The sequence below is a fragment of the Aythya marila genome (assembly GCF_965140915.1).
Source record: "Aythya marila genome assembly, chromosome: 5".
NCBI lineage: Eukaryota > Metazoa > Chordata > Aves > Anseriformes > Anatidae > Aythya > Aythya marila.
In genome coordinates this window covers 63201510-63273598 of record NC_139046.1, presented here as the reverse complement: position 1 = coordinate 63273598, position 72089 = coordinate 63201510, and the positions used below count along the sequence as shown (strand labels likewise).

Below are 72089 nucleotides of genomic sequence, written 5' to 3'. Positions count from 1 at the left end.
GTCAGCAAGCTCTTAGTGGACACAGTAAGAGCAAGAAATGCAAGTAATCTTTCAAAAATTTAGATGTGTGTATTGGAAAATGTTCTTCTTACTACTATCCAGTCACCTTGTAAAACGTGTGTTGTTATAAACAGTTTATGCCCAATGCAAATTCCCAGCATAGCAAAGGATCAGACGAGCAAGAAGATGTAAAGTTTTACTGGTAATCTCTATTGCTCTCTAAATGATGAGAAATACACGTCTATGCACGTGTATTAATATACACAGCTACACACTGGGAAAATATACAGAGAAAATATCTGTAGGCTCTTCAGCAAGCAAAGCAGATTAATTTTGTTGTTGTTAATATTCGGAAGCACTACATCTAATCCCTGTGACAGCTGGGTGAATTCAGTGCTCAATGGCACGCAGTAAGAAGCGCACTACTGGCCTCTGGTGGATGCAGGTCTTCAGCACTATCACTGAAATTTATTTAAAGAATCTTGGCAGCCTCAAGAATAAATGTTTTCCTTTATTTGTAATAAGAGAACGCAAGATTAATTCCCTGCTTTTATGAACAAGCAAATAGAAAAATACATTTTACGGAGTCCTAAGTACACAAAGGTGTGTGACGTTAGCATTACAAAGTAATACTTGTTTAGACAAAAAATGACTTAAAGCAAGGAATAACTTGATACCAAGTGAAGGACAAGTAGTATGCCACATCTAAATTTAAAAACTGTATTTGTGCTATTCCTTAAAAATAAGTACTAGAAAATTTAACAACAATACAACAGTTTAACAACAATAAACTGGACTACGTTCATTAAAGTACAACAAATGAAAATGCCAAAGTTTATACTAGGCTTTGAATTTTAATGCAGTTATTTTGTTTCATAAAGCTGTATTTTGAATGCTCAGATTCAAAAGAAACATTCACAACTCATATAGAGCAACTGAAAAAACTGCACAGGTCCTTCTGATTATCTACAGTAATAATGTAACCAGAATGATACCTTTTATCTAAATACATGTCTGAATGTTACAGTATTTTACAGTTGAAAACAGAGTGTATGCATTCTCTGATTCCAACTGAGATTAGGAAAATATCACGTGGCAAAATAAAGTATGAATGGACCTTTAACTTCCCCCACACACACACACACACAAAAAGGTATTTCCCACCTGCTACCTCTTGCAGCCGAAAACATAAAATACTCTTAACAGACACTGTGAACATAGAAGCAACATCCAATATTTGCTCTTAGGACAAAAGAGGATTATGAAGATGACCTGCAATTCTGCTATAAAAGGTATGAATGATCTATTGGATCCAAAGGAGGTGTTCTCAGTTTTTACACCCCAAGTGGTTACTCTGAAATTTTAGAAGTACACAGTCCCAATTGTATGGCTAAATTTCACCCTTCCATGCTTTTAGACCAATCTGTCTTTGCCAGAGCCCTATCAAAACCAGCAATTTGTGTATCTGTGACCTGAAAAACCTTTAATGAATAAACCAAAGGCATATATAAAGGAGTTCCACTCTATCATGGCAGTCAACCCTCCCTAACAGCTCAGTGGTAACTAGCACATGAATACTCCCTCTCTCCCTCTCTCTATATATGTAGTCCTAAACAGGTATTTTTGGAATTATATGGCTTATGTTGCCTTCCTCTAAATCTGCATTATTTACCTTGTCAGAAGCCATTAATAAATTCTGAGAATATCAGCTGAAAATTAAACCTGTCTACAGGAATCTACTTAAACCTTAATTTTACAAATAGAAAAGAAGCTGCTTCATTATAATGCTAGTCATACATTATAGAATCAATTCGCATTGTTCTGATATCAGTTCAGAAAATCAGCCAGAACTGAAAGAACAGAGATCAATTAAATAGTGTGGCTAAGGATAGACAAACCTCTACAAGTTTAGAATTTCATTTCAGATAACCACAGAAAAACATGAAAGTTCAGATTCACAAATACAAAAAGCTGGAAATAGAAATTCTAAGGAGATTTTTCTCTTTCCTGTTTCTAGCCAAAAGACATAGACTTGGGTCATACTCTTCCTTGAAATTCTTTTTTTTTTTTTCACTGAATTAGAAAAGCTATCAGAAAGACATTAATGCTACTTTTCACTGCCTTCTAAAAATAAATCGTCCTTGCAGTTGAGAATAATTTTGTAGTGCTGACTTTAAACACACAGCTGAGATGCCCTGAAATATTTTTATTTACAAGGCTTTTGTTATCAGTCTCAGCCTGTAACACCCAGAAAAGCCAAGCATTTCTTCCCCCACTATAGAATAATTCAGCAACTGTAGATCTCCCACACTATTCCTACATTCTCTATGGAATATATATTGACAAAGCAATAGTTTGTTCATTCCCATATCTTACCACTGTGAGCAATCCTGCATTTACCTTAAACAAAGCTTTGCACAAACCTCCCCAGAAGAGTTACAACAACCCAGAAAACCACACTGTCCAGTTTGCAAGCTGAATAACTACATTACAAGCACAGGTTGAGTAGCTGGGAAGGGTAGAAAAGGAAAGCAGGTTTCTAATCAGCAGGGTCACAGAACAGCATTTGAACAAATGTAACTGGAAAGAAAAACAAACAAACAAACAAACACACACACAACTAAATACCTTATTTTCATACGTATATCCTGCATTTTATCAGATAAAAAAAAAAAAAGCATACTTTGCAGTGGTGCTCTTAGAGGAGGGGTAGTTTACTAAGAGAGGCCTTCTTTGCTAGCAGTAAGCAGAGCTGAAGCCCTTGAAGCTCAGGAACAGGTTTTTTAAAGCAATGCAGAATATCTTGGTCTAGGTAAGGTGGGCGATAAAGCGGTTTCCAGGCTGAGCTTGGTTGGTTTTATGAGATGCAAGGCCTGTTGCAGCAGAAGGTTAGATTCTATGGTCCAAGGAGTCACTTATAGTCTCAGACTCCTAGTCTGCAGGCAGATATTGGGAAACATGGGAAAGTATTGAGAAAGTAACAGCAGTAACTTATAACAAGACCACAGTTGCTCACTGCCTTACTCAGAATCAAACTGAAATACAAAATAATAATAATAATAAATATATATATATACATATATATATAAGGTCCTGCTCTTCAGGTTTCCCTGATAGATAATAAAGAAAAACTGTGTGGCTAATATCACACCATATCTGAAGGGTCATCGGGTCACCAAGTTTTCTATTTTCTGCATTAAATAAAGCTCATAACAGAGTCCAAAAAATTTTTGTCCTTATCTGCTCTCTAATCCTACTGTTGAGCACAGCCAACAACATGAAATCGTTCTTCTTTCATGCTCACTTAATCTCTTCTACTTTGTTTGGTTATGCTTTTTCCTAGGCAAATACATCAATAGACAAAAAAGAAAAGAATCTGTATCAATAAAAGTTCATTGATGTTGCCCAGCAGTCTTCTATTTGATCAACAGATCCCTTCAGATCTATCCATAGGAAGCCACAGGACTACGGAGAACATATCACCAAAGGGTTATTTAATCTTAGTGAATGGGGGAAGGGAAAAAGAAGTGTATTTACCAAAGAACAGACTGTTTATAGAACACTGAAGGAACATTTCCCAAGGTCTGTATACCGAATACTCCCTGTGAGGAACAGAGAAATTTCTGCATGCCAGGAAAGAAGGGAACTTACACAATAGGATTTCAGTCTCACCTGCTCGTATCAATCCTGTCTAGTAAAGTCAGTGGGATAAAAAGCAAAAAGGGGGAGTGCAGTTTCTTCAGCAACAGTACTTAGACAGTAAGAAAAAGCCTTCTATCATCCAGCATCCAAAATAACCCAAGGTCAGATTTCCTGGAACACAACTGTAGAGGGCATGCACTTGAGCACACAACCCTCTGCTGTTCTCATATCTCCTGATTCTCTCCAAGCTACTGATTTACATCTCCCACCTGCTGGGTAATCATACACTATCAGTAACACTTGTTTGCACTGTCTCAAGGATTGCTGGTTTTAATTTCTGCATTCTTGAGGTCCAAAATCTCAGGTGACTACCCTCCTACACAGTTCCAAAAGTAATCCGAAGGAGTTCTAGTTGCCTGAGACAATATTCTACAAGTCCTGCTTGGCAGGTGTTTTTAAAGGATTTTCGATCTCATACTGTTGCCTGTCAGCAGTCAGATGAAAAACTTCTTGAGCATCTGGGGCAACATGTATTTAGGGTTTCACACTTAGTTGAAAAAAAAATATTTATCCAACAGATGGAAACGTGATACACTAGAATCTAAAGTAAGCACGCCTTTTGAAAATCTCATGCCTAAGTCTAAGCAGTAATCAGCAATAGGTGGCTGTGATTTCAAAAGTGTTATTGCACACAATAGAGAAAATGTCATAATTGGTCTTGTTATTTTCTTTACTTAAGAAATAGTGTCTTTATAATCTAAACAAACAAACAAACACACACACACACACACACAAACAAAACAAAACAAAACAAAACAAAATAAAAACACAACAAATTCTGATTAATGGAAAAAAAAATCAAATACTTTAGTGAATTTGCTTTCCATGGAGAAATAAATGAGTCCAATCTGCAAAATTTCTCGATAACACCTGGTACACATTTAAAAGTATTTGCCATCCTAGCCAGGTTGATTAGAAGGATGACAAAATAAATAAGTAAATAAAAAAATTAAAAAATGCATCCCTATTTAATGCTTGTATGCAGCAATGCACTCCATAAAGACATAACTGCACTTGACAAAAAAGAATGGCTTCTGACAGCTTATTTTGTTAAGCTGCAGAGGCAAAAGAATTATCTGTTTAAGTTGTCTTTATGCAAATGGAATTGCCAATTTATGTGCAGAAAAGCTATGAACTATCACAGGAAACAAACTAAACAAACAAACAACTACTTTTAACATTGCTGATCTTTGATATTTAGTTCCAGAACTGAACTTTGCAGACAGAATTTTTATCTAACTAGTAAGAGGTGGAACAGCTGTGTTTGTATTAGCAGGTGCAAATATTACCTCAATTTCCTTTACTTCAACCACATGCTGTGGCCTCAGAGCTACTTATGAAAACTGGAAAACAGTCTGGGTGTGTAGACAATTATAATAAACTCTTTCCAAAGAAGAAAAATTAGTCAGCCTAACATTTTGATTGTAAAACTTATCACAAGGCACTGGAAAAAAAGATGTGACGTTTCATCCTGAAGAGCCTTTTGACAATTATTATTCATGGAGGTAAAGTTCAGGAAAATTCAGTTCTACTTCCTCAGTGATAACATTTATGAATATCATAAATTAGATTATACGAGTATCTTTAAAGATTTTGTTCTGCCTCAAGACAGTTTACAGATTATATAATACATATGAACGCAGTAAGCATATTTCACAATACAGATCAGATCATGGCCCTACAGAATCACTGAAGTTATTCTCAAGAACAAGTAACTTTCCCCCAGCGAAGTCTCTCTGAAATCTACTTGAATGTGCAGTGAATAATCTTGGAAAGGTGAACATTTGTGCAGTCAGACCTTAGTACATGATGTTATACTTTCTTTTTCGTTGCTTTCTCAAAAAAGGGTGCTTTTAACTTGTATATTACACTAATTCGTTGTGCATAAATTGTCCCATTGCACATAAATTATTGTTTTTCTCCATCTGTATCCAAAATTTTAATTAAATTAGCCTCTGGTCTCACCATCAGACATGCTGAGGAGCTCTCACTGGTGTAACACATACTTAGCAGAGCTAATTTATCAATTTTACAGTGCTGCTGATAGATGTTTCAGTCTTAAATGCATATTGAAAACCACCATTTCTCACAAGCCTTCAGCAGAAACATAATTTTAAGTTTCATTTCAATCAATTATAATGAACAAAGATAACAAGTAAAAAATGTGTACTTATTTGTTCTCATGGATCTCAAATCAGCTGGCAGTAAAATTCCTGATCCTCCCTGTTGCAGTTACTCTACAAAAGGCTGGAGGAGGGAAATGCCATTTTGGTATTTTACAGAGACTTTTTTTTAGCATAGTTGCTTAGCTGCTGAATAGATAGGAATACATAGAAAGATTCAGAAAATCAGACTGGGAGTTGAAGATAATACAAAAACCCACAGGGAATTAATTAACTCTTGCATATGCTGAAGCCTTTTTTCAAAGAAAAAAAAAAAAAAAACACACAAAAAAAAAAAAACACCTGAGGAACCAGATAGCACATAATAATCAAACAATGGTTACAGTTACTCATATGATTAAAAAGAATCAAAGCTCAAATGCTGATGGGTCAGACTTTCCAAATGTGGCATGCTAGACTATACTCTTCTTTCCCAAATGGGAAGCTGAAGGTGGTGACTGAAACTCAACAAAATTTAACTGTATGAAGTTCAACAAGGCCAAGTGCCAGGTCCTGCACCTGGGGCGCAACAACCCCAAGCAGAGCTACAGGCTGGGAGAGGAGTGGTTGTAAAGCTGTCTTGCAGAGAAGGACCTGGGAGTGATGGTTGATAGTCAGCTGAATATGAGCCAGCAGTGTGCTCAGGTGGCCAAAAAGGCCAACAGCATCCTGGCTTGTATAAGAAGCAGTGTGGCCAGCAGGGCTAGGGAAGTGATTGCCCCCCTGTACTCAGCTCTGGTGAGGCCGCACCTCAAGTACTGTGTCCAGTTTTGGGCCCCTCGCTACAAGAAGGACATCGAGGTGCTCAGGCGAGTGCAGAGAAGGGCAACCAAGCTGGCGAGGGGCCTGGAGAACAAGTCCTACGAGGAGCGGCTGAGGGAGCTGGGCTTGTTCAGCCTGGAGAAGAGGAGGCTCAGGGGCGACCTTATCCCAATCTGCAGGTACCTTAAAGAAACTGTAGTGAGGTGGGGGTTGGTCTGTTCTCCCATGTGCTTGGTGACAGGATGAGGGGGAATGAGCTAAAGTTGCACCAAGGGAGTTTTAGGTTGGATGTTAGGAAGAACTTCTTTACTGAGAGGGTTGTGAGGCATTGGAACAGGCTGCCCAGGGAAGTGGTGGAGTCACCATCCCTGGAGGTCTTTAAAAGATGTTTAGATGTAGAGCTTAGGGAAATGGTTTAGTGGGGACTGTTAGTGTTAGGTCAGAGGTTGGACTGGATGATCTTGAGGTCTCTTCCAACCTAGAAATTCTGTGATTCTGTGGTTCTGTGATGGGTACTTCAGTTTTGACTGCTTTAGCCTTCTGAATTGGTCTGGTTTGGTTTCGTTGGTGGGCTTTTCTTTTTGTTAATGAGAGATTCTGACCCTTGGAGATCTGGAGAAAAAACGGGTTGAGGCAGGGTTGCACGGAGCAGCCTTTCTCTCTGGCAAGCCAAATGGCCTGGGGGGAGAGCCAGCCCCAGAAAAGGGGGCCCTCAGCCCCCCCAACCCTCCTCCTTCCTCCACATGAGGGCATCTTCCAGGCCTCTCCCAAGGCAGCCACCTTCAACCTCACACGGGCCGCTCCATCACAGAGCTTTGCCGAGGTCACAGTGGCCACCCCCGGCCTCGCCCTTGCCCCGGGCCCTATAAAAGGGCCCCCCCTGCCACTGGCCCGCCACTTGCTCAGCGATTTGGTCTTCTGAAAGCGAGCGGCTGAAGGAAGGCCAGAGATAGGAGCGAGGTTAGAGGCAAGCAGCAGCCCTTCTCAGCGCGAGGACAAGCAATTGCTCCTAGGACCACTGAGGAGGATGTCTGCCTCTGCGAGGATGCGTCATGGGTCGAGGGCCAGCGCCTCCAGCACAAGAACCACCAGTGCCCAGGAGGTGTCTGGTGCCCGGCCCAGAGGCACTTATGATAAATACCATTGGAGCCGAAGCGATGTGGGGAGCAGACCGGCCCCTCTGATGGACACCAGCAGCAGGCCTGGGCCTAGCTGGAGGTCCAGTGATGGCAGCAAAGGCGGAGAGCGTGGGTTGGAGGGCCACGGGAAGCGGAGCCGTGCCCAGCGGACGGAGTGCGATGCGAGACCCAGCCGTGGCCAAGGGACAGATAACAGCAGGGATTCCGTGAATGAACATCAAGCGGAGAACCGAATGGACCCGAGGCACGGAACTGGGAGGCGTCCTGGTGCGGCACCGTGGCCGGAAAATATGCCCAGTGCAAGGCAGCCTGTGTGGGCAGTCCCTGCCAGGGACTGGCTCGTTCTCCAACCCGCGGAGCCCATGGAGGTGGGTCCACAAGATGAAGAAGAACCTATGGAAGTGGATCCACCTCAGCCACAACAAACAGGGGACTACCTCGACAGCTCTCTGAAACAGGTCCTCAAGGAACACCGCCAGCTGTGCAGAAGGGCTCGGCAAGCTCCATATTCCTCATCGCTCAGGCTCCACTCCAGGCATTAGCCTGGAGCCACCTGGCAATAAAGATCTTTGCCAATTCTTAGGGTTTTGTGAGTGCTTCTTTCCCATCCGCCAGCCCTTGTGTGAGAGGTGGCAGCCCTTCTGCGCACAGCCTCAAGGAAGAGCACAAGAGAGGACCCTGCTCCCTTCGGGCTGCTGCGCTGGGGAGACAGGAGGAGTCCCCAAGAACCACCATGCACCTTTAACATTTGTGAAAATAAACCAAGGGGTGAAAACAGTAGTGTGTGAGTGATTATAGCTGGCTAATTTCTTATATTAGGAGTGAGTTTCTATAGGAGTAATTGGTAATGACAGACATGGAGAAGGCTGAGGTACTCAGCAACTTCTTTGCCTCTGTCTGCACTGGTAGAAGGGCTTCCCACATCCTTCATTTCCCTGAACCCATAGATGGAGGCTGGGGGAGCAGAGTCCCACCCACTGTAAGCGAAGAGCAAGTTTGAGACCAGCTGATGAATCCAAAGAGGTACAGGTCTACGGGACCTGATGAGAAGAATCCCAGGGTCCTGAGGGAACTGTGGTAGTGTTAGGTCAGAGGTTGGACTAGGTGATCTTGGAGGTCTCTTCCAACCTAGATGATTCTGTGAAAATTTAGAAAACCTTCCATCTCAAAGAAATTAAATACTGCTCACCTGCTGTTCTTAAAAAATGACAAGAAATCCTTAATTTTACTAATTTCACAAGGGTTTGCATTATGTAACCATCTTCAGTCCCATCATTATTACAGAAGTATCATATATCTTTGTATTTGCTGCCATAAAATTTTACAGAAACAACTCAGAATACAAATAATAACAGCATTGTCTGCAACTAATGCTATAGAATCAAGTGGTGTGCTGGATTTCATACTTAAATTTATGAATTCTCAGGAATTATGGAGAAGATGAAAAAAATTGGAATCAGAGGAAATTCTCTTAGTTGGCTTTATAAAAAGGTAAATATTGAAGGCTTTCAAACAGTAAAATTGCATATGTAGAAGACACATTTCTGTCCATGTACTCTCCATTTTGGTATTGAAACAGAATATCATCACTTATTACATTCGTTCTTGATTTTTAACCCAACTACAGATGGCTTCCACTGTTAACACCCCTATTTTGTACTATGTTTTCCCTCTTTCTCTTCCTATCAGAAGGAATAAATGCTGGCATAATTTGCTAATCATCAGTGAATATAGAGATAATTCATTTTTAAAGGGGAGAAGATACTTCTTCCTTACAGTCTGGCTGAGCATGTTAGCTTTTGGAACCATCCACTCAACAGATCCATCAACATGAGTCCTTATGTTCACATCAGGAGTATCCTTTTGAAGTAAACCTCCTGTTCATTCCCTCTTTCCCTTGTTGACATGGCATAGATCAGAGTGCATCCAGATATCCTCCAAATGAAACAAAGTTGAAAGATGCACTCTACAGAGTTTGAATGTCCTCTAGACCCCATCAGCATATGTTTCCTTTGGAAACATATGCCCTTCCAGAAGGGCAAGACTGGGAGGGTTTCAGCATCTCCCTTTCAGTCTCTCACATCCTTGGCACAGATGATAGCACCACTAAAACATTAACTATAGTGCCATCCTGCAGCTCTTCTCCTTCTCCTTCATTTTACTTGCCAGATTGACTCAGTTCCTAAATAGGGCAAGCAAGACTGAAGAGCTGAGGAAAGCAGTGGTGCTGTGTGAGAAACACAAATAAAAGCAGTGTTGTGACAGGAAAGCAGAAAAAAGGGTTTAAACCCTACCTCCACCTGAAGCTCCATTCCATGGGATCACCCACAGCATGCGATCATTTCTATTTTTGAATGCTGTATTTTCTAACATGAGTCAATTACCAATCTATTTCTGATCTGAACAGGAAGGACGGTGGAACAACTTTCATCACAGCTGAACCAAAATTAGAACTGAAAATGGATCAGCTCAGTTCCTTTATTTATACTAACCAACTTTAGGTGTACCTGTGTGAGTCAGTCAGAATTAAAGCGAGTATTCATAAGCTCCTTCTCTAGATACTGAGGATCAGAATCAGGTTTAAAGTGTTTCTCAGAATACAGCTTAAATTGGGCAGTGGAAGGCGCGTGTTCTGTCCCAAGATTTTACTTAGAAACCTGGCTAAATCATTCAGTCAGCTAGTGATCATCTAATAACAATGATTACAGTCACGTGCCCAGTCAATGTCTGTAAGATTTGCCCTGCCATCACCTACGGTGTTTGTGTGGATCCAAGCACACTGAAGCCCTTGATCAGAGATGAACTTCTGAGCAGGATCACCCAACAGGACAGGGGGCTTCAGGAGTCAGCAACACAGCTCTGCAGCCATGAAGGCCAGCCCCATACCAGACTGCGTTAACATGCCCATAGCCAGCATTCTGGGGGAAGCTTTTATTCCAATCTGGTCAGCACCTGGGAGGCCGTTTGTAGAGTAGCCCTTACAGAACACTGAGGCCAGTTTGGGCACTCAGTATGAGAGAGACACTGACAAACTGGAAGGAGTCCAGAGGCAGGCCACTAAGATGGCAAGGGGATTAGAGCACATTACATAAACTGAGATGAAAAGATCTGGGGTTGTTTAACTAGTACAAAAACAAAACAAATCAAAACAACAACAACAACAACAAGAAAGCTCTGAGGAACACAAATGTAGTTTTTTACAACCTACAGAACAGAGTTAGAACAGAAAAGCAGACGCTTTCCAGAGGTGCACAGTGAAAGAACGAGAGGCAATTCTGACTGTGCACAAGGACAAAAATTCCTCACCATGTGAGAGGCTAAGCATTGCAGCAAGGCCCTGGAGAGGCCATGGAAACTCCATTTGTGCAGATTTTTTAAACTAAATAGGGCAAGGCCCGGAGCCTCTGAAATTAACCATGCATTCAACAGGACTGTGAACTAAATGACTTCCAAACACCCCTTCCAACCTAAATTCTGCTATGTTTCTAAAACTGAGACACACAAATTACACATACAAAAACGTAAGTTAAATTGCATGACATGAATTGGCTAAAATCAATATAAAATTATTTTTTAAAATGGTTGTGCCATTTGGTGATAGCAGAAGCATTTTTCTCTGTGGCAGAATGGAGATACTCTAGCTGTAAAAATGACACAAGTTTAAAAAAAAAGAATAAATCTTTAGTAATAACATGGTGATTGTAGTGAGGATATTTCATTACTAGAAGACTGGCAAAATGGCGCTGGAAATGCAATCAAACACTAAGGTGGCAGATATGAATTCATGAAAATATTAAATGTTTAAGCTGTGTTAAAAATGCAGGAAGACTTTTCTGTACTGCCTGATGAAGCCCTGCTGCTGTTTTTTTCAGAATAACTGATCTGTCTTATGACGACTCCTTTGGAAAGCTTGCAAACACAGAATTAGAGTAATCAATATATTACAAAGACATTAATAAGAATACCAAGGTATCCTGATGTAAAAAGATATAGATCGTGGTGGAAAATATACAAGTATAAATATTTTAAGAGCCCAAAGACAAAAGTAATTTTATGCACCAAGGCTGTCCTTGAAGCTGGTTACACGAGGGAAAGACTTCTAGAAAAGAAAAAAAAATCATTGCCTTTTTCCAAACTGTTTTGACTACAAATGATTCAGTTTTCATATTAATTCAGTACACATAATATATGCAGCACTTTTACATTTGGAGTTTACACCTGCAATTACATAATTTTATAGATGTATGTATACATAAGCATAGGGTCAGCCATGGATACAGCAAAATGCTTAATACAAAGATTTCTTGTTTAGTTGCCTAGCAATAAGATCTGACTCCAGACAGCTAACAAATACTGATTAGAGGATTGTATAATTATTTAATGTGTCCAATGGATCATACAAAAAGGAACATAAGGCTCTTTAAGAAAGGAAAACGCTGTCAGAAAAAATAAATTCTATCCAGGGAAATCTATTCAGAAAATATGTGACACAAAGCAGCTACAATATCTGGACTATAAAGAAAGCCTCAGTCTGTTCAGGAGGTCAATATTTTTCATTGTTCCCCTTCTTTTAGCAGAAAGTCTAATTCCACCTTGGCTAGTGGATGTGGCTTTTGAATTGCTGTGTCAACTCCATTCAACAGTGTTTGGAAACTAGAGAGACATTTCCAGAATTTGAACTGGAGGAACTTTACAGCATTTCTCTTCCTGGAAAACACAGTATAATAGCAACAGGAAGTTTGATTACATTTACTACACTAGTGGAGAGGTGAAAGTCCACGCTTGTTTTTTTATTTTGTAGGAAGAGTTTTAAAACTGCAGTGATGCCTTTTAAAACATTTATAAGGTCTCTTCTCTCAGTTCTTGCATTATTGCAAATATTTTTCACTCAATATTTAAAAGGTAGAACAGGAAGGTCACAAGCCAAAGATAGGAAGCATATTCCAAGTCTAGCACAGCCTGGAAGTACTTCCTTCCTGAAGTAGTGCTTAGGTTGAATTTCTTCCCTTACAGTCTAAATTGAGTACGTAGTTAGGGTTTGTCTACACAAGGAAGTCAAAATAAAGGAAAACTAGTCTCAATTCAGAGCCAACTCTTTGCTAGCTCCCACTATAAACGTCCTTCCCATACAGAAGGTAAAGGCATTCTATCCCATTCTGAAAATGGATTAAGCTACTTTGAACAAAGACAGCCCTCGTAAAATCTGAAGGTATATTCACACTCCACAATGCAGTGCTATACAAAAAAATAAGTGAAGCAAGTTTCAGTATCAGAGGCAACATGTCTTCTACCTAGTCATATGTATTCTGCTTCTTAAACATTCCCTAATTTCATGGAGAGGGAGTCTTAGATACTGTACAGTTTTGCATTTTGGCTTGAAAATATCTTCCAACTGCCTATATTTGTACAGTGTAGTCCATCACTTCATACTTAACACTGATTTTTCCAAGAAGAAAAACCCTTAATTTCTCTGTGTTCTTTCCCCAGTATTACAGATTGCTTCATAGACCAATGAACTACATACATATGGATTTGGTCTTGTACTGTGGCCTCTTTGTCTGTTTTATGGCAATGTGAAATACCCTTAAACAGGATATAAATTGTATTTACTATATGAAAGGTCTTAATATAACAGGAATTTACATTACTCATTTTTATATGTTGTTCAGACACTACAGTGGTAAAAACTACACAAATACATAGAAAGCAAATACAGACAAAAATGAAAGACATGCAGGTGAAAATGTATGAATCATGGTAGGTAACTATATCAGTGTTAATTTACTGAGATGTGAATTGTGTGGTCATTTCATTACAATACTTTCTCTATAATAGTAACTGAAGGATCTCTTAAGTATTGATGCAACTACCTATACACCCACTTCCTATATGCTAAAAAAACTAAAAGCGCACAATACTTATTCACACACATGCATTAGAAGATGCTTGTTTACAGGGATCAGCCAATAAAGAATAGAAGGACTGGGATGAAAACCATTGTTCCTATATACATCTGCAATTTTCAGACTGTACAAAACAGTGCAGTCTCTATTCACCTCTCTCACAGATCTTCAGAACAATATGGCATTAAAGAAATACATGTTGTCAACAAAAAAAAATTGATAATCTCATTGGAAAAAAATGTAGAGCTACTAGGGGCACAGAGTTGGCTCTGGAATCCTGTTGATTTTAACTAGTTTTATATATACTATAAATGTATACATATACATTTATCTATGTTATACTATATATTATTTTTTTATACGTATATTTTTATACATATACACTCCCATGCCTGCTCCATCCCTGGAAGTTTTTAAGGTCAGGTTGGATGGGGTTTTCAGCAACCTGGTCTGGTGGAAGATTTCCTTACTCATGGCAGGGGAGTTGGAATTAAATGATCTTCAAGGTTTCTTTGAACCCAAACCATTTTATGATATTCTGGGGTATGAACAGTGTTTTCAAAGAGTTTCTAAAAAGGCACAAATTGAATAGAAACCTCCAAGGTGGAAGTAATATCCTTCTATTAGTTTCCTCATTTGGTGCAACACGATAATCTTTGCATCTATTCTGATATTTTAAGTACAGAATCCAAGTTTGTTTTTTTTTTTTATCCTCTGTCATAAGAAATAATAGCTTGAGCTCTTAATTTCATTGACACATGCACCTGTAATTCGAGCTCTGTTCTTCAGTTCAATTTTTTTATTCTCTTTTGATAAGTCACAAGAAATGTACCATATTAAGTTTGAACTCCTAATTCATTGTGAAAATAGTACACTGTATAACCCACTTTCATATCTGTATGTCACTATTAGCTTAATATTAAAAGTTCTGCTACCAACTGCCTAACAAAGACTGTGTCTAATTTGCAAGATGCACTCAAACAAACAGGTATTTATGAATATATGTACCATACTCACTACTTGCAAACACATCCACGCTGTCCATGTACAACAAGCCAACATATCTTCCTTGGTATATTATGACAATAAAACATTATCCTGCATTTGACATTTTCCAATGCTTCACATTGCACAGGAAACCAATATACTTCACATTCCTGACCAAGTGATCTTAGCTACTTATGATTACTCCACCATGGAGAATGTTAAGGGAGATGCTCTGGTGAGTATTTTTACACTCCACATATGAAGTGTGACTAGTCTTATATCTCCTTATCTAAATTATACACCAGCAAATAACTATGAAATTGTCTTAATAATTTGATAGTAATAAATGTGTTAAACATACACATATCCAAGACCTTTTTTTATTCATTTTAATATGACCTAATATCAGATGTTATCAAGGTAAATGCACCATAAATTTGATTCACAGTATCATAAGCAAGGTAGCAATTATTACCAGTATTGTTTATAAGGCCTGCATAGCTCCTGCAACTGAGTAAGGAAAAGGGCATTTTGTTGTAAGCACATTTTGTATACTTCTATATACTACTTTGGAGATCTCTGCTCACCATCTAAGTAACCATACTTAAAAGGTATGCAAAGTAAAGCAAACATGTTGTACCCAGTGAAAGTAAAAAATATCATTCCTACTCTGTTTGTTGTCCTCTTAGTCAAGTAAGACCTACCTATGGGGCAAGACTTTGTCCCTGAAAGTAAAGCCCTTCAGACCCCTTCAGACTCTCCCTTTAAAAAAAAAACAGTCCATGAAAGCAAAGATCAATATTTTAATAGTCTGACCACAATTCTTTAGAAACAATTAATGGCAGTTGTTATCTATTTCAACAACACACATTTGTTAATAACACTATAATAACACGGTCATAACACCATAGAGTGGAAATGGCATCATATGAAGCTAGATCATCAGCTGACATCAAAAGGAAACCAACAGTGTTCTCAGGACTTTTTTTTTTTTTTTTTTTTTTTGGTCAGGCAACCCCACTTTCATTAGCAGTGATTTTCTTTCAAGAGCTGAGTGAGCAATTCTAAGATGTGACAGTGGAAGTGCCAACTTCGTTTCTTGTAAAAGAAAGAACAGTTTGAAACATCAACGCCAACGCTTCTAAGATCAGCTCTAGCAAGACTGAGGAGAGAGATTTCTGACATTACATTTTTTGTTGTTTACTCTCCAGTAAAATTTCTATCTGCAAAAGCTTCATCTGAATCCTCATGCTCGCTGATTCTGAGACCTTGCAGGCCTGGAATATAAATACCAAAGTGTTTTTTTAATCTTTTTCTGGTTAATTGACCAAACCCCAGAGAAAACAACGACTGCTTCTTAGTAATATTTATACAAGGGGATTACAAAACAACAACAACAACAAACAACAACAACAAAAACATTAAATTTCATCAGATCTAATAAATGCAGAATATGACTTCACATCTGTGAAACACTAATACCACAGTGATGTTCTGCATTTTCTAAAGAAGTCTGAAGACTTCTTTTAGATTCCTTCTGCCTAAAACACATTGACCATACAACCTAAGATGTGTTTTCTGTTGAAATATTCTTTGTCTTGATAAAGGCTTGTATCTCATGAAGCCCATCTGTAAAGAAAAGATATCTAGAAAAAGATTCACTGTCAGAATGGAGGAAGTCACTAATAAGTTTAGTATATTCGTGGCACAAATATCAGATCTTCAAATGCTGTATCTTACTCAGAATTTTCTGCAGATCTGTGTGGGCCTCAACATGAGTAACAATTTATTTTAGATTTTTTTCCCTTATTTCTATTGAGAAGTGAACACAATCTCCAGCAAGTAGAGAGTTAAATGTCCTGTTCTGCTTTTACACAGGTGCTCAGGGTAGGTTAATGAGGCCACACTGAACTAATTAAGACACAACCAAAGTTTTAGAGAGCTACACAACTTTAACAGAGGAGAGAAAAGCCCTTAGAAGAAGTGTCTGAAACAGTTACTACAAGGCAGAGTATATTTACAGGTGGGTTGGTTGTTCTGTTACTGTTTTTTACTTGGGTGTTTCTTTAGCAGTTTTGTTATACTTTGGGCAGGATGAACTTTGGTACAGATAGAATCTGCCTTTTTAAACTTGGCTTCCAACCTTTGCAATTTTTGCTAACACAGTAAAGAAAAGCAGATGGAGGAGAGCATGCTGCACCCAAAGATCACTTCCAGTAATTCAAATGGAATCTAACTGTTCTTGGTATATTTCTTTGCATGTTGTACTACTGCTAACAATATTATCATGGAGCTGAAAGCAATCCCTTTAACTGTAATCTTCTTAAAATAAATATAATTTCTGCAAGTGATTCTCCTGATCTTGTGTTTAGGATGAAAATGAAAGCGAGGGAAAATGTGAAAAAGAACAAAATTGAACTTTATGGTAAATAAAGCACAAATAATCCTTTTTCCATTTTTAGTACACCTGAGCACCATAGTTTATGCCTTTCATATTTGTGCAGGAGCAATGCACCATTTGTTCTCCCTTTTGTAAATGTTAGTAGACAGTTTTACCAAAATAAGCGTGAGGTTTTTGTTGTTGTTGCTGTTGATTTTCTTTAACATATTCTGTTTAAAACCAATCCCTTGTGGGTTCTGAATGCTGTGAAAAGTGAAACTAGGAAACATAGCTTAGAGCACTGAAAAAAGAAGATTCTTATGAGGACTCACAGAATATAGCTATTGTTCCACTTTAAAAGTAGACAGCTTCGATCATCTACAGAAAATAGCAGGTGAATTGCCTCGCTGAAGTCCTTGGACTTCTTTCTGTGCCTTCTATGTAGGTACACACAGGAAAAGTAATCTTAGCTATATTTTCTTAATTATCCATTAAACTGTACTACATTTCTAATCAGACAGTCTTACTAGTCAAAATGAATTTGGTTTAACTGTTTTTCTTAACTTAGAAATTCTTTATGATAATTTAATTTAGGACACCTGACAAAGTAGTTCTGTTCTAATGTCAATCTATAAATGCAGTGCATTTGGACTCATCTTTCAGAGTGTTCTGCTGACACATTCTCAATTTAGTACTATTTGTCACAGCGCAATCACGATTCACTGGTCAGCTAAAATACATTCTAGAAATATATTTAACAATATGGTTGCTGGAGTGGGATAAATGGGGAGCTGGCTGAGAATGCAGTTTTTACTTGAGAAAAATCAGGACAATCACACATGATAAGTGTGAGGAGCTCCAGAAAGCATTTATTAGGCTGAGATTGGAAATTTCCACTGGCAGAAATAATTTTGACGTCATTTGTATATGTTTTGGGTTCTCTTTGTGCATTAGCCCCTTAGAGATATAAGAAGCTTAGCTCTTAATGTAGTATTCCACCATAGTTTCTAATCCGCAAGGTGGTCAAACCACTTTGTCTCCTTTAATCAGAACAGGTATCAAACTGAAATCACCAACTCCTACCTTTCTTAAGCTTTCTGCCAATGTTTTTCCGAAGCAACAGGAACAAACCTGCTATTTTCTAAAGCAGCTAGATGAAAATGGGAGTTGGGATGTTTGAAATGGCTTTACTCTCATTTTTAAGCACGCACTTCATTGCTCTGCTCTCAGCTAATTATCTGAGAGCTACTGCATTTAATAATTGAATAAATGAGTTAATAATGTATACAATATGGATAAAATGCTGAGTCAAGTTCATCCCTGATATAACTAATATGAAGTCAGTAGTTGCAAAGATAAGTCCTTTGGTGTTTGCTCAGGGCCTAAACAGAGTTGTACTTGCTTTAAAAAAAAATATAGTACTAAGAGCCTATTGAAGGAATAAAAGCTTTTGATTGTCTCAGGTGTTTTTTATGTCACTCATCTAAATATTTCAATAGCAAAAGGCTAAACTCTCGCAATATCTGAACAATATTGAAACTACAAATTATCTAGGAAGTTAATCTCTAAAAAATGTTGTAACCTATCATCTCGATTCATGAATCCTGCTATTTACATCTGAATCAAACACATTATCTGTGGGCAGGCATGTTAACTTGGATTCATTTTACATGTGACTTCTGTTCTGGATACATAACATGTAAATGTTAAGCAGGAAAGCCTTGAAAGACTTAAATTCTTTCAGTAAGCCATTTTTATTAAACGGAATAACTATCTAGTATGAAATTATGCTTGCTTCTATTTCCTCACTCTTCATTTTGCTTTAAAACATTCTTTTTATCATGGAAGTCCAGAAACAGCATCCCAATTGGAGATTCTTCTGATTACAGGTATTTTAGAATACTCATACATATAGATTACATTTCCCTTCTGCTCACCTTGCAGCCTCTCATGAGATTGCTCCCCAGTCATAATAAGACAGCAATTCCTGCTATTCCCACAGATAAATGTGAGACTGTTGCCAGGTGGCAGGGCCATACTGACTCAGAACTAGCTCAAGAACCAAGCTTTTATCATCTGTTTTCAGACCTTCCAATTTAATTCAAAATTGAACTAAAGAATCTGAACAAATGGGATCATACTATTTAAATACATCTCTGAAGTATTTTTACCTTTTGTTAGTTATTATTTGTTTCCTAAATTCAGCATATTTTTGAAGCTGGCTAACTTGAAATTATTCTCTATTGCTGAAATAACTGGGATTGCCCCAGGGAAGAAAGTACTTTAAATCCACAGAACACATCTGACATTTTCTTCCTGAGGTATTGCTGTATGGCATAAAACCATGCAGCATGAGGACAGAAATACGTACAGGTTAGTAAAAGCTGGCTTTAGAGTACTTTCTAGCTCCTTCCTAAAGTCTAAGCATCCTCAGATTTTTGGCCTGATTCAGGCCAAGCTCTGATGTTTTTGGTTCTCTTCTTCCTTCTCTCTTCCCAATCTAGGTATAAGTAACAACTTGGACAGGAATGGGAAAAAGCTTCTGTTATGTGATTCCTTTAGAAACAAAAGCTATTTCACCAAAATAGGAAATAAATAATAATTTCAGTGAGTAGCTGCATTTGCTTTCAGTGTACTAAGGTACAAATGTGAAGGAGCTTTTCTTCTTCAGTCTTTCAGCTCCTGTGGATCTTTGATCCCCAAATAACAGAAAATCTGTCCCTTACAGAAACCTCACAGAGTATTAATGCTATCCTTTGTCATTAATATAAATTATATTAACAGCAAACATTTCATGATTGCCCTTATGTGTGAATACTACTTTAAACAGTAAGAAGATGCTGCGTTTCTGCCAGTGGAATAGCAAAGCAAACAGCTAGGTGTTTCCTACATGCACACCCCAAACCGTGATAATAGCATTTTCTACAGTGAGAAAGGAAATACTAAATCATTTTGATAATACCAAGTGCAGCATTTTAATAATAAGTAGTAGTTTCCTATCCATGCTTCTGTGTTCATCAGTAATATGTTTCTATAAAGGTAAGAGTAATGCAATGCAGCTATAGGACACTGATGCTTTTCCAACTCAGCTGTAATGTGCATTCAGCTCCATTAGGTGTTTATGATTATGATAAGTATTTCATATATTTCACATAGAGGGAGACTGCTACAAAACCACTTAAGCAAGAAGATTACAATGGAATAAAGCCAATACATTTTCAAACTGATACAAGGATTATTACTTTCCAAACACTGTACAGTTAAGCCACAGGACTCACACAGACATGATATTGGAGGTGCCTAGATGATGGCAAAATTAGACATTATTACAATTAGACATTGATTAGACATTGGAATACTAATAACTATAATATTTACAAATAACAAATATCCTTTTAGGTAATTTAAACATAAATTGGCAATGGTTAGGGGAAAGAAAAGCTCTTCACAAATAATGAAAATGGTGAGCACCAAATTTACAGTAAGGTAAGGGAGGTTTAAAATTTACCAATGTCAGAAACGGAACATTGCACAATGTTGTCTGGCACACTTAGCCAGGTGATCCTGAAGAATAGGAACAATTCTGTCACTTCAAACGACTAGAGAATGTTAAAAAATAAAAAATCCAGTTTACATGGGTCATTGAAATTGATGATTTACTGAGAAGATGGTCACTATTGTGTTAGTTTGTTTTTTTTTTTTTTTTCCCCAAACCATACTGGAAATATATATGCAGTCTTCCTCCTTGAAAGTTAAGATGATCATGCATTAGGGCAATATTGGCTGAGGATATTCACTCTTCTAAATAGGACTGTGAAAGCAAAGTAAGCTGGATTGTTATTGGCTTTGCCTCAGTTTCATTAGTTGCCTGTGTAAGCATTCACTGATGAAATATCTCTCTCTCTGACACTTTAGTGTGATTCTAGGCAGTTTTCACTGGCTAACTATAAAGTCACACTCCAAATATCTTTAAAAATTTCTGGCAAATAAGTACCATTAGAGTCCTGTCAAACAGTAACTACCAGACTAATTATTATACTTGACAATCTAGTGTGTCTTCAGGCCCTAAAGTAGAGAATTAGGATAATTTTTTCAAATATATTTGACAAAGTACGAGGGACTGCTTCTGAGTTGCATGAAACCCAGGTGCTGATTTGAGGTACAGGGGCCAATATATCAGAAGAAATCTGCCAAGGATTTTCCAAAGAAGGGAAAAATAGAGAAGTGACCTCCTAGGTAGTTAGAAGTCAGTAACTCTTTAGAAAGGTAAGAAATGTTGTGCCTCAGTCATTATTGTTACACCTGCCACACTGAAGGTCATTTCTCCAAGATGTTAAGCCTTTGGAAACATTTTCATACCATATTATACAAATGAGGCATGTAATCAATATATCTGTGCATTTTTCCAAAACACCACTGTGAACAGTTTTAATAACAGTGCATTTGTACCGTATAAATGGTTTGCCATTATGAGAGTTCCTCTACAGCAGAAGCAGGGGGAAAAAGAGTTGTTTAAAGGAAAAATGCAGATGTGTTTTTTTTCTTTTTTCTTTCTTTCCCAGACCTCCTTTCTACGGTTCAGCCACACTCAAGACAGACTTCTTTCATCGGAAAATCTGTTTGGTTAAATGTTGGTGCCAACTACTTCAGTCATGTGTCAGAACTATGTAAGGCTATGGAGAAAAATGAGGGTCACAGACAGAAAAGCTGTTTAGGAAGTAAGAAGGCAGGAGGTCATTATGTTGGGGACATTAGCATGAACTAAATTAGCGTGTGAATTTTCAATTACTCTCAAGTAATTCTGTCTATGGATGTTTTGGTTAATATTATGTGCGTGTCTGTACTATATAATAGTGCATTCTGCATAAAACCCAACCTAGCCAGATCCACAACCAGTACAGCAGCATGAATACAGAGACGAGGTGCAGTATTTAATGGAGATGGTACAGTGCCACACTGCTACAGTTACCCTGTCATCAGGACTCTGGCTGGAATCTCCACCCAGCAGGGCTCAGCTTTGTAATCACTGCAATGCAACCTACTACACAGGCTAACTCATGGTGATTCCAGCTTGGCAGGAGTAAGGAAAAACTCCCAGTCTTGCAAAGCTCCTTTCCCACATTTTTGGGGTTGTTTTGGTATATGAGAGCAGGCATTCCAAATTCTGAGCTAAGCCATATGTGCAGCAAGGCACATTCCCCTCAGTCAGATGCTGCTTCTGTGGCAGCAATTCCTGTTTCTGTCCCACACAGCCTGCAACGTACTATGTTCCTCACAACGCTTCTTTGCAGACCATCTTTCTCCCCCAAGGAACTAGTGGCAGTGCACTCAAGTTGAAATTATACACAGATTCTGCAAGTTCAGACATGCAGGAATAAATCCAGAAGCACCACTACGTAAACTGCAAAACACTTTCTTAGAATGAAAGCATTGCTAGTGTTCAGGATAAGGGCTAGAGGAAAAAATGAAAGCAAGAAAGTGGGGAAAATATATAGACAAAAAATTATGGACAATGTGACTGATGGGTGAAATTGACAGCTATAAAATTCCAATAGCTTTTGTGTGTATGTGTGCAGTCAGGGGACAAACAGGAAAATAAAATCTTTAGGTAAATTTGGTACTGAATTGCCATATGAGCAATTAGACTGTCACATCCTCAAACATGAATAATAATATGTCTTTCACATTAGTTTAGGGAATTTAAGAAGCAGATGAGATGTATAAAATAAAGGTGATTTCATAATATCTTTTGTCCTCCTTACTACAGTTCATTGTCTTCCTCAATTGTGCTAGTGCAGCTGGTCTATGAGGCTAACACACAGATGTGAGGGAACGCTATAAGCAGCCAAGCACAGAAACTTATGTTGCCACCTGCCAAAACCAGTGTGACCAATCAAATAGCATATAACCTGTCAGTCTTAATATAATGCAGGAATGAGGCCTAAAAAAAAATAAAATCACAGTTTTAAGAAAACAAAGATCTTTTGCTACTATTCTCTTACCAAGTAAACATGTTTCTTTCCTGTGTTTTTAGTAATTAATATTTTATAGTATGCTTTAAAATACGCAAAACTAATAGTTCAGTCTGTCAATATGCACCATCCATGCTCCAATCTTTGCAGGCTTTCTATCCTTTCAATTAAAAAAAAAAAAAAAAAAAAAAAAAAGGGTGGGTGGTCCAAGAGAAATTCCGCATAATTGTGGGGTTCTGCCTTAATGCAGCATTGGAATATTTATGTTGCAAACACTGCACAAGAATATTCTGTAGTCCAATGTAAAACAAAATCAATGCTTTCACTTTGTTTTTTAAGATGTACAAGTATTTTTATTACTCTTTCCATTCTGAGAAATGTTTATTTGAATAACATCAACTAATTTTGATACTGCTTTAAATCTTGTTGGCCTTGTTGTTACAAATGTGTCCACTGACCCCTTGTTTCTGACTGAATTCCATTGATTTCAATAGGGTCCTGCACAGTTCTGATTTTGCAAATTCACATGCAAGGTCCAAGTTTTTGTAGTGATCTGTCTAGTGTTAAATACAGAAAAGTGCAATTATATAAAAGCTCTAGTATGAGAAATACCACCTACTGTCATGTTCACCCTTTTGCTACTTGTATCTACTGAAAACTTACTTTCAGATAGCTCGTTGAAGATTTTGCGTAACATAATCAGATGGGTAAACTGTTCTTAAAGTTTGTGAGTGTGAGAGAGGTTTCATGATCTTGCACAAAATTCATCCTAGACAAGACGTGAACTAGGAACTCCTGCATGACAGCACCCTTTAGGCCTTATATAACTCTTGGGACATAGAAGCAGATTGTGTTGAAAGCACTTGGAATGAGGTTGGCTCTGGGAAACTAGAAGTTCTGAAATATCATTTGTTTGGACTTGCCGACTATGCGGTTCACGAGTTATTATATGTATGCCTTTCTCCTACTCATCTGAATTATGAGTCATGCCAACTGAAAGCGGAAGGTGTATATGTGAAAAAAGCAGACGTGTGTGTTTGTGGAGATTTATTGTATGGTATACTTAGCTCTTGTTTTCTGTCATTTACGATTTAGGACCAAGAAATTTTATTATTTGGCACGTCCATCTACCTTTTACCTCAGTGACACATTGGCTGTGACTGTTAAACTCTAAAATCTCAAACTGTTAAATCTTTTGAAATTTCCCATGACTCCAACTTTCACCTACCACTAAAAGACTGGCTACCTTCGTTTTGTTTAACATAGAAAGCAAGAAAACCTCATCAAATGTGTGCTCAGCACAGCCAATATGTAAAAATGGCTCTCCTGTTCGAGTGGCTGTTGTTCAGAGGTTCCTTTTCATGCAGGATGTCTGGTTGTGGATAGGTCAGCTAAAAGCACATGCAGACACATTTTCCAAACCCAGAAAGCAAGCCTGAAATTAGATCTGTACAGACAGGCTTTTGGAGCTCAAATAGCAAGCGTTCTCCTTTGGATCTGATTGCAAGCCCCGGGCCGCAGTCGGTACTGTTTTTACCACAGCCCCACAAAAATCTGAAATGTGCTCTGAATGAAGGGAAACCTACGCTTAAGAAAAACGAAGAAGGAAATCCAAACGCTTATGCACACGCGTGTAAAACTATCCCTTCTGTCACGGTGACAGAACTCACACTCTAGGCCTCTAGAACTGGGGGTTCGGTGATGGGTGAAACACGGGAACACACGGGCAAGGAGAGAGGCAGCAAAGCTTCCGCCATTAAGCGGGTACGCCACTTGCGCAAATTTCCCTTTCCCCCTTATGCCCTACCGCCACCTATGCGGCGTAAACGCTTTCGCGAATACGGGTGCTGCACTGCGGCGGCGGCACGGTGCAACCAAACTCGCTCCCTCCTCCTCCCACTTGGATGTTGAGGCCTCCCCCTTCCTCCGCCGTGATTGGCGGAGCAGGCGGAGCCCTTCGCAGCGATTGGCGGCCGCTGGCGGGAGGTGGGGTAGGTTGCGTGAAGGGCAATAAAGTTAGTGGGGCCGGCTCGGCGTGCGCTAGACGCGGCGGCGAGGCGGCTCTCTATGGAGGTTGCGGAGGGAAGCGCCGGGCGGTTGCTGCTCCTGCTGTGGTGACCGGAGACTCGCCCTGCCCCGCGCGCTCCCCCCTTCCCCTCCCCGGCCCCGGTCCCCGGCTCCCCTCCCCTTCCCCCCCTTCTCTCGCCTTTCCCCCTGCCCTCGCTAGCCGCCGGGACCCGGGGAAGCTGACAAGGCCTGAGGGAAGGTGAGGAGCTCGGCCGTGGGGCCCGAGGGGCTCGGGCTCGGGCGCGGGGGGGAGCCGGGGCCGCTGCGGCTGCTGCTTAAAATGGCGGCGGCCCGGAGCGGCCGCCATTTTCTCGGCGGCGCCTTGTCGCCTTCTGCCGCACAAAATGGCGGCTGGGGCCGGCGGCCGCCCGGGCTGCGGAGGGGCAGCGGGGGGGAGCCGGGCAGCGGCGTCGGAGACCTGAGCCGCGTACCGGCGGCGGGGGGGAGCGGGGCGGGGCGGTAACGGCCGCGGGGGTCCGCGGGGACTGCGGTGCCCGGGGGGCTGCGGGCTCCTGCGGGAGCCGCATTGCCGGGGGGGCTGTTTGTGCTGCGGCCGGTGGTGGGAGGACATCGCTACGTAACTACCCGCCACTTGCGCTTTTTTTTTTTTTCCCGTTTTTCCTATATATACATATAATATATATATATATTTTTTTTTTTTTTTCCACGCGGACGGGGGAGCGGATCACGGAGAAGCCGCTCCACCGGCGGCGCCTTCGTCTCGCCCTCTCGGGCGGGAGGCGGCGGCTCCTCGCCCCCTCCGCCGGCGGCCCGGGCCGCGCACGGGGCCCGCTCCGCTCCCTGGCGGAGAACAAAGAGCCGGCCGGGCTCCGGCGCCGCCTCAGCCGGGAAACGGGCGGCGCCCGGCGCGGGTGGGGGAAGGGGAGGCGGCTCCGTGCGTCCGGGCAGCGCCTGCGGGGGGCGCCCTGGCGTTCCTGGCGCTCCCGCAGCCCTTTTGTTCGCGGCGGCCATGTTGGGAGCGGGGCGCCCGCTCCTCACGGCCTTGGCCGCGGCCCTGCGCGCCGCCGCGGCGTAGCCCAGCGGTCGGGGATGGGGCCTCGAGCTGCCCGTGGCTTTTCCGCGCTTCACGGGCGTGATCAAGTTTCTGCTACGTAAGCACTGCGGTGAAATACTGCCCTGCTTGTCTCGCAAGACAAAAATTGAGGTGTAGAAGAGCAGTTATTTTTCTTTTGGTGGTGGTGTTGGCTGTTTAGATGTAAGATACAGCTTTTTCGCTACGTTCACCGTGCGTTCTGTGATGTCCCAGTCCTTGCTTTCAAACGTGGCTACTTGACCCTGGGATGATTAAAATCATTTTGTAAGATGTATCGATAAAGAACTCTTCCAGTTCTGTTGTGTGAGAAATGAAAATGATTCCCTTGCTTTTGGGAAGTTGACAGGGTAAAAGCTTGTTGAGGCATTTGCACTTTCAATCCCTGATCCCTTTCACTCTTTGGTCCTTCCCCCCCCCCCCCCCCCTCCCTTTTTGGAAAACATGGGTATCCTGATGAAATGGGCTTTCCTGTGGGTGGGAATTGTTATAAGATGGATACTACGATTGCTAGTAAAACAACTATAATGTGAATACTTGATTTGTCTTTCTAGGTTTTGTTTTTCCCCACCCCCGTCAATTTAATTTTATTCTTTTGAAGATTCTTCGTTGTCAAGCCGCCAAAGTGGAGAGTGCGATTGCAGAAGGGGGTGCTTCTCGTTTCAGGTACTAATGCTTTTTTTTTTTTTTTTTTTGGTAAATAAGTATTTGCAGTGGAAACTTTTCAGTGGATTTTAATCTGATTTCATGAGTTGGCAGTAATTATTGCCAGTAGTGACACACAGTGGAAAATGTTGATATTTTGAACTTACGCAGACTCCATGATTTGTCTTTTAACAGTGCTTCTTCAGGCGGAGGAGGTGGTAGGGGTGCACCTCAGCACTATCCCAAGGCTGCCAGCAACAGGTATGTTTCCTTGTTTGATTTGTCATCTTCTAAAGGCAGATGATAGATGATGGTGAATGAAGAGTTGAAAATAGTTCATTTTTAGACTTGTGCAAAGAGTACTGTTGTTTAGGTTACTGTCCTTCAGTCTGTGGCAAGGTACAATACCCACTTAAGAAAAAAAAAGCCTACTATAATACGGTGGTGAGAGACAGATGGAGCATTTCATGCATTTAACTTCAAAGGTTTAGAGGAATGGTTTGAGGGGTTTTTTTAATTGTTGAATGAAGGTGTCGTGTCTGTTCTAACTGAAACCAGGACAGAAGGCTTTGCTGTACAGCGTACTGCAGTGTTGATGGGGTGGGTGCATGCTTTTGGTAAAAGTATATGTAGTAATAATCTATTTAAGACAACACTGGAAGGCCTGTTCTTGAAATTGCTTCTGCTTATACAATCCTATTTTTTTTAATTTTACAGCGAGTTCCTGGGGAAAACCCCAGGGCAAAACGCTCAGAAATGGATTCCTTCACGAAGCACTAGACGAGATGACGACTCCGCAAACGACAAAGAACGACATGATGCAATCTTCAGGAAAGTAAGAGGGTAAGTTTGGTGGAAGATCCTTTTCCTTATATTATGTTTAGCAAGATACTAACAGTAAGGTGAAGGAAAGGAAAAAGTGCATGTCTTGAGTTCTGCAAAGGGTTGAGGAGACTTCTTTAGAAGGAATGAAGCAGAAATTGATATCACACACAGCAAGAATTTGCTGTTGCTGGCCTACGAAGCAAATCTGAGAGAATTAATCCTTGTGAGGTCACATTTCATTCTTAAATAAATAAATAAACAAAATAAAAAGGAAATACTGGACTTCCCTTTTCTGCTTTTAATAGACTAACTAGTAAAGGTAAACTTAGGATTAAAATCACTTGTAGTCTGGTTATAAAATTTGTAATAGGGATTTTTGTTTCTGTTTATTCCTCTTCAGCATACTAAATAAGCTTACTCCTGAAAAGTTTGACAAGCTATGCCTTGAGCTCCTCAATGTGGGTGTAGAGTCTAAGCTCATCCTAAAAGGGGTCATACTGCTGGTAAGCTGGCAGCTTTTGTTTTTTTTACAACTGTTTTCTTGCTTGCTAAGAATAAAGAGGTTGGCTTTTATTGATGAGATACAGAAGTAATGTAGCTGATCTGAGGTTTGATGATCCAACCATGTAGAAATGTTGTTACCTCCTGTGTGAAAGGAATATACTGGTGAGGAAATCAGAGTTAATGCTCTAACATTCTGTTCAGAAGTCTTGAGAATCACTAAGTGATACTGGAATTTTTTTTTATTTTAATCTTGAGGCACTAGTTAACAGGGTTCATTTCCCTGACCTGACCTCCTTCCCCCTTCCCATCTCACTGTTGAACAAGCCTTAGTGTTCTGGGAAAGCTACCACAGGTAGCTAGCTGTTTGTACACAAGTTAAAACCATCACTGTTTTCTGAAATCCAAGATCAAATTGGCCTCAGCGTTGTGAAGAGCAAATTTAAACTTGTTCCATTGTTGCTTAGTGATTACAGAAGCTCTTTAGCATGCACTAGCTTTTTTTTTTTTTTTTTTTTTTTTTTTAATGTTGCTTCAGCATTAAGAATCACTTGTTAGGCATACAGAAATAGTGGATTTTATTTAGTGGAATAGCAAAGAATATTTAGATGTTTTAGATCATGTAGAGCGGTAGTATCTTGAGTGTCTTGCGTCCCATTTTCCTAATAAACTTGCATCCTGCTACATGTTACCTTACTCTGAATATGTTGATTTAGATCGTAGACAAAGCCCTTGAAGAGCCCAAGTATAGCTCACTGTATGCTCAACTATGTCTGCGACTGGCAGAAGATGCACCCAACTTTGATGGCCCATCCGCAGAGAGTCATCCAGGGCAGAAGCAAAGCACAGTGAGTATTTCTCTGGCTGTGGAATGATAAACTTAGCTGGCATGTTTACTTGCATAGATGAGCTTAACTATTTACTTTGTTCTGTTTTTGTAGACATTCAGACGCCTCCTAATATCTAAACTTCAAGATGAATTTGAAAACCGAACCAGAAATGTTGATAGTAAGCTTTAAAACCAACTTAGTATGGAATTTACTTTTCATCTGTTTTCACAGCTGTGTTAAATAGGATTCTTTGCTTTCTAGTCTATGATAAGCATGATGGTCCCCTCCTCCCTGAGGAAGAGGAACAGAGAGCCATTGCCAAGATCAAGATGCTGGGGAACATCAAATTCATTGGAGAACTTGGCAAGCTTGATCTTATTCATGAATCTATCCTTCATAAGTGCATCAAAACAGTAAGTATTTGGGTTGGGTGTGGGCTTAAAGCAAAACAGTATTCCTAATTAAAAATAGAGATACTTATGTTGTTTTGGGAATCTTTGACCATAAAAATCAGTGTTTACTGTCAATTATAGCACTACTGAAAATAAACAGTCTTCTGGTCCGATTAAAAAGAAAATCTGGCTTTGTTTAAAGCCATGGGAATTGTCTCCAAGTGATATGTTAATCTGGCCTAGACAGAAGTACTGCAGGTAGTTCAAAGTATGTGGACTTGCATGAGCAATAAGCGCTTCAATTAGCAGTTTTTAATGAAGTTTATTTGTCTTCAGAATAACGTGTTTCTGCGTGTCCTGCTGTACACATTTGTTGTTTGTTATAAATGGTCAATTTTATTACGCTGAAATGTTTTAATTCCCTTTTAATGTTTCAGCTTTTGGAAAAGAAGAAGAGAGTCCAACTCAAAGATATGGGGGAGGATTTGGAGTGCCTCTGTCAGATAATGAGGACAGTAGGACCTAGATTAGACCATGCAAAAGCCAAGGTATGTATATACCCACTGCAGTCTTCAAAGTAGTTTTAAAAAGTCTTTCCAGGAGGCTGTTGGGGTATTACACGGTGATAAAAATGAAGAATAAGATTTTTGTAACTCCTATTTGAAGATACATTGGTCCTCATTTGTAACATCCCTTCTTTCCCCCCCCCCAGTCCTTAATGGATCAGTACTTTGCCCGTATGCGCTCCTTGATGTCAAGTAAGGAATTGCCAGCAAGGATTCGTTTCCTGCTGCAGGTATAGTGATAAAATGACTTCATACTGCTTTTTTTTCTCACCAAGTTGTCTTGACTCTTTACCTAATAATCCATTATGTTCCAAGGATACTGTGGAGTTGAGAGAACACAACTGGGTTCCTCGCAAAGCTTTTCTTGACAATGGACCAAAGACTATCAATCAAATCCGTCAAGATGCAGTAAAAGTAAGTGTTCGGTGTAAAATTCTGTGCTTTGCTTCTGCTTACATGGTAGAGGAAGGCATTACACTGTTCAGTCCATGGCACAAAACTCATCTTTTGCCACATATAAGTAGTTCTCTTAGTGAAATGTGACGGTAAGGTTTTATGGGTTAAAATGACAAAGACTTACAGTTTAGATCTAAAAATTTTTAACTCTCTAAGGGACTGTTACTCCAAACTGACCAAAACAGTAATTCCTGTTTTAAAGGATCTGGGAGTTTTTATTCCTGCTCCTATGTCTCAAGGGATGAGAAGCGACTTCTTTCTGGAGGGACCCTTTATGCCACCCAGGATGAAACTTGACAGGGACCCACTCGGAGGGCTTGCTGATATGTTTGGACAAATGCCAGGTATGCAGAAACTACAAGGCTGATATTGGTGATCACAACTGTACTATACTGAAAACAAGAACAACAAAAAATGTTTTTCGTCTCCTAATAATATAGGTAGCGGAATTGGTACTGGTCCAGGGGTTATTCAGGATAGATTTTCACCCACCATGGGACGCCATCGTTCAAACCAACTTTTCAATGGCCATGGGGGTCACCTCATGCCTTCTGCTCAATCCCAGTTCGGAGAACTAGGCAAATCTTTTCTGAAAAGTCAGGTAAGGAAGAATATCGAGTGACTTAAGCATGTTAGCAGCTCTTCTACAGATGCGTATGTTATGGATTATAGCATACTTGTGTTGAAAGACTTCCTCAGATTAGAGTCTGATAAGAACTGATGCTCAGCTGATGCAAGAACTCTAAACCATTTCTTAAATAGTGCAAGAGATGCAAGGAATACACTTTTTTTTTTTTTTCCTACAAGAAAAGGTGCATGTGGCTTTGGTGGGTCAGAATGGTGTGTTTTTTATTTAAAAACTAGCCCTGTTTTTAGGGATAGATGCTACTCTCCCACCACCCCTGCTCCTTCTTTCTCCCTTCCTGGCAAATAGAATCTTGTTCCTCTGGTCCCTCTGGTACTACTTACCATATGATGTACACCACTCCATCATCTGCACTTCTTTCTCTATATCTCCCTTTCTGAAATAGGGGCAAAGCCAGCTCTACCATAACCAGAATCAGGGACTCTTATCCCAGCAACAAGGACAGTCGAAGGATATGCCACCTCGGTTTTCTAAGAAAGGACAGCTTAATGCAGATGAGGTACATAACATGCCTACATTACTTAAAGCCTATTCTAAATATTGCCCAATGATTATAGCAAGACGCGTTATTATGAGGACTAATGCTGGAACTCTTTCTTCTACTTCTCCTCTTCTTCCTCCTACTTTGTCCCTTCCTCTTCCACCTTACCCCCCACTTTCCTTAGGGTATCCAGCGTCCCATGAGCAAGACTGAGATATGAGGGCAATTTCTTGGGGTATCCTTTCCTTTTCCCCACACCTCCCCAAGAACACTACTCTGACATCAGTTCCCATGCATCATATTGATAACAATAACAAAATTTTACAAGATTCTAAACTTTAGAAGCCCTGAAGTGCTGGACCAGGCTAAATTCCTTTTTTTAAGGAACTGGCTAGTAGGCAAAATGTCAAATGCCAAGTAAATGGCATTGTTATTTCCAGTAAGTGTTAAGAGAAATATATGTATCCTGATTTCTGAGTGATTGGCGGAGTTTCATCTGAGCTGTAAAACTTGACAGCGAACATGCTAAATATCTTCTTGGGTCTCTAACATACTGCATCTAAAAGGAGCAATTCCAGATCTTAATACAGATGGGACTTACATAAACAAAAATACCAGTAACTTGCAGCAAGCTGTGATTCACTGAGTCATGCTTTTGGGGGTGTTTCAGTACATATGTGGTGTAGTCTGGACTTGAATGTTACATTGTAGTAAATGAAAATTCATGCTTCTGTGGGGTGAGTTGACGTGAGTCCATGGCTGTGTAGTTCTTGGTGAAAGTACTTGAAACAGTTAGAGGTTTTTCTGATTGTTCACAGATTAGCCTGAGACCTGCTCAGTCTTTTCTAATGAATAAAAACCAAGTGCCAAAGCTTCAGCCCCAGATAACTATGATTCCTCCTAGTGCTCAACCACCACGCACTCAGACACCACCTTTGGGACAGGTAAATATGTGTACTGTATGTTAACTGAATTGAGTTTGATTATACTTTCTGCATGTGTGTAAAACTTGGCATACTTTCTAGTATGCAAAGGGAGGGGGGCAGGTTTTCACAACACAGAGCAGGATGTATGGAAAAGAACATCTGAACACGTGAATTTGACATTTGTTGGTACATATTTGATATTAATCTCGATAACATTTTCTTTGAAGTATATACAACATTGTACTTCAAAGAAACAACTTCTGGTACTATCTCTTTTCAGCCTCCTCAACTTGGTCTTAAAACAAATCCACCACTTATACAAGAAAAGCCTGCAAAGACCATCAAGAAACCACCACCTTCTAAGGAAGAGCTACTTAAACAAACTGTATGTTAAATATATTACACAGCTTCTTTTTAAAAAAAAAACAAAACAAAACAAAAAAAAAACTTGTTTGCTTATCTATCACTTTTTCTGTAGGAAGCTGTTGTGACCGAGTATCTGAACAACGGAAATGCTAATGATGCTGTCAATACTGTGAGAGAAATGAGAGCTCCAAAACACTTCATTCCTGAGATGCTGAGCAAAGTGATCATTCAATCCCTAGATAGATCAGATGAAGACAAAGAGAAAGCAAGTACTTTGATCAGCTTACTCAAGCAGGAGGGAATTGCCACGAGTGACAACTTCATGCAGGTACTGTGGTCTGATAGCTTCCTAGTCCTTGTTAACTTGGTTGTTTGTGATGTGTAGCTTAGATATAGGCAGTTAACACATCTTGAGTCTTGCTGATATAAGGCAATTGAAGTAGGGTATAACCTTCTGAGAGGTATGATAAGCAATGAAAGAAGAAATGCAGGTATGGGATTTCGGAAGCAGGGAACCTCTCAGCAAGTGACTTAATGGGAGAGAGAAGAAAGAAATCACACTCCTGTGTAGTGAGAGTACTGATACGCACAAGAACAAAGTTGCTTCACTGTTCAAACTTCTGTCTTTACTGTTTTGTAGGCGTTCCTGAATGTATTGGACCAGTGCCCCAAATTGGAGGTGGACATCCCATTGGTGAAATCCTACTTAGCACAGTTTGCAGCCCGTGCCATTATTTCAGAACTAGTGAGCATTTCCGAACTGGCTCAACCGCTGGAAAGTGGCACCCATTTCCCTCTCTTCCTGCTTTGCCTTCAGCAGTTAGCTAAGTTACAAGATCGTGAATGGCTAACAGAATTGTTCCAACAAAGCAAAGTGAATATGCAGAAAATGTTACCAGGTAAGAGTCATCATGTAACTGTTATGATACTTAATATTACTGTGAGAGAGAACTTTTCTTCAAGTGTTTTACACCAGAGTAAAATAGTACAGTTATTTTGATGCAGTCAGCTAATACGTAATGAGGATGGTGTTTCTAACAGGTTTTCATGAATACCAGCACTTAAGTGTATCTTTCTTATTTGTCAGAAATCGACCAGAACAAGGACCGCATGCTGGAGATCTTGGAAGGGAAGGGACTTAGCTTCTTATTCCCGCTTCTGAAACTGGAGAAGGAATTGCTAAAGCAAATAAAATTGGATCCATCCCCTCAAGCCATTTATAAGTGGATTAAAGATAACATTTCACCCAAACTTCATGTAGATAAAGGATTTGTGAATATATTGATGACCAGGTGAGATGGTGTCCTGAGGTAATTCAGGCACATGTTTTGTCGAGCTACCAATAAACTGTTAACTGTACAGAATAAGGCTATACACTGAGACAGACATGACAGTTGCACTAGCTGCACGTCCTCTCTTAAAACCAGTTGAATTGGGAAAGAAGTAGGTCTCTCCAGGTTTGCATCAGTGGGAATTGATTTGCTTGGGGAGGAGGAATGTAGAACAGACAGTTTCTAAAATGTTTCAGAGCCTTAACAGAAGTGTAGCTAGGATCTTGTGGTGCAGTCAACTATAATGCTAAATGTGCTATGTATGCACGTAACTACTGAAACAAGCAGAATGCTTCAGAAACAATTCCACCCTTTTCAGTAATAGATAGCAAATTGAACATGAGTACTTGCCTTTGATAGTTACAAAGCATAGAATTTAACTGGCATATTTTAACTTAAGTATGTTTTTTGTCCAGTTTCTTGCAGTATATTTCTAGTGAAGTAAACCCACCTAGCGACGAATCAGATTCTTCATCTGCTCCATCAAAAGAGCAACTAGAGCAGGAAAAACAACTGCTTCTTTCCTTCAAGCCAGTAATGCAGAAGTTCCTCCATGACCATGTCGATCTGCAAGTGAGTGCTTTATATGCACTCCAGGTGCACTGCTACAACAGTAACTTTCCAAAAGGTATGTGCATTATCATCTCAAACAAAGCACAAGTACTGTGCTTGTCTCCATGTTTTTTGGGCTTTTTTTTCTACATTCCTTACAGTCAAGTAAGCTGTTCAGATTGTAAACCTAACAATGCAACTTGTATACTTCCATAGGCATGTTACTGCGCTTCTTTGTTCATTTCTATGATATGGAGATCATCGAAGAAGAAGCCTTTTTGGCATGGAAAGAAGATATTACTCAAGAGTTTCCAGGGAAAGGGAAAGCTTTATTCCAGGTAAACTTCATAGTAGCTCTCTTCCGTGTGGTATCTGCTGGCAAGTCCTTTTTCTTCACTTAGCACTATATATATAAACTAGCATTATAGCTCAAACACTTCCAAAATGAGTTGGGGGGTGGGGAGGAGTAGTCTGCAGAAGTGTATAGAGGGGAAACATTTTCTGTTGCTTCAGCTGATTTTATGTAACTGCAGGTGAACCAGTGGCTAACCTGGCTGGAAACTGCTGAAGAAGAAGAATCTGAAGAAGAAGCTGACTAAAGAACCAGCCAAAGCCTTAAATTGTGCAAACATACTGTTGCTATGATGTTAACTGCATTTGACCTAACCACTGCAAAAATTCATTCCGCTGTAATGTTTCACAATATTTAAAGCAGATGTTTGTCAATAGGATTATCTTCTGCAAAAGGTTTTTGTAGTATGTCTTAATAGTCTACAATAAAAATATTTTAGAGTATCTTTAATGTTTAGATAACAGTGTATTAGCAGCATGCAATAATTACATCATAAGTTCTCGAGCAGAAGCAGTCTGTTGCAAGGGTCTTCTTTGCTGCCAGTTATCATAGGCTGTTTTTAAGTTAGAAAACTGAATAGCAACACTGAATACTGTAGAAATGCACTTTGCTCAGTGTAATACTTGAGTTGTTGCAATATTTGATTATCCATTTGGTTGTTACAGAGAATCCTTAACTGTAATCGATGGTTGTTGCCGTAATAGTATATTGCCTGTATTTCTACCTCTAGTAATGGGCTTTATGTGCTAGGTTTTAATATCCTTGAGCCTGGGCAAGTGCACAAGTCTTTTTAAAAGAAACAATTTACTTGCACAAAAACTGATCAGCTGGAGAGATGAATTAATGCCCTTTGGAAGAGGTTTTTGTGGGTGTGAAACATGACATGGTGAAAAATTTGAATTGGTCCCTCTATTATAGTATTGAAATTGAGTCTACTTAATTTATCAAGACATGTTCATGCCCTGATTTTATATACTTGTATCTATCAATAAACATTGTGATACTTGACTTGTTTCTGAATGTCTCCCAGTAGGAAAATCTTGGACAAGTAATTTATTTGCTGAAAGAAAGATCAGTAGGAGCTGACCTAGACTGGGACCAGCTTAAAATAAATCTGTCTTAATGTATGAATGAAATTTAAAAAGTCACAGACAAGATTAGACACTGCAGATTTGCTGACAGGAGGGAAGTTAAGAGATTCTGCTGAAAAAATATTATGAGCTTGCCTTGTGGTCCAATGTATTCTTTATCAGTGAGTAGTTTTTTTTTTTTTAACTTCCTAAAGCTGTAAACTTTCCGAGGTCACATGCATGGTTTTTTTTAAGGGGCACTGATGATTAGCTGCCTGTTTTTCAAGTAATCAAATTGGCAAAAAAGAAAAAAAAAAAAAGTTTAATGTTACTGTATAGGCTTGAAGTGTCATCTATTAAATACTCTCAAAATACTTCTTAGAGCTTTGTCCCTAGTGAAATTTTTTTTCTTCATTGGTACTCTTGATTTAACTGTCAAAAGGTGGTATGTTTGTAATGGCAAAACACTTTCTTTTTGCCGGTGCTGGAAGTTCTGTGGACTACATATCTCTTCTGCATAACAGAAGATGAAAATGGAACATGAGAAACAACTTCAGATCTTAAAACCATCTTGCTTTGAGGGGAAAAATAGTTTGCAGTTGTGCACCATGCATGGTGCGACTAGGGGAGTGGGTGTGGTTCTTACTGCTGCCAGTTTGCTGTGAAAGGCAGGCTTCCTAACCTGCAGCTAAATTGTGTCCTCTCTTAACAATTCCAACTTAGTTTCCTTCAAGTTTTTTCCAGGTGGTAGCTCACTAAGGACATGGTATGAGATGTGTACAGTGTGTAGCCCAGTATATTAAGGTACTGTGGTGTAAACCAGATCCTATCCGTAAATTAATTTGAATTGCTACCAAAAATTCCTCTACACTTGAACACTTCCTGTCTGCATTTTGATAGAGCAGCACACAGCTAGTAGTAAATGAGAGCAGACTGTCCTTCAATTCCAGCTCAACCAAGAGAAAAAGGAAAGTCTGAAGTACAATAAGGCATCTTGAGGTAAGGGAGCTGGCTGCTCTTGATACAACTGACTTCTGTGTAACAGTGGTGATAGTTCTGTCTTTGGGCCTCCTGAAGTTAGTAGAACATGCTACTTCCCAGTCATGTCAGCCTTCATAAATTGAAGGCTATTCTGTATCTCCTTTCTTATTTGAAGAGGAATATAACCAGTGCTGCATGTATAGGAGCATCAATACTCACTCTTGCTTCGTGTCATTCTTCAGGTAGGGATGGTCATTAAGTGTTCGTCCTACATCATAAAGTTCAAGTTGATAACTTCTGTGGGAGAGTAAACATGGAAAATATGCCCTGATTATTGTTCCTTTGTGTTCAGCTGTTTGTTTCAGCTGATCAGTTAAGTGGTGCATGGCCCCATAATACTACCTTCTGTTTTAGGTGTGGGTTACTGGATGCACAATGCACTCAATCCGAAGTGCTTCAAAGCTGAAGCCAGGAGCTGTAAGCACAGTCCTAATTTCCAACTACAACTGTATAGTAGAGGTGAGACAAATGTGATGCTTTATAGGAGGTGCAAGTAAAATAATTCTTAGTTAAAACTTGTAGAACGGAATCAGAACCTGCCACTAACTTTCACCAAACTTTTCTGGAGAAGGTCAAACTGGCATATGTAGATTTGAGTAGCATAAATAAGCCTTGTATTCTTGCCCAGTCTTCAATCTGATTACTGTGTTCTTAAATAGCTCTGCATGAAAACTTCTTTTTTTGTTGTTGTTGTTGTAAATAGTTGCAGATTAAATGAGGTAAAATCAGTTTGGATGCCCTGATTTCTGCTAGAGAAGAATAAAACTTAAGAACAGTACATACCAATTACATCTCTGAAAAATGTGGAAAGGGTTATTTGCAGTACAAAATATCCTTAATTCTGAAACCACTCCAGTGGGAAACAACAGCATGCATATAGTTTATTGAAACTGGTATAAAAAAGGCTCTTAAAATTGCAGTGTCTTACTCAAAATATTTCTACAGGTTGGGAAAAAGAGCATCTTGTTCTTAATCTACTTGTTTTTATTATTTGACTGCTAGTGCAGTCAGTTTGCATGCATATTCCATTTGAAATAGTCAAGTCACGGTCCAAATTAAACGTATAACTAATCAATAAAGGCTTTTATTACTATGAATTTTGTGAAGCATGAGGTATAATACACTACATGGATTGGAAAAAATGCCTAATAAACACAGTCATGAAGTTCACCTTCTGAAATCTTCAAGTAGGGTGTTGAAGAGGTGGTTCAGGATCCGTCTCTTCCACATCAGTTGCACGGTTTACTTCTTAGCAAAATCCACGAAAAGCCTAGTCCTTTAAATGAATCAATCCGTATTAGATTTAAAGATTTGTGCAAGAGAAGTTACTGCTTGCCTAGTGAAAATGAGCACCTTTTCTAAGAAGTAGCAAGTATTAGAGCTGGACTGCTGTAAGACTACACCATCTCTTCAAGTTGCGCTCTGACCCTGGCAATCATTTTTGTTTTGATTTCTGAGGAGACTGTTCTAACAGAAGTTTCCAAGCATAAGAACATCTTTATGACTTCGCACAGTTTTTTTGTTGGTGGTGGTTTTTGTTTTTAATGAGGAAAACTGCAAGCAGCAGTGTTGTGCTGTGGAGACGAGGTTGGGATCAGAACAAAATTCTGGTTGAGAAAGTGAGTCAACTCGTGAGCTTTTGGCAGACAGAAGCTTCCAGCTGCCTGCTATTCAGAGCTGAAAGTTGTAGTGGTTTCTGTAAAGTCTAAGGTTGCATCTGGAACATGAATTACAGTTTATGTTATAAGCCAGGCTAGCTGCTGCAGTGACTGATAAAAGTTAAGTTTATGGCCAGTTCAAATTAGTTCATGCCTTTCACATCAGTCACTGCACAGCTGGTATAGCATCTGAAGGGAAAGCCTGCTTTTACCTGTACCTGGCCAAACCTACGTTTGTTAACAGTTGCTCGCTACACTGCTTTATTTCAAATACTATTCAGATGGCCTTCCCCATGGCAAACAAAGGTGTTGGAATGTTCTTGTTCTGTGGTGTGGGTGTGTGTTTGGAAAGTGCAGTGCCATTAGTATCATAGGTATTCCCCTAACCTAGAATAAATTGGGTGAAGCACTGATGAGTTGGAGGTTAGTATCATGAAAGTTAACAGCAAGACAAGCTGTTAGAGTGTTCTCAGTGTTCTGCTCTGTCTTCCGCCTCATCCCCTTTAGGGTAGGGAATGTTGGACTGTTCTTCGAACTTATCCAACTTCTGTGTTAGGGCACAATACCTTAATGAACACCTCCTGAAACAAGGGCGACAGTGAGTGCATTTAGGAGAAAATAAAGCAGTAAGAAATACATTGCCCCCTTCTGAGAGCGGAGGGGGCGTGCTCTAGAGGAAGAGGAATGGGGTGATGTTGACATAACACGGAACTGGCATAAGCGTATGCTGTTTAAAATGTGGTCTGTGCTCAAGTATTTTTGGAACATTATCACCCACAGTTTGAAGAGGGATGTGCAGTACACACACATGAATTTTGAAGGGTTGCTTAAGTTGCAATGAATGCAAATGTATTTTAAAGCCAGTGAATTCATACAGTTAAAGTTGAACTAACATGGAAGAAGGAAATTAAGAGTGTGAGATTAAGATGTCACTCAGAGGTACAGTACTTAATACTATTAAACACGCTTGTGTGGAGCTACTTCTCCCCTCACTTCACACAAATTACCATATCTTACAATTTTATTATTGCTGCTTATCTTGAAGGCCATTGGTCAAAAACTAGAGTATTCAGAAGTCATCTTGCCTCTACAGGTAGGAATAGTCTTAGTTCAGTGGGGGAAAGGTCCACTTGTAAGCATATCTATACATGCTGTATCCTCAAAAACAAAATAGCAATACCAAGATGCAGCTTAGACTTAGGAATTGCATGGCAGATCTACAGTTGTGGTTACTAGGGTTTAATAGAGCTAGTAATAACAATTTAAAGGAGAATATTTTAATATGGCTTTGGGATTTCTAGAGTTCTGCATCTGTTTACAGTACAACCAAGGAAGGACAACCCAAGCAAGCTTGCCACTGCTTCAAAGACAGCTGCATGGAAGAACTTTGCTATCTAGTAAGACACAAAAAAAAGTCACTGTATCTTCTTGGATCTATTACTCTCCAAGTATTATAGAATAAGTTTCCCTTCTAAGTGAGTAGGAAGTCTGTAATTAAATCATGCCTTTACTTCTGAAGTTCAGAGACTGAATAGGAATCTTTAGATATCCATGACCATGTCCTTGAAGCAGGGCCCCAATGTACATAGCCAGTGTTTGGGAGGAGGACCGACGTTTTTCACAGAGAGCCCACCCCTCCCCTCTTCTTCCTTTTTCTACTTTTTATTGCTGAATGTGACACCACGTGGTATGGAATAGCCTTTGGTTTAGGTCAGCTACCCTGGTGGTGTTTGTCTTCTCACTTTGTTGCCCACTCCCTAGGAGGGTTGGAGGGAGTCCTGATGCTGTGCCAGCACTGCTCAGCAGCACACACAACACTGGTGTGATCCCACTGCTGTTCTAGCTACAAGTGCAGAGCACAGCACTGTGTGGGCTGCTGCAGGGAAAGTTAACATCCCAGCCAGACCTAGTACACTTGGAAGGATTAATTATAAGACAGATATCATGACTTTTAATGTGGAGCTGTTAAATAGGTACCGGCTCAGCTGGATTCATTTTAAAAAGTCTACGCACGTTTGCTTTAAAAGGGTCCATAGAGCGGGTAGTTGGAGACAAATGAAGATGTTATTTTTAACGAGCTGTATAAGCAGCCCTGACAACAGAGTTTTGCTTGGTGTAAATACATGGTTTAAGTGAGGAAAGCACTATCTGACAATGATTTTTATCTTTAAATATTTTGGACTTAAATCTTGCCTTTAACAGTGAATGTGCCTAAAATATCTGATGGGCGAAACATCAGAATTCTGTTATTTAAGAAGCTGTGCTTGTGAAGGAAAAAGTGGTCTTTAGCTGCTTATATAGAAGTATGTGGGGGATGAGGAATTTAAAGAATTTCAGCTGTTACAAATATTTATTTCTTTTAGGGCAAAGTGAAACTCAAGAAATGAAGGCCAGGTTATTGAGAACGTTCGAGTTAAAACTGAAATACAAGGGAAGGTTAGATTTGCACTTCTATAACAATTTTCTTTAAACTTTTAAGAAATGGTACTATATTCTCTAAGACTTGATAAATGTATTTCAAGATTTATCAGTTTAGGATGTAGCACAGTAGGGGACCAGACTTTCTTGAAAAGTAATTGTAATTGCACGAATCTTAATAAAATGTTCACAGTAGTAGTAAATTGCGCTAAAGAGTTCACTGTAGTTGAGTCTTGCTGTTTCCACCGTTAGGCTGATCTAGCACTGTCCTCTGCATCAGTCAGCTCAGGAGTACGTGGTATGATCAGATACTTGAAAACGCATTTAATTGGAGTTGATCTCTTAACACCTTTCCCATAGGTGAGAATTCTCAAGACTGTGAAGTATTTAGGTATGATAAAGGGCCATTCATCCATTCAATTAGATAAGCAATGATGTAGAAGTACAATTTTGATAGGTATAATGCAATAAAAGCCAAAATACCCTACTTCTGAGTTTTGGCATGTCCTCAAGAGGTTAAACCTGTGGCAGCTCATTGAAATGAGGAGTACCATACTGATACATAGCAGCCCATTCGCTGGAATCTCTCTGACAAAATCTATCACTATTATAAACCATATCAAAGTTTATGTTATTCTGTCAGACATTGTTACTGAGTTAATGAAATTTAAATTTCATCTTTAAGTAGAAAACAGTCAAGATAATAAAAAAGGTTGAGGGGAATCCTGGTCATCTACCACTGCACACGTCTGTGCAATAAAATATGTAACCAGCAGCTGAAAAATTGGACACTACACCCTGAAAACACTTAGTAGAATAAGCATAGACTTTTTTATAAAACAGTATATTTCAAAATGGCTGAATATATAGGTATGCCTGAGACATCGGTGATATCATTACACTGATAGAGTCCCCCACTCACTGCAACTATAATTTTGAGTAAGTTATATACTGTAGTGTGAAGAAATCACTTACCATAAAACCTCTGAGAGCTCCATCTTGACTTCTGAGAACACTGATTCACTGAACACTTTCACAGATCCACAAGGATTCTTAAATTGAGCTTACAGTATCAGAAAATGAAGCTTGCTGTTAATGTTTGCTGAAATAGCAGATTATAAAATCAATTTGGAAAAAAATTCTGAACATAACAAAATCTTATAAAATCCAAAACACGAAGGGAACTAGTAGATAAATATTGTATGCAAATCTGTTCTTGAAAATCTCCAAGCTTGAGTTGGTGATAAAGACTCATAAACTACTTGATTCTAATGAACTATTCATGGAGAACAGAGGGGTAAATGAAGTCTAAAATTGAAAACTAATTCAAATAAGTAACGATACTGTCTTGAGCTACTGTTTTGCAGGGTGGAATTCCTTATTTAAGTATCCAAATGTTGAGTGCCTAGACACCCATACGTTCCTTAGGCAACAGAGAGAAACAGGTTCCTCAAAGTGATTCATTCCATCTACTTTAGATAATTACCTTAGGATAGAATAAATTGCCCTCTGGGGATGCCTGTCCCTCTCCACGGACTGCACAAGATGTCTAGACTGCTAATTTTCAGATGTCTGAAGATAAATGAAATTCATCTCAATCATTTGGCCGTGTAACATTGAAATAAAATTTGCTGTAACTCCATGCAAACACATAACTGCACTGTACACAAGTTGTGTGCTGTCCTGGTGCTCTGACATCATTAGGTACATCCATGTTCTGACACTGAAGGCACAGCACAATAGCCTCTAAAAAGCATTAGCATAATAAAAAAACATGAAGTTCAACAAGGCCAAGTGCCAGGTCCTCCACCTGGGGCGCAATAACCCCAAGCAGAGCTACAGGCTGGGAGAGGAGTGGTTGGAGAGCTGCCAGGCAGAGAAGGACCTGGGAGTGATGGTTGATAGTCGGCTGAATATGAGCCAGCAGTGTGCTCAGGTGGCCAAGAAGGCCAACGGCATCCTGGCTTGTATCAGGAACAGTGTGACCAGCAGGGCTAGGGAGGTGATCGTCCCCCTGTACTCAGCTCTGGTGAGGCCGCACCTCGAGTACTGTGTTCAGTTTTGGGCCTGTCGCTACAAGAAGGACATGGAGGTGCTCGAGAGAGTCCAGAGAAGGGCGACGAAGCTGGTGAGGGGCCTGGAGAACAAGTCCTACGAGGAGCGGCTGAGGGAGCTGGGCTTGTTCAGCCTGGAGAAGAGGAGGCTCAGGGGCGACCTTATCGCTCTCTATAGGTACCTCAAGGGAGGCTGTAGCGAGGTGGGGGTTGGTCTGTTCTCCCATGTGCCTGGTGACAGGATGAGGGGGAACGGGCTAAAGATGCGCCAGGGGAGTTTTAGGTTGGATGTTAGGAAGAACTTCTTTACTGAAAGGGTTGTTAGGCATTGGAACAGGCTGCCCAGGGAAGTGGTGGAGTCACCATCCCTGGAAGTCTTTAAAAGACGTTTAGATATAGAGCTTAGTGATATGATTTAGTGGAGTGCTGGTTAGTCTTAGGTCAGAGGTTGGACTCAATGATCTTGAGGTCTCTTCCAACCTAGATGATGCTGTGATTGTGTGATTCAGTATGGCCGCTGTAGAGCAGTTCAGACTTTGGTGCAAGTTGGACTAGAATAATAGTAAGTCCTGAAAGCGTAGAGAGGGGAAGAGATGTTCTGCATTCTGTAACTATGTTTTCAAACTTTGTTGTAAACCCTTACCACTGCATGGAAAGTCAAGACTGGTATTTATTAGCAACTTACCTCTGCTTGAAAGAGATGGTGTTGGTTCTGTGAAGTGCCTAAGTCCCTAAACTTCAGGATCAAGATAAACTTTAAAGACTATTAAAAAGATCAAGCAATTGCTAACAGAAAAATATACACTGATCCTCTCCTACTGTACTCTAAACAAACCGCGTTCACAGTCAATGAGAACCAAATCCTAAGCTACAACAGAGCTCAAAAGAAAACTGTTGATACAGTCATGCAAATTGTTAGTGGAAGCACAACAGAAGCAGTAGAAGTAACTTCTACAGTAAAGTAGTATTATAATTCCATGTATTTTACTCTGGAATAAATGAATTATAATGGGAATGCTATAATGAATTATGAATTTAAGAGCTGCAAGCCATCCAGCTATTTCAGAAGGCAAGGAATGCTGCCCGTAGCATGACAAAGGCATTTTTCTACCATTGCTATTTAAGAAGTAAAGAACTTACATATCATGAATTAAGAGAAAATACAGCTTCCCCCCCCAGTCACAGTGATATGACTTTATATAACGTTATAGCTCCCATTAACCCTCTTAATCAAAGGGAAGAAAAAGCTGTGCTGTTGCTGTTCAGTTCAAAGCAGGTGACAAGGGTTGATAGGTAGCATCACATGACAGTGAAGGCTATACTAGTAGAGATGCATTTGAAGCATCAACAAGTTTCAAAAATCCTGTTAAGTGCTGTACGCTTTTTCCCATCTTATTGTTAAAACGATGGCAACCCTCACATTTGGCATTGCTGCCAGTTCTCCATTTGTTATACTTTGGATATATTAGTCTTCTTTTAGTGACATTTAATCTCTCTCACTTTTTGCTTCATAAAGTAAAAACAGGTTTTTGCTTTTGCCTGTTTTACTTTAAGAAGGAAAAAAAGTTGGCATCATACCTACCTACCTCATCTGTCCATTGCTTCCTTCTGATTCTGAAAGAAGTGAGGACAGGGGTTGTGACTCTCTTGATAGGAGAATCATTTCCTCTAAGGGCCACAAGTTTTCCTCAAGCATGAGCTTTCAAAGCTATCTAACTTCCAGTCTTCAAGTGTGGCAAACCTACCTAAGTGACTCTATGTCAACAATAACACTGGGATTAGAAACAGAACTGAATCTTAACTAACAAACAAGGTAGCTGTTCTATTCTGCATGTTACTACTCAATTAAATTTACGTAAGACTGTGTACAGAAACTTGATACTGAACTGAGCCTGTAAAAGTGTCTCAACTGTTTTACATTCGACTTTGTCTGCTGTGGTTACCAACAGCCCATAAACACAGGACAAAACATACACAATGAGAACAGCTAATGCTCACAGCAAACCAGAAATAGCAGCATGGGAAACTTAGCTTTCAGTTAGTACTTGAAGTTAGATATCAGTAGTGACAATCTGGACTTTCTAAAAAAAAAAAAAAAAAACAACAAAAAACAGAAGGAACATAGTTTAGGCTATACAATCTTTTAAAAACAATAGCAATACATGATCTTCTTAGTGAATGTCTAACTTGATGACCAATGAATGTAGAATTCCCCACCCACCCCAGACTGGTGCAGAGGACTTTCCAAAACTTCAGGAAAAGACAACTGTAAAGAGAAGTCAGGTTCACGTCAGTCTACAATACAGATACAATACAATAATGAACACAGAGCATGAAATGAGCTCACTCCTACAGCCATACATTTAAGCTAAAATCCAGTTAGACTACTTCCTCAAAACACATTGCTTTGTCAAATTTAACATTTTCAGGTCTTCTGCTTATACCATTTAAGGCTTTAAATAAATCACTCAAAGCAAATGAGCAGGAACATTTTATTGTGACACTGACATCTTCAACTATGTCAAGTAATATGGAAATATCTCCAATTTTTTTTTTGACCTGCCAATTTAAATACTCTATCTACATCTGTATCATTACTTTATAAAACTCCTTTAATATTTGCATCTTTTTCACCTGATTTACCACAGAAACAAAAGCAAAAAAAAAAAAAAAAATCAAACTATTTGAAATATAAGGAGTTACATCATGGCAAATATGTTCTCAAATATGTTCTTTAAGAGAAAAGATGAAAAACCTCCCTACTGACCTGTAATCAGAATGAGAAAGAGATAAATATACAAAGCTCTTTGCTTCATTTGTTAGAATTTAAGATTTATCTATGCATGTATAAACACAGAGCGCACAATTTCAGCCACACTGAAATAACCTAAACTGAGATTTAACTTTCCATAGTTTTTACATGCATTCCATCCTTGGTGTGCTGATTTTAGTACAGGGCTTCTGTTCGTCATCCACAGCAGTTTGAATTTAATACACCATAATTCAACTCAGAGAAACATCCATTAGGTGCTAATAGAAAGAATCACAGGAAGGTCTCACAACAGTTTACTAAAACATTTTTTCCCCATCAGTTTTCAAATATAAAAAATTGGATTTCCACTAGAACAGAAATATATTTACATGAACATTCTAAAAAGATGTCTGTAATTTAGATCTAATCACTGTCATCTGAACCACCTTCAGACCCCTCATTATTAGATCCTTCTGGTTCAGATTCGTTACCAGATCCTCTGTCAGAACCCTCATTGTCAGATCCTCTCTCAGAATCTCTGTCTGAGTCAGCACTGCGAGAAGCTGGGCGAGATTCGTTTTCTGAACCACCTGAATGACTTCTTCCTGACTGCACAGACTCATTGTCAGACTGCTCTGAATCTGACCGTCTCCTTTTTCTGGCTGATCTGTCACTGTCAGAATCTTCCTCAGATGCGTGGACACTGGATCTCTTCGGACTACCTGCCTCGCTACCAGACTTGTTTCTGTTATCAGAATCACTATCAGAAACAATGCGTTTACTGTGCTGCTGTTCCCCATCATCTGAATCACTGTTGCTATTCCTGGCATGTCTGTAGGGGGAAGAAAAAAAAAAAAAAACAGTATTAAAAGATGCAATGCTTATTTTAAAACATAAATTAAGACACTAGGATTTGAACAATGATATCATTATCTAAATCACACAATCACAGAATTTCTAGGTTGGAAGAGACCACAAGATCATCCAGTCTCTGACCTAACACTAACAGTCCCCACTAAACCATATCCCTAAGCTCTACATCTAAACGTCTTTTAAAGACTTCCAGGGATGGTGACTCCACCACTTCCCTGGGCAGCCTGTTCCAATGCCTAACAACCCTTTTGGTAAAGAAGTTCTTCCTAACATCCAACCTAAAACTCCCCTGGCTCAACTTAAGCCCATTCCCCCTCGTCCTGTCACCAGGCACGTGGGAGAACAGGCCAACCCCCACCTCGCTACAGCCTCCTTTGAGGTACCTATAGAGAGCGATAAGGTCGCCCCTGAGCCTCCTCTTCTCCAGGCTGAACAAGCCCAGCTCCCTCAGCCGCTCCTCGTAGGACTTGTTCTCCAGGCCCCTCACCAGCTTCGTCGCCCTTCTCTGCACCCGCTCAATCACCTCCATGTCCTTCTTGTAGTGAGGGGCCCAAAACTGAACACAGTACTCGAGGTGCGGCCTCACCAGAGCCGAGTACAGGGGGACAATCACCTCCCTAGCCCTGCTGGTCACACTGTTCCTGATACAAGCCAGGATGCCATTGGCCTTCTTGGCCACCTGAGCACACTGCTGGCTCATATTCAGCCGACTATCCACCATCACTCCCAGGTCCTTCTCTGCCTGGCAGCTCTCCAACCATTCCTCTCCCAGCCTGTAGCTCTGCTTGGGGTTATTGCACCCCAGGTGCAGGACCCGGCACTTGGCGTTGTTGAACTTCATGCAGTTGACCTCAGCCCATCGGTGCAGCCTATCCAGATCCTCCTGCAGAGCCTTCCTACCCTCAAGCAGATCAACACACGTGCCTAGCTTGGTGTCATCTGCAAACTTACTGAGGGTGCACTCGATGCCCTCATCCAGATCATCAATGAAGATACTAAAAAGGACCGGCCCCAGCACTGAGCCCTGGGGGACGCCACTAGTGACTGGCCTCCAACTGGATTTAACTCCATTCACCACGACTCTTTGGGCCCGGCTATCCAGCCAGTTTCTAACCCAACGAAGCGTGCGCCAGTCCAAGCCACGAGCAGCCAGTTTCTTGAGGAGAATGCTGTGGGAGACGGTGTCAAAAGCCTTGCTGAAGTCAAGGTAGACCACATCCACAGCCTTTCCCTTGTCCACCCAGCGCGTCACTCTGTCATAGAAGGAGATCAGGTTCGTCAAGCAGGATATGCCTTTCATAAACCCATGCTGACTGGGCCTGATCGCCTGCTTGCCCTGCAAGTGCTGTGTGATGACTCTCAGGAGGATCTGCTCCATGAGCTTCCCTGGCACTGAGGTCAAACTGACAGGCCTGTAGTTTCCTGGGTCAGTCCTCCGGCCCTTCTTGTAGATGGGCATCACGTTTGCTAGCCGCCAGTCAACTGGGACCTCCCCCGATAGCCAGGACTGTTGATAAATGATGGTAAGCGGCTTGGCCAGCTCCTCCGCCAGTTCTCTCAGTACCCTTGGGTGGATCCCATCCGGCCCCATCGACTTGTGCACATCTAAGTACCGTAGCAGGTCACCAACCAGTTCTTCATGGATAGTGAGGGCCACATCCTGCTCCCCATCCCCTTCCACCAGCTCAGGGTACTGGGTATCCAGAGAACAACCGGTATTGCCGCTAAAGACTGAGGCAAAGAAGGCATTAAGCACCTCCACCTCTTCCTCATCTCTTGTAACTAGGTTTCCCCCCGCATCCAGTAAAGGATGGAGATTCTCCTTAGTCCTCCTTTTTGTGTTGATGTATTTATAAAAACATTTTTTGTTATTTTTAACGGCAGTAGCCAGATTGAGCTCCAGATGAGCTTTGGCCTTCCTAATTTTGTCCCTGCACAGCCTCGCAACATCCTTATAGTCCTCCCTAGTGGCCTGCCCACTTTTCCAAAGATTATAAACCCTCTTTTTCCTCCTAAGATCAAGCCACAATTCTCTGTTGCACCAGGCTGGTCTTCTTCCCCACCAGCTCGTCTTTGGGCACGTGGGGACAGACCGTTCCTGCGCCATTAAGACTTCCCTCTTGAAGAGCGCCCAGCCTTCCTGGACCCCTCCGCCCTTCAGAACCGCCTCCCAAGGGACTCCACCAACCAGTGTCCTGAGCAGCTCAAAGTCAGCCCTCCGGAAGTCCAATACAGCAGTTTTACTGGTCCCCTTCCTGGCCTCGCCAAGAATAGTGAACTCCACCATTTGGTGGTCACTCTGCCCAGGACAGCTCCCGACAATCACATCCTCCACCAGTCCTTCTCTGTTTGTGAAGAGAAGGTCTAGCGGGGCGCCACCCCTGGTAGGCTCACTAACCAGCTGCGTCAGGAAGCTATCTTCCACGCTCTCCAGAAACCTCCTAGACTGCTTTCTCTGGGCTGTGTTGTGCTTCCAGGATATGTCAAGGAAGTTGAAGTCCCCCACGAGAAGAAGCGCTGAAGATTTCACAACTTCTGTCAGCTGCCTGTAGAACTCCTCATCAGTCTCCTCATCCTGGTTTGGTGATCTATAGCAGACCCCGACCAGGACGCTAGCCTTGTTGGCCCCACCAATCCTAACCCAAAGGGACTCGACCTTGTCATTCCCAGCCTCAAGTTCTACAACCTCGAAAGACTCTCTAATATAGAGAGCCACACCACCACCCCTCCTGTGCTGCCTGTCCCTTCTGAAGAGCTTATAGCCAGGCATTGCAGCACTCCAGTCATGAGACTGGTCCCACCACGTCTCCGTGATGGCAACCTAGTCATAGCCTGCCTGCTGCATGATGGCTTCCAGCTCCTCCTGTTTGTTACCCATGCTGTGTGCATTGGTGTAGATGCACTTCAGCTGGACCATTGCCTTATCCCCTGGCCTTGCTATTGTTCCCCCTGGCACAGCTCCAACAATCCTTGCTTCAGCCCCATCCCCCTTCTTACCTAGTTTAAAGCCCTCTCAATGAGCCCTGCCAGCTCCTGGCCCAGGATCCTTTTTCCCCTAAAAGATAGGGACCCGTCTGCGGCCATCAGGCCGGGTGCTGAGTAAAGTGCCCCATGGTCGAAAAACCCAAGATTTCTGCGTTGGCACCAGCCCCGGAGCCATGTGTTTAACAGGTGGGCTTTCCGTGTCCTCTCTGTACCCCTCCCTGCCACCGTGGGGATGGACGAAAACACCACCTGCACTCCTGCTCCACCCACTAACCGTCCCAGCCCCCTGAAGTCTCTTTTGATAGCCTTCAGGCTTCTCTCTTCCATGTTGTCACTGCCCACCTGGACTATCAAAAGAGGATAATAGTCAGAGGGGCATACCAGGTTGGGAAGCCTCCTGGCAACGTCCCTGACCCTGGCCCCAGGGAGGCAGCACACTTCCCTACGGGTAGGGTCAGGCTGACAAATAGGGCCCTCTGTTCCCCTGAGAAGAGAGTCTCCCACAACAATTACCCTTCTGTCTTTCTAGGTGGAGGCAGTCCTGAGGCGCGGAGTCGACCTCCTCGCCCTAGGCATCCTCCTGGGTACACTTGCTGCCTCTTCCTCACCCACCGGCCTCTCAATCTCCAGGGCCTCAAACCTGTTGTGTAAGGGCACCTGGGAAGGCGGGGCCGGAAAGGGAGGGCATCGCCTGCGATGTCAAGCAGGGACCTGTTTCCATTCCTCCTCAGCTCCCAGATCCCCTCCCTCTGCCCGACAGCGACAGGGCAGGGGGTCCACCCCCATTTGGGGTGTCTCACCTCGATACCTCTCCTTGAGGCCCTGCAGGGAGTAGCTCCACCAGTCTATCTCCCGCTCACACTCCCTGATATCCCTCAACCTCTCCACCTCCTCCTTGAGCTCCGCCACCATGCGGACCAGGTCATCCACCTGCTCGCACCTCACACGAGCAGCTTCTCCGCCTCTCGCCGATGGCAGCATCAGGCTCAGACACTCCCTGCACCCGGTGACCTGAACTGCGGCATTTTTTAACGGGCAGTCGGTCTGGGTGTGCACCGACTTCCTGGAGAGCGCACCGTGCCTGGTGGAGACCATTATCACCTAGCTAAGGGCTGTCGTGAAGGTGTTCGTATGGGCGGGGGGAGCGCTCTGCCCTGTTTGCCCGTCCTGTTCGTCGCGCTCCCTAGGGGCAGCTCTTGAACGGCCGGGGAGGGGGCGCTGCTGGCTCCGCCTACGCCTCGTCAGCCTCCCTCACAAGGGCTGCCGGGTCCTGGCGGCTCCCTCCAGTAGGCTCGATGCCGGAAAAATTAGCCCTGCCTGGCCCAATCCCCCGCTCCGCTGCAGAACGCGTCTGCCCCGGAGCCGATCGCCTCGGCAAATGGCCGACAAATGAGAAAGGGAATGGAATAATTTGTAATGGAAGGTGATGTTAAGTACAACAAAAGGCTTCTGATTATCTTCTGATTATCTTATTATTATTAATACTGTCATTTCTCTTGAAAGCATACACTAGAATTGCAGAGCTTGAGAAGATAATAAAGGTTCTTACCCATCATCAGCAATTTTAAGTTTATCTTCATCAGAAGAATCATCACTAGATGAAATTATGGCTTTTGATTTGATCTTTCCTTTCATTGAAGGAGGCAGACGTTCTGGTTTGGGCTGCATGGGCAAAAACAAAGGATTGCTTGTTCACATGTCTGGTTAAATCAGTGTCCAATGGCAGAAACACTCAAAAAAACTAAGATGTGCTTCTAAAATGTTCTAAAATAGTTTGATCAAAATAATCCATTTGCTATCAGATATTGTAGAAGGTTTAAGAAATATTCTTTTCTGAAGCAGCTATAGCAATAGGAAAAGGAGGACAAAAGGTAGTTTGCTACCACAAATTTTCAGCATTAACAAGTCTCTGTCAAAATAGAGGAGTGCTGGAGTCCAAGTGCACGTTTAGGAAAAAAAAAACATAACTTAGGAACTTTTAGGAAAAAAAGCATGTAACTTACAGCCTTCTTTTTCTCTGCTTTGGGTGGACGTCGTTTTTTAGGTCTAGGACCATTTTCATGTTCTTCATCATCACTCCCCTCATCTGCTTTCTGGGGTCTTAAAGAGAATCATATTTGTGTGATGTAAAGTATATCACTGCAAGAGAACTTTACACATACAAAACTTCCAGTCTTGAGATTCAGCTGATCAAATGTTATTCATTCTTCTCTTGCATAAGTACTCTTTAATTTTTGTTCAAAAATATGTAAGACTTACTCCTGCTAACCACTTAACCAACGTTTCATTTATGTTACGAAGCACTGCATAAGAATATTTAGAGCTGTACTATTTCTCACAAAGAGTCTAACATTGAAGTATAAGTTACCTCCTCCTCTTTTTCTTCTTTCTCTCTCCCTCTTCTTCTTCCCCATCTTGTTCACTACCACTGCCCTTCCTCTTCTTTTTCTTTCTAGACATGGGCAAATCTTCATCACTGTCATCGTTGACAAACTCATCAAATTCCCCTGCTCCTTTTTTGGAACGCTGTAATAAATAAAAGTCCCACAATATAGCTTGCTGTTCATCTTCCAGTTGAAAGGTACCAGACAACAAGTCAAAATAGAACCTCTTGGAACACATTTTTGAAGACATAAAAACACAGACCTCACGTCAACTTTCCCATAATATCTGGACTGGTATCACTGAGAAACTGATTCCAAATTCCAAACACATAATAATCTTCTGTTATTTTAAATTATTTTAAAAATTGAACAGAACAGATTTTGGTAATGCTGCCTAGTTCAAAACTTAAGTGTTAATTTCCAATTTTTACATCAGAGCATTAAATCTGTGCTGTTTCACACAGCAGAACTTAGGCAGCTTGAAATTAAAACCCCATGCTATCCCAAGAGAATGTTTACCAAAGAAAAAATAGAGGGAAAAGAATAAAAAATCTGTTCTACCCTGCCTCCACCACCGCCACGTTTTTTCTCCTTTGATCCTTCTACTTCACCAGTGAACATCAGAATATTCTTGGTCTTCTCCACGTATTGAGCTCTTTGTTCCAGAAGTTTCTTCTGTTCTTCCTTCTCTCTTAGGCGCTTCTCTTCCTGAAACAGCGAAGAAACTAACCATTACTATTATAGTTGCATTATTATATTCACAGGTCTTTTTGTTGACAAGCAACTAGAATATTAACTTCTACAAATTCCATGTCAGAAAGCTTTTCTGCAAGGTCTGTACTGAAATAGGCAAAAGTCCAAAGTAACTTTTGTACCAAGTGCTCCCTCCTTGGTCCCACTTGTACTAAAATTTGATAACCTTAAAAGGTTTGCCAACACTTGGATTTCATTTTAAAAATAAAAATCTATTTTTAAGGCAATGAGAAAGAATGAGTATCACCTGTTAGCTGTAACATCTTCTCCTAACGTTTACTGTATCTTAGAAAAATATCAACTGGATATTTCATCAGTAACACCAGCCACCATCACAGAGCAGTAGGAACACTTTTTTTTTTAATTAAGTAAAATGTAACAGAATAAAACCTGTTCTTTAAGTAGTTTTTGGCGAAGCAGTTCCTTTTCTTGCTCTTGTTTTGCACGCAGCTCCCTCTCTTCTTCATCCTGCTTGCGTGCTCGAGCCACATGATACTGGGCTTGACTCAGTAAATCAGAGCATTGCCTATAACATGCAAAGGTTTCAAGTAAAGGAAGGTGACAGAGGTACTAAAAGGAGTAACAGTTTCATAAAGGGTATGCATCACAACAAAAATAAGCTACCTGAAATACTGCAATAGAAGACCAGTACAGATTTTTGACTGAACTAACAGATTTAATGTTAATATAATTTATCTTTAAGATGCAATACACAACTTGGGAACTTACTGGTTCACACTTGAAATTTAGCCAATTCAAAGACATAATAATCACAAAGAGAAATCATTTCAACCCATTTGGACAGTTTCAGAACTACGGTTACTAAAAAGAAGTCATTTAATCTGAACTTACTAGCAAACCTAATCAGAAAGGTAGTCACAAACTTTATCTAAAAAAAACTCCACAACTGTATAAGAGTTCAGGTTGCATTAAGTGTTCCTCTCTCATAAAACATTAATGAAAGTTGCTTTCAATACCATTTCTTAGCTGTGTTACGACGAATTCTTTTAGTATTAGAAGATAGAAATTTTTGTGTCTGTACAAAATGCTTTAATGATATCTATTTAAGATGTATAGTGCATGATTGCCAATAGAAGTTATTTGTATGTCTACGGACAGGGCAATATAGGGCAAACTGCGTGAAAAACGTAAGAAACAGACAGGCTTGAAAGAAAACTGAAAGAAAACAGGCTTGTATACAAACACATTATCCTGAACAAAGTTTAAAGACTAGACATTGCAAAATATAAGTATTTCATGTTTTAATAAGTGATCCACTCTAGTGACCAAAAGTTATCTTAAAAAAATTTCCAAGAAATCAAACATGTTAAATTATCATTAAAGCCAAAACAGGGAGAGCTAGAGATCTTTAAATAAATTTTCCACTCTCCCCTTGGTGGAAAATCTGCTATTAAAATAGCTGAAGTTTTGCAGGCTCTCATGATAGAGGAGAGCACAAGTTTAGAGTTTTAGACTGTACAAAAACATTAGAAAGCAAAGATAGGAAGAGAAAAAAACAGCAACAGCAAGTAATCCTGTAGTTAGATTTCTACTGTTCTATGAAATAGCTAAAATTTTTGAATAGTTTTATTCTGGAAAGAAAAAAAATAGAAAAAAAAAGATAACATTCCTCCCAGTTCCTGAATTTTATTTTATTTTTTTTTTACCTGGCTTCTGTAGCAGCAAGTGCCAAGTCAAATCTCATCTTATCACCCACTTTACTCAAGTAACTGAAGTACCTAGATGATAAAGACAAACAAGAATAGTATTAGTTACATGTTTAGTGCAATTTTGCCTTAAAACAAAGCACTTGCTCCTGAGTTACTATCGTGTAAGATGCAACAGAAGACAAAACCCTCACCAATTTTCTATTGTTAATACAACAGTATACAAGCACATTCAGAGATCTCAAATGCAAGACATACTAATTTATTTAGTCTCAAATCTGTCCAAAACAGCCTCTCTGAATCTGGTTCACAGGTCCTAGTGAATATAACGTACCTTCAAATAGCTATGATGAAGCTATGATGATCACTGCTTTGGAGAGAGTTTGTAACCATTTAAAGGAAAAAGAGAAGGACAGTCCAAGTTTTTTGAGGTTGCCAGCTTCTTTTCATGTTTATAATGAAGTGTTTTCATGCTAGATTGAACTCTAAAGGCTTGAGCCTATGAAATAATTCCCACCTCAAGTTTAAGCTTACGGAAAGTGTTCTCCAAAAGTTAAATATATCAGACATTTGATTTTTTTAGTAAATTGAATACCAAATAAAGACATAAATTCACAAGTTTCCAACTGAATTAAAGATAGAATTTGTTTCTGAATGTATACGGTTTGCATTACATAAAGCACTAGAACTTTTAAATCCTTGATTATATGAGAAGTTTTCTGTAGATGATAAAATAATTGGAATACCTTTGCGCCAAAGATCTGTTTTGATCAATACTATAGCAAATTATAGCTGCAAAGGAAAATGAAGAACTGATCTGAAAATGAAGAACTGATCTCAGGCCACAGTTCTTGCCACTATAAACATCTGAAAGCCACTCTCTATCCTGGACATAAAAACAGAGCCAGGAATGTGTAAAGCAACTAAATGCAGTAAACCAACTGCATCAGTGATAATGTAGGAGCAGAATAAGTGGTTGAAAGCTCTACTGGTTTTGGCTGGAATAGAGTTAATTTTCATCTTAGCAGCTTGTATGGTCCTAAATTTGAGATTTGTGACCAACACAGGATTGATAACATACTAATGTTTTAGCTGTTACTTAACAGTGCTTACACCGTCTCTTGTGTTTTTTGCACTGCCCTGCTAACAAGGAGATTGGTGGTGCACAAGAAGTTAGGAGGGCAACAGCCAGGAGAGCTTGCCCCAACTGACCAAAGGGATACGATGTCATACTTAGAAGTTGGGGGAAGAGAAGGAAGAAGGGGCTGGGGAAGAGGCTGTTCAGAGTTCTTTCGGAGTTCTGGCATTTGTCTTCATAACAGTTGTGAAGCAGCTCTGCTTTCCTGGAAATAGCTAAACATCTGCCTGCCAATGGGAAATTGTGAATGAATTCCTTATTCAATTAATCATGTTGCTTTCTTCCCATAAAGCTTGTTTTAAGCCAAAGACTATAGATTTCAAACAAGCTTCAGAACCAGCTTCTGTTCTTAATTTATCAATGTGCATAGGCTTCACTTGCCACTGAGAAGACGTGGTTATCAAGGACTACTACTCATTAACTAGGCTCATATAATATAAGCATTTCATTTTGAGATCTAGTTTTATTTTGAGATCTAGTTTTAAACTTCACAGGTTATTTTTAAAGAAGTCCTCCAAAAATGTAATAAATTTGCAGAACAATTTTCAATGCATTTTCAACTAAGAAAAAGCGCCTCAACCATAATACAAAACTCCTTAGGAAATATGTATTGGCCACCTGGCCAAATAAAAGTGGTTTTGGAGCCAAGTCTGAATACACAGTTTTTGTGTATTCAGGCAAAATCATTTTTCTGCTAGAAACTCTAGAATTCAATACAGTGTTTCACTGGACATGATTGCTCTTCTAATCATAATTTCAGACCTACACTGCATTTTCACTATAAGGAAACTGAAATATATTATAATGATTAGTGAAAACAAAACCAGCTTTACCTGTGGGCTAGCTCCAGTTCTTTCACAGCATTAAGCACCTCTTTTAGATTGCTTTTTTCATCTTTCAGGACAGAGGTAGCTAGTCTTTGTAGCACTAAAGCCACATTAAACATAAGGACTGTATCACTTGGCGCAACATGTCTGGCCTGTAAATGAAAAACATGTTTTTAAGATACTTTACAACATGATACAGAGGTATACAAGTAAGGTACATAGAGGTATACAGAAAACAAGCACCACTATTTCAATTCAAGATACTGAATTTAAGGAGACCTAAACATGCAGCAATTTACACTAACTTTATTTTGTGATCTATGATATTCTATATTCATACCTTTAACAAAGTTTGTTTACATTCCTGCAATTTCCCACATTTGAAGAGTGCCCGGGCCAAATATAACAATACTTCAGTGTTCTGATGCTTATAGAACTTCCTGAGGCAGTTCTCATACTGAAATTGAAAAATAAAATTAAGAGGTGACAACGATTAGTTATTATGGTTAGCTAACTACATCAAATGTTTCCTTTCCTAAAAAGTATTACTGCTAATGTTTTTTTTTTTTTTTAAAAAAAAAAAAAAAAAAAAAAAAGCAGCATATCTGAAAACTGGCAGCAGTCCTAAAGGCTCTGTACATCCTGAAGTATAATGAAACGCTTTGCAAATACCATCTACTGCAACAAAAACCAGAAAGACTCATTTTTAAGAGCACTCTCAGTTATTCTCTGTGGTATGAAAGAAATCTGCTTTCTTGGCTCATAGATAAAAATATACGTAGTGTGGTAACTCCATATACCTGATGCAATTAGTTACAAAAAAAAAAAAATCCCCACCTTTAAGATAACTCAATATCAAATTAGTCCTGTCCACCTCGCTGAATAGCTTGGCATATCTAATTATTTCTTTTACACTGTATTTTCTTTCACACTATAGTTGCTCTAAAGTGTAAAAGACAATTTGTCACTATATGTTTTATGGGCCTTCAATTAAAGGTTCCAATAGCTAAGAAACCTCATCCTTTTCAGTAACAAGTGCTTTTTTTGCCATGCTTTTTTCTCAAGCCATCTTTAATTGATTCTAAATCTCCAACATATTAAGAAATACAAAACAACCTTTACTTCCAGCTCAAATTCAGAAATCACCCTGTAATGCCTGAAATCACTACAGAGGGGTTGCATGGCATTGTGAGCATCCAATTTTCACTAACATTTAGAGTCAAAGATTTTGCATTTAGCATTAAGGCTGTCCCAGATTTGTATACTTTATGGTCAAGAACTCACTAGAATACTTGTGGCTGCAACAAGCTACGCTATTAAATTCAGTTTATCTCCCTTTGAGTGCAATATCATATATATCAAACTTTGGCTTGTACCAACTGCATAGCAGAATCCAGGGAACAATAAAACACCTCAGTGAACAAACACGTTTCTTCTAACAGCCTCACATAAATAAATTGGCAAATAAGTATAATATTTTTCTGACAAATCAGAAGGTGAAAGTTCACTGCATTGCTAAATTAGATTTCTCATTAGGCTTTTTTCAGTAAAGACAGACAAGGTCTTAAAGACAGACTCAACTCAAATAACAGAATGCATCACATCATGTTAACAAAAAGACTTTTACCAGTACTTCACTGGAGGAGAGTAACTACTGAGCTCTTGATCAGGTATAAAAGATCCACTATCTTATATTCTTTATAACCATCACAAAAATCTTGATGATAGTTCTGAATTAAATATTTTTGAGCCTCGATGTAGAATAAATCCTCACTAAACAAGTTCTTACTGAGCTTCTATCCTAACATTTTTTTTTTTTTTTTAAGCTTGCTTGTATGCTTTTTCAATCAACTAACTTAGAACAGGTTGATACTTGGAAGTTAGTATGCTTGAGCAGGTCAAACTACATGACCTGAAGAGATTTCTTCTAACATGATTTACCCTGTGATTTTAATTGTTGCGAAAGAAATCATTCCAGTAAGCTTTTCAGACAGCTCTGATCATTCTTGCAAATGATTGCATAAATGATGAGAACAGGAAGCTCTGGTCTTAAAAAAAAAAAAAAAAAAAAAAAGCATCAAATTGCATTTACTAATTTCACTAACAACTGAAAGTAAGTCACATACAGTAACCACGCTGACTGAAACCTCTGACTAAAAACAAATTTCATGGCCAAAATTGTAACTCTATCACATTTTAACTCTGATACATGGAAAAAGGGTACAAGCGGGAAACGCTTATCTACATTTGGCAGTTTGTTTTTAAGTCTAGAATGGACAGCCAATAGTATGCTAGAAATAGACCTATAGTTAAAATATTATTCAGAAAACTAGCAGCTGCCAGGGACAGCTAAGAAACATCAAGAAGTCATCTAGCACAACATATTATGTAGTTCAATTTAGAGATGTTACCATCTGCACAGCGCTGATGTACTGTTTTTGTTCTACATAGATATGTGCCAAATTCAGCCACACATCACTGATATCTGCTGTTGCCTCTCTCACTTGTGCAAAAACATCACGAGCTTCACGGAAATATCCTTTATGCGCCAAGACAGCTCCTAAGGGGAAAGTAATATGTACAGTGTAAGCTTCCAGGTTCACGTACTATGTACTCCTGCCAAAGAAAACAAAACATTGCCTAAATCAAGCTCCCCATTAGAAATGGACATAGCTGCCATATGAAAGCTATTCTCTCATGCACTCCATTAAATAGTGTGCAGGCCCTGCAAAGACAATTCTACACATATTAAAGCACGAAACATAAGAATACCATTGTCATCTCTGATGTAAGGAAAACTAGTCTAACATTCACCTATGCCATTAGCAGCATACAAATTCTTTGGATCATTTCTGAGTACTTGCTTGTAGATTGCTAATGCACGGTCTTGATGACGCTTCTCCTGTGGAAAGAAGTATCCCAGTTGATCACTCATTTCTACAATGAGGTATCTAAGAATCTATCCAGTATTTTTATGGGCTGTAATACGCCAAATAGGCAATGAGAAGAGCATTCTGAGTAGCTAGCAGCTAACAGAAATAAGTAAAATCATATGCAGGGCAGACAGATGCTCATTACCTTTTCTCTGTCCCTTGTGGGTTGATGTAGAGTCTGCAACCAGACATTGCCAAGAGCCAGCATTGAATAAGTATCATTTTGTGTGGAAGGCTGCTTCAATATTCTTTCAAATTTCTTCTGTCCTGGACCCCACTCTTGTTTGGCCAAATGAAGATTACCAATCAGAGACCAAGCATCCGGATGGTCCTGAATAAAAACTCACTGTCAATTGCAGAGGCAGCATTTTCCCTTGCAAGGTTACTTTTCCAAGTATAAAATAAATTAAATTCCATATTAAATAAATAAATAAATGAGCAGACTTTAGCAGTTCTCTCTCCTTCCCCCAATTTATGTGAACAGACAAAACAGAATTGCAACACAAGAACAAAATTGAAAGAAAAACCTGGAATTTCAAGTGTTTTAACTAAGTGTTTAAAGGGTTACACACCTGATTTATTTGAAGTGCCTCTTTAAACCAATCAGAAGCCTCATAAAAGTTTCCTTTATCCCTAGCCATAGCTCCTAAGCGCAAGTAGCCTAAAAACAAGGAGAAATAAAACAAAAAAAGCTTAGAATCAGGAAAGGTCAAATTCATCTCAAACAAGCAAAATACTGGCAACACATGAATGTCAAAAGCCATCTTTTCTTGACCTGCTTGACAGCAAGCATAAAGACACCTTTCATGTTCTACTCAGAATGAGATAAACTCTGTAAAGAGGAACTTCTATCCACAGCAATGATAAAGAAATTGCAAATTTCTAACACTTAGATGTAATTTAAATATTTTAAATCATTTTCACAAGTTAAACACAATTCAGAAACCTCAGAAGGCTACATCAGTTACACAATTTCTCTCCCCCCACATTAAACAGCTCTCCCACTTCTGCAAGCTTTGGGAAGTGCAGGGGGGCAATAATAGACCACGAAAAAAAAAGGATTATTCTGAAGCACACTGCATACTGCAGCTTGCTATGCAAGGGCTACCTCCTCTCCTTTACAGGAGGTATCACAGAGCAGATACTTGGGGGCAAGAGGAAAGGTAGAGCGAAGAGCAAAAACAGGATGTGCCATAGCAGCTGCACCAATGCCCTCAACAGCTACGCTTCCCTGGAAGACGACCAAAGTCCATGACAGAGACACTTTGGTAGAATCAGTATTTCCACTGAGCTATGTAGGTGTGGTTGCAGAGGCTGGGCACATCAAGTGGATGGCCTTGATTGCACCTGAGTGCTGAAGTGCTAAGGCTTTTGGGCATGGGTGGAAGGGGAGCAGCAAGGGAGCAAAAAGCATTCAAGTCTAGACAAGCTAGTTTGCTAGATTTTTGGAATACAATAAAGATCTACCAACAATCAGAAGCCTCAAGCCTGGAGATGGTACTATAAAGATGATTCAGTCCTTAAAAACAGTAGGTAAAACAGCAAGTAGGTAAGCAGGCCCCCAAAACTACTGTGAAAATAACTGAAGATAGATACAGGGAGACAAGAAGACACCGTGGATGGAAAAATCTCTGGTATTTTAAGGAGGACTGTGGAACTAAAATATCACGCGTTTCTTACAATCAACATAATTAGGATGTTCTCTTAAAATGTTTTTATACAGCTTTTCCGCTTCATGAAATTCACACATCGCCTCATATAGTCTGGCAAGGTTATAGGATGTTGTTACAGAGATAGCATTGTAATAATGCTCATCATGTTCAGCTTCTGCTTTTGCACGATCCAACGATGCCAAAAAATATTTCTAAAGTATAAAAAGAAGAAAAAAAAAATAAAGCACTCCAGTATATTCTTAGAGGAAAAGTTCAGGTGATCATAAAATTTAGTTCAAACTGTTAATAATTATGTACCTTTGCTTCTCCTAGGTTTCCCAGCCTGAAGTGCAGGGCACCCACATTATTCAAAATCTCTGGTGGGACATCAGCCTGCACTTTCTCTTGCAGAATGCGTGTGGCTGTACCATAAGCTGACAGTGCACCCTTTACAAAGAGAAAGTGGATGACAAATAGGAGAATGAGCTTCATGTGCTCCTATAACAAGCATTGACACAAACAGGGTGAATTACATGTTTAATACCTGTATATCAGTCTGTTCTAGAATCTGGGCTAGCTCAATCCATGCCTCTACATCATCAGGATACTGTTCTGTGACTTTCTTTAGATGTCCCTGAGAAACAGCAGAAAACAAACTTCTTTGTGGATACAGAAATTGTTGTAACAAACCTCAAAGAAAGAGCAAAGGCACTGACTTTAACACTAGAAACCATACCAAAACATACTGCAAAATAAAACATTCTAAACATCTGCACAGCTGACTAAAGCTTGGAAATTTAAAAAAAAAATCACATTACTTTCCTTCCTTTTTTTTTTTTTTTTTAATAAGCTGTTCTATAGAAACAAAAGCACAAACTATTACACATATGAACACAAGAAGCTATAATATGAAGGCTAATATTAGGTGCATTTAGTTACCCAGCATTAGATTAAAAAAGACTTTCATTAAAGAAAAAAACAAAAAAGGAAAATAACACCATCCTTTCAGATAAGCTAAGACCAGTGCCTTCAGGAAATTGCTAGCTATTATTACACCTTCAGGAAATCACTACTTAATTTGACATTTTCAGATAACATTAACACACTGGAAGAATTTTGCCTTTTAACAGCATCTAATACAAATGTGAGGCCAGAGCTCCCCTGAATTTCTGGAGTTGTTTTATCCAATACCCAGTGGGAATCCTACTTCTATGCAAAAGCTATAGTTCTCCACAGTTAAGAGGATCTCTCACGACAGCCAATATTAAATACTCCATATTTACAGTAAAGAAACCCTGAGCATCTAGGTACAGACTCCGATTTCAAGTCTGATTTTCAAGTTCTACTCTTGCATGTAAAAGTATGATGCAGGCAGAAGCAGAACTCACCTTTGCAATATCCCGTTTCTCCTGGTCTTCTGACGCCGCATAAAGAGATCCAAGGATTTTCATAGTCTCGTAATTGTTAGGATAGGCTTTCAAAACTTTTTCAAAGCATTGTGACGCATTCTCCTTATCCCCTCTATAAATGTACATTTGACCCAATCCAAAAAACGGAAGTACAAAAGAAGATGAGGCAAACTGAGTGGCCTGATAGTAATACTGGAAAGCTTGATCATAATCTTCCTAAATAAAAATTAAAGAAAGAGCAGGTAAGGTTTTCACAGGTAAGCTTTGTATGAACTCTTATAGCCAGAATATTAGGTGTAATCGCAAAGGGAGCTTTTAAAAGCTGTCCTACCTGTACATGAAAAGATCTAGCCAGCTGGTAACAACTCTCCGCCTGCATTGCTTCAACTTCGGTATTATGGAAAGCATGAAGGGCCAAATGTTGTACTTTACCATAATCCTAAATAAATAAATTTGAAAGCCTGCACTTTAAATAATACATTACTTGACAACAAATAAACAAGGATAGGTGGTAAATACAAGAAAGCTTTAGACACAGCACTGACTAAATAACAACAGTTTTAGTGGTTTCTTTTCTGCATTCCATATCTACGCTATATCTTAAAGCCCAGAAGAAGAAAGAAAAACAAAGATAGAAAGATATCCCTCTAGGACACAAAAGTGAGCTTGATTTAAGAAATAAGTGCACTTTTCTTGGCTTTCCTAAGAAAATAATATTTTAAAAAAATATATAAGTCAAAAACTTTACACTTACCTATCCGCATTAATAGTTCCATACTATGTACACGTACCACTTAACCTGATGAAGTGAGATTAAAACTAACATTGCTAACCTTGCTGCTCAGAGGTTATCAGGTATTCGACTGTAAAATTCCACAGACTTTCTGCTTACCTTCTTGAAGAAGAAGTGATTAGCCAAGTGGTTCAGCACCATTGGATTACTGGGATCAATTGTGTAAGCCCTAGAGAGAAGTTGGACACCATTCTTGATGGAATCGGCCTAAAAGAAATATTCACAAGTATCATCAGCATCTCAATAGCTGTATCTTACTAAGATTTTAAAAATTATTTTTCAGTGCATGCTGCTTCAGGAACTGTAACATAGTCCTTGTTAGTCTCGCAGAAGAAAGTAAATTCAGCTGCCAGCTTTCCTCCCTGGAGCACAAAGACCAGAAAATGAAGCCACCACATAGGCTGTGGAGGAGAAGGGAAGAAAACAACAACAACAAAACACAACACCTAAAAAAACACAAAACCTATTAATACGACAAAAGAACAGAACACGAATTTCTAGAAAAAATAAGATACCCAGCCTTTGTCTTTTGGCATTTCACTCTCACACCTCTGATAGCCTTCCTTCTACTGTTCAACATCCCTAACTCCTGTTTGTTTTAGGTTTCAACATTTTACCTGTGAACAGAAGTGAAAATGTTTTCATGTTCAAATTCTAAACAAGAAACTCCGATGCTGAATTAAGAAGTACTGTAAATTAAGTTCCAATGAAAAACAGCAGAGGCTACCTACAGGCATTACTATAAAAAACATACCCTTTTATAGAAAAATCTTACTGTTTACAAAAGCTTTCTATGGGTACTAATTTCACTTAAAAGTTCAAGTCCATAACGGGTCAATAGTTGCTACTTATTTGGGACAACAAAGAGATTTATATCACAAGCACATCAGCTCAAATTTGTATGTATTTCTGAAAAGAAATATAAAAATAAAGATATAAAAACAGAGATACCAAAAATGGCATCTAGTAATCATGTAAAATCTGTGCTTTACTGTGCTATTATTATCAGCAGAAAGCTATCTTACTGAATATACTAGGTTTTACCATATGTCTCAACTATGTACAGTCCAATGAGCAGCAGCTCAAACACAATTTCATTTTAAAATGGCAGTATCTTTCCAATACTGCCATTTGAAATGTTCAATACTTTTCCAACAATATATCCTGGTTAAGAAATACTGAGTTATTCTTGCCTAACTTTCAAAAGCAAAAGAGGTTTTATGACAGTATTTATGTCTGACCTTTCCAGTAATTTGTGTTTCCTGTCCAATTTCAACTGCATCTAGTAGATGGGCACAGGTCTCAAATCTCCTACGCACTTGAATGAAATAAAACCAGAGAGAGCAAACCTCAATAATACAGGGTAACCTCAACCCTCATTTGACATCGTAAGATCTTTAAGGGGGGTGGGGGGAGAGGAACACTGCAAATACCTACACGTTGAAAAGACATCATTTAGCAGTTGCATTTCAGAGAGATTTTTTTTCCCTACAGAAAGCATTCTTCTTCCCCCATGTCAACTCTTTGATATTATACTAATTTTGCAGTGCAGTTGCAGAAGCAGTTTGAAATAAAGCACTGACAATGCATTCCTCACAACCAAATCTGAGTGGGTCAGCTTTTAATTACAGCTCTTCAAAGATCAAGGGGACTTTAATCAAATGAGTTAAAAGACCTTGTGGGGGGGGGGAGGGGGAGACAGGGAAAGCAGGCTTCATTAGTTGCTTACCCATGGAATTATTTATTATGATCTGATTTTAGAACATTTTTGGTTGTCTCTGTGGTTTTATTGAAAAACTTTCATGCCTACATTTACCCAAACTATTTATGGAAGTCTAAAATATTTTTCTCCATAAAATATTTTTTCAGATATTCTGTACTAAAAGAAGGTCTTTCTAGACAGTTATGTATTTTACAGAAAGCAATACTGGAAGAACACTAAAATTTAGCAGCATGCAATTAAGCAAATTTTTTTTTTTTTTTTTTTTTTTTAGATCTTAGAGGTCCTATCCTCCCCAATAACTTTCTTAACATGGAATGACCATCCATGTGATCTGACTGACCATCAGATATTCCGAATTAAATTAAGCTATATTTTTTCTAGTGATACAACATCTAGAGAGGTAGGATCACCAGTTTACCATTATTTCAGACTGGTTAAAATTAGTTGTCTATTCTTTAGTTTACTATGCAGCACACATGCCAAGGTAGTTTCAATATTAACTTGAACACTTGTTTGAAAGTTCATGTTCCATAAAGCCCTAAAAGCCCAAGACTAACCTCCTGAGACTACGGCTTTTACCTTCTTGCTAGCATAATGCTCTTCCAAAAAAAATCCTGATACTCTGGAATACAGCTGCCATTGCAAATGAGGTCTCCAAGTATTTGGTTACTTTCAAATCACCCTGAGTACAAACTCGTTTAGTTAACCTTCACGGAGTTGCAAATGACTAAGTAAGGCTGGCTATTAAATGGATCTGTAACTGTTGGGTGAGATTTTTAAAGCTGACTTTTTTTTTTTTTTTTTTAACTGGACACATATTCACATATCCCACCAAGGAGATATTTTTATTACTTTGATTAAATAGAACTAGTTTTCTGTACTTACAATTTCTATTAGGAGAGTTGAAGGTTTTTAACCACAGAATATACAGCATGTGCTGCTTATACCTTAAGCACAAATCATTCATTGTTCAATAGTAACACTAGCTAAACTGATTTAACCAATAATTTTATTACGTATTTTAAAAAAGGAGCACCTCTCAAAGGATTCAAGTTTGCTGCTTTACGTAAGTCAGGTAAGTATGGTTTCTTGTTAAATTGGACCCACCTCTTTATTATTGAGTTCCAGAACAGCCAGTCCAACCAAAGCCCCTACACATTTTGAATTGAGTTCCAGAGCTCTGCTGAACGCCAAGCGAGCTTTTTCCAACTTGTTCAGTTTCACGAAGCAATGGCCCATACCTAATCGAACCTCAGCTAGAAAACAAGATGACACCATTCACAATCTGAACATTTCAACAAGAACTTCATTCATTTTACACATTCTGGACATTAATACTTCTTTAAAACCTATAAAACCTTTCAATGATTTGTTGTTTTTAAGGGTAGCCTCCCACACCTGGTAGCAGAATTAATTTTAATAGGTCAGTAAAACCTTATTTCCTCATACACTCCAGAAGAGCAGTCTGCATCTCCAGAATATTCAGATAGGAAGCAAATAGAACATTACTTTTATAGAAACATAATAGAAATAACAGAGAAAGACATGACAAAAATTGTCAGATGAAAAGGCCGGATATTTCTTAGGCAGGTCAAGTTCAGCTAAGACCAGCAGGCCTCCAGAAAACACAGATGAATAGAGAAGTTCACTAGGTGTTTTGCCTCCATCAATTGATTCAACTGCTAACAAAATGCTGTACATCACCCTCAATCTGTACAGATGAACTAATACAGAAAAGTTTGTATCATATTGCTCTTTCAGCATGCTTGCAGACTAGGAACACAGAGACATTTATACACAGTATCTGAGTGTACGTGAGCAGGGCATGAGCAAGAGATGTCTATTTAAAAGTACAGTTTGCATTTCTAAACCCATTTTGGGAGCCACGATTCTTATGCTAAGCCAGACTACAGAATACACATCAATTCTGTAATAAGTTATTTTTCAGATATGTTATCAAAAAGCATCCGTTGAGAGACTTTAGAATATTTATGATACCAATGCAAATATCCTGATACTTCTAAATCAAATGCATACGTTTTACAGCTGTTATACACAAGTCTCCTAGATTTTTGCATTAAGAAAACCATACAACACAAGGAGAGCTGTTAGCATGCACTACAGCTAGAATTTTACATTTCAAGTAAATTCATTCATTATTAATGCCAACATACTGATGTAATTTTCTTAACTTTTATTCCAAGAGATTGTAAATAAATTATTATAGTCTTGAACGGCATTTTCCTCCCCACTCCATACAATTTTACCTTCTCTTACATGCAACTTCTCATTTTCCAATAGCTAATTAGAAGGTAATAATCAGAAAAACAGAAAAGCATTTTCCTCAGCACGATTTCTGTATCTAACAGTGAAGGAATACTGCAAATCAACAAACTCTCAACTCTTTGATAACGACGGTGTGTGTTTTTCTTTTTAGTGGAGTTTATTTTTGGATTTTTGGACAGCTACAGAACACACACACACACAAACACACAAAATAAACATTAGGTACTTCAATTAGGAAGACCTGAGTTAAGGCCTTTCCATGACAAAATAGTGTTTGTCTTACCTGGGCAGCCTGGATTGGTGCGCAGTGCTTTCTTGTAGTAGGCAAGGGCTCCTCTATAATCTTTCTTGTTGAAAGAAATGCATGCTTTACCTGTTATGACACAACAGTTGCAAATAAATCAAAAATATAAACAAAGCAGTTAAAAAACAGCTCAATTCTTATTTGGTGAAGTTGTACCAATTTTCAAATGTTAGAAATAAACACTAATAAACACAATTAAAACACTAACAGGAAATTCAGACAACTACAACTGTTTTACTATCTTAGATGATGTCAAGCATATGAAACAAGCAAAGGATTACATTAAGTTTACACTTTCCTGGTTTTCTGCATAAACTTAGTTCTTTCCTACTCCAGAGGAAAGACGCTTGCTAAGACTAGATTCATTAGTGAACAGAGAAAAATCAGTTTTACGGCTGACCCCTTGGTACTCATGGTATCCTCATCTTAGAGGTATAAAGCTTCACTGATGTCATCAAGAAAATTTAAGTAGTTGGACTGGATGTAGGCAAACAGGTTTTTATGCTGTACCACATAATTACAAGTGAAATTTCCAAATTCCAAAAGCTTTGTTCGGGGGAGACGTATTTACAGTGTCGGCAGGATAAGAAGTACGCTGCACGCTCACACTGTGCTCTGAGGGCAAGTTTCACATTGTAGAACTTAAGGCTTTAATTGCCACATGAACACAGCTAAAAAACAAACCCAAACCAAACAAAAACCCCAAAACAAAGATAAAAGGTGCCAGGATGTTGGCAAACATTGTACTATTTCCTAGCTTTTCCATCTGCATATTTCTTCCCATATTTAAAGTAATCTCCATCACACATTTATGGTCAAGAGCACATACTTCATACCCTTCTTTATCTCTCTGCTTACATATACACCCCCTTCTTAAGCATAACTCATTCCAAAACTCAACTGAAGAGACCAAGTCAAATACTCAAACTCATACCAAGAAGGGCAGGAATATTATTTGGAGACTGGTTAAGCACAAAATGGAATTGTGCATCAGCTTGGTCCATCTTATCACCTTCAAGCAGACAAAAACAGGCTCTTCCCAACAAGTGGTTCTAGATAAAGAAAACAAAAACGTCCACTACATTTATTCTCATAAAATAGGAAGATTATACTATAGAAAAGATTACGCAATAGGACTCTATGATTGATTTCTCTTGCATCAGAATGAGAAAAAAAGAGTCTTTATTGTCTACTGAAGTTCACACATTATCAGACAAAAGAGTAACAACCAATCTCCAAACCCCCAAAGGCTGAGTTATACAGTTCTATCAGGTGTCCCAAGCAACAAATAATTATTCCTGGTAGCACCAAAGACATTTCAGATACTTACAGTTTTATGTACACATACTACGCATCTATAAACAAAAGCCTGAGCATTTTCTACCTTCTCTTTACAGAATTAATATTTGCTTTCTTTAGAAGCAGTTTTTTTGAATTCACAGAAAACGCTATAAAATTCAGGTTAAAAGAATGATTTAAAAAGTACAAACGTGGATTTTTATACAGATTGTTTTTACCTGATCATACATGATGATTTTGTCAGCCATCGTATACAACAAGGTAGCTTGTGTAATGAGCTCCTTCTTGTTATCTTTGTTCTTCTCCTTTCGAGCTTGCTGTACATAGTACGCTGCCAGAGTATCCAAACATGTCATCTGATCTTTTTCATGGTCTCTGTAGTCCAAGTTTCCATCTATTCGTGCCGCTTCCAACAGCTTCACAAAGTCTTCTGTTTTCCCTTGTTTGTAGTACTCCAGCTATAACATACAGTTTTAACAGATGGATCCATAAGGCACATAAGTATAGGGATAATCAAAGACATTTTGATATCACCATTTTTTTTCCTATAATCGTCTCAACTTAGTTTTACATTAAAACACAGATGAACTCTTGCAACTATTTATTATAAAGAATCAACTGTTTTTCCTCTGAACGTCTTTATCTTTTTGCACATTTCACCATACTTCAACAGTATGAAGTCCCCCCACCTTTTTATGAAGTATATAATCAAGGAAGCAAAATGGTAAAACTAAGGATTAAGAACAAATTTAGGAAGTAGGCGTCTAGCAGCATTGTTTCATTAAAAAAATAAGCTTAAAATGTTAACATGCATATGAAAAAGCAGAAATATCTGGTCTAGAATCGCTTATCAAATAACCAAATTCAGTTCCACTTCTTAATTCAGTTATCCCTGGTCATAAAAGTACAGAAGTGGAAATTATTCTTGGATAATCTGAATAAACAGTTTGCATATATACTAACCGCTAAGGCGATCCATATGTGTAGTTGTGTGTGTTCCTGTTTCAGTATACTTATAACTTCATCACCCTCAGGTAATTGATCAAAGTCAAGCTCGATAACCTAGAACGAAACAACAAAGAATTTCTTTTCATAAAGTATTAACAATGCTATTTATTATTGAGCTCAAAGTAAACTGGACATTTCAGCACTTAAGACATAAATAATTCTTTCCATTTAAACAGAGCTGTGGACAAAGAAGTGACGGCTTATTTTCTTCTGCAAAATACAAAAGTGATAGCCTCTCGCAAATATCTGAGAAAAGATAGCCCAGTTGTTGGGATACTAGTCAGGGAAAACAGAGTTGATACTTCAACTTCTTTCATCATAGCCTTCAAGCTCACAATGTTCACTGTTCAGCTAATAATCAGATAACCAAGTTGCCTTGAAATATCCCTTCAAGTACTGCTTCATTTTAAAAACTTACAGGTAATACAAATCCTGCAGATCTAAGATAGAGCTAAAACTTTCCAAGTAGGCAGTTATCAATACCCAAAACATACCTAAGAACCCTGCAATTTTCATAAAGACATCCTTATGCCTCAAAAAATTAAGAGATTTATTGAAGTGGCAAACATGACAGAGAACAGACTAAATTTCCGATCATTAATAACCGTAGTAACTAACGAGCAAATGATGTCAACAAGTTTTGACAATGACATCGTTATTTTCCAAGTACTATTTTGCCAAGTTGATTTAGTATTCTGCCAGGGAAAAAGGAAAGAAAAAAGGAACAAATATTCTCAAGGAGGGATGCTCAGGAGTGCATTTTGACTGCCTGTTATTTCACCTCCTCCTCAGTCACTCCACCTTTGATACTAGCCACCGATGTTACTATTCAGTTTTACAGTAGGGAAGCAGTGCAACTGTTGCACCCAGGGTTGTCCCACTATACCCGCGCAGGTTCTGTGACTCCTACAAGGGGGCTGCAGCCATCCAGCTTTATCAGGACTGGCAGTTTTGATTACACAAAGCCAGAGTGACAGCAATTATTTTTTTTTTCTACAACTCCTGTTATTTTTAGCTTGAATGTTTTTTAACTCGGGCAACACCAACAACAAACTAAGATCGTTATTAGCGGTAAATAGGTACTACCTACACAGTAAATAAATAACCTATCAGACCTGCCTCACCCCGGCTCGCGCCAGGTGACCTTAAGCACGGTTCAACATCTCCGCGCGGCTCCTCCGCGCCCCGCCCGGCACCCCGCGGCCCCTCCGCGGCCCATCCCCAGGCCACGCCGCCCCGACTCGCCTCATCGGTGTCCCGCAGGGGGATCTCGATGGAGCCCCGCGACATGCTGCCGGTGACGGTGCCGAAACCTCCTCCACCACCGCCGCCTCCGCCGCCCAGCAGCCGCCCGCGAACGCGCAACGGCCGCGGCGCGCGCACTTCCCCTCACAGCCGCCGACTGACCCGGACGTGCTCAGGCGAGAGGGGAGGGGGGGGAGGCGGCCCGGCTCCGCCCCCCGAGGCGCAGCGAGCCAATCGCCGCCAAGAACCAGCCGCGAGGACCGCCTCGCGCCCGCGCCCCGGGAGGCGGGAAGGCGCCGGGGTGACGCTGCGCGCGCGGCCGCGTTGCTGAGGTAACGGCGGTCTCGCGGGCGCCTCCCGCCGCGTTTTTAAAAAGGCTAAAGGCTTCCAACTGGACGTATTAAAACGTGTGGATTTCTCCTGTCTTGGTGGAAAAACAATCACTCATTTCTGAAGTTGTACCAAGGAAAAAAAAAAAAAAAAAAAGACTAAAAGCTCCTATTGCATTTCTACCGAGATTAGAAAAAGTGACATATTAATTACGCAGCCTATTAAAGCCTAAAGCAAACTTGACTTTGGCCTGTAGGTAACCATCCACATCCACATCATACAGAATTTTGACTGAACAGAATGTCATAACTGTAAAACATTAAATTGTTAAGTTTCATTTTAAAATTACTTTAAAACCACTATAATAGTATGTAGTATAGTATTAAATACCTTGCAGTGCCAGTTGCTCTCTGCAACAGAATTAATATTTTTAATTACTTAACATTTTGAATTTGAACTTTTATTTGTGCACTAATTATTCTGAACTGAATTG

General features: G+C 39.7%; 2 protein-coding genes and 1 long non-coding RNA gene across 3 annotated transcripts; 2 read left to right on the top strand and 1 right to left on the bottom strand.

Annotated features, from left to right (window-relative positions):
• Nucleotides 1-26124: 26124 nt before the first annotated feature.
• Nucleotides 26125-36447, top strand: EIF4G2 (eukaryotic translation initiation factor 4 gamma 2; the record flags this gene model as incomplete). Its single annotated transcript, XM_082761384.1, is given in 23 exon segments — nt 26125-26186; nt 26680-26695; nt 26697-26791; nt 26966-27031; nt 27488-27613; nt 27996-28098; nt 28813-28944; nt 29038-29104; nt 29188-29339; nt 29756-29866; nt 30031-30114; nt 30200-30298; nt 30543-30684; nt 30781-30941; nt 31372-31485; nt 32286-32411; nt 32674-32778; nt 32872-33087; nt 33400-33658; nt 33847-34051; nt 34507-34718; nt 34859-34980; nt 35176-36447. Coding segments are annotated over 23 exon segments (2841 nt in total). The 3' UTR covers nt 35242-36447.
• A 2250-nt stretch (nt 36448-38697) lies between these two features.
• On the top strand, nt 38698-41550 carry LOC309878898. Its single transcript, XR_014317630.1, has 3 exons — nt 38698-38724; nt 40085-40160; nt 41127-41550. It is a non-coding gene; the product is annotated as an uncharacterized lncRNA (long non-coding RNA).
• A 4160-nt stretch (nt 41551-45710) lies between these two features.
• On the bottom strand, nt 45711-71395 carry CTR9 (CTR9 homolog, Paf1/RNA polymerase II complex component). The gene is made up of 25 exons (XM_082761607.1): nt 71267-71395; nt 69977-70075; nt 69232-69471; nt 68649-68766; nt 67694-67783; nt 66232-66380; nt 63501-63608; nt 62940-63047; nt 62588-62824; nt 61744-61833; nt 61518-61646; nt 61228-61411; nt 60120-60208; nt 59693-59878; nt 59429-59516; nt 59026-59174; nt 56955-57071; nt 56621-56766; nt 54650-54721; nt 53373-53508; nt 52791-52937; nt 52214-52371; nt 51849-51945; nt 51395-51507; nt 45711-46819 (listed from the first exon to the last, which is right to left on the bottom strand). The coding sequence occupies exons 1-25, from the start codon at nt 71309-71311 to the stop codon at nt 46411-46413; spliced, it is 3504 nt and encodes a 1167-aa protein (XP_082617733.1). The 5' UTR covers nt 71312-71395; the 3' UTR covers nt 45711-46410.
• Nucleotides 71396-72089: the final 694 nt, after the last annotated feature.

Excerpts from the sequence above, each read along its gene's own strand:
- CTR9 (XM_082761607.1), bottom strand. The coding sequence starts at position 71,311 with ATGTCGCGGGGCTCCATCGAGATCCCCCTGCGGGACACCGATGAG. Across the intron at positions 62,825-62,939 it reads CTAGATCTTTTCATGTACAG|GAAGATTATGATCAAGCTTT; the intron begins GTAGGACAGCTT and ends ATTTTTATTTAG. Across the intron at positions 61,647-61,743 it reads TAGAACAGACTGATATACAG|GGTGCACTGTCAGCTTATGG; the intron begins GTATTAAACATG and ends CTCTTTGTAAAG.